Genomic DNA, 59,426 nt, shown 5'->3' with positions numbered 1-59,426 from the left:
CAGAGGAAGGCCCAGAAATTGTCAAAGACTCCAGCCATGCTCGTCATAGACTGTTCTCTCTGCTACCGGATGGCAAGTGATATCGAGGTCTAGGTCCAAGAGGCTTCTAAACAGCTTCTACCCCCAAGCCATAAGACTCCTGAACATCTAATCAAATGGCTATCCAGACGATTTGTATTGCGCCCGCCCCCTTCCCCCCTTTACACCGCTGCTACTCTCTGTTGTTACCATCTATGCAAAGTCACTTTAATAACTCTACCTACATGTACAACTAACCAGTGCCCCCGCACATTGACTCTGTACTGGTACCCCCATGTATATAGACTCATTATTTTACTGTTGCTCTTTAATTACTTGTTACTTTTATTTATTATTAACTGCATTGTTGGTTAGGGGCTCTAAGTAAGCATTTCACTGTAAGTTCTTTTCAGCGCATGTGACTTATACAATTTGATTTGATTTGATCTTCAAATCACTTTCCATCTGTCTTGACTGGAGCTATTCCTAGGGAAGTTCAGCATTATATCAACTAGCTTATTCCGGGCCCTCAGAGTTTCCTACGCCACTGAGCTCGGGACAGACAGGTGTTTTTTATGTTTCCACTGGATATATGGGATCATCAGATCATTCATATTTTAATCTATCACACCGGGGATTGGTGTGCGGGAGTGTTGGAAAAAATGTTAAAATACCGAGGAACTATCATGCACAGTGGATGTTTTAAAAAAACGGACTTGGTTGACTTACTGGTTGAGGTGAAGAAAAAAACGGAGAAACTCAGCTTATTAGTGGTGTGTTAAGACAGTCAGAAATCAGACATTGACAGATGGGCACTTTCCTACATATGCATGCATTCTGGAGAGAGATGCACCATATCTTTGCTACACACCCCTCCCCTTCTTCTTGATGCAACATTTTAAATGAACCTCGAGACACATTATCTTCATAAATATTTTAGACGCTTTTCATTGACAGCCGCAACTCAATCAGACCTATTGCCAGGCGCACTATCCAAATTGCGGTCTTCCCAAATAAGGCATAGGCTACATTACACACTTGTAATTTGAAACAATCAATAGCTATTTAAAAAAAATCCTATCTAATGATGCTCTGTGGCTAAATCGTGCTCCCGGGTGAAGTATTTTTAATGATTTCATTTAAACAGGAGTAATTATATAATTTGGGCGAAACATTAGGGCAAACTTAGCATCATAACAGTGCACTGTGCGCTCGACAACTTTCCTTTCCAATTCACAAGAGGCTCTGAAACCAGAGATCTGAATATAATAACAAGATGTTCATGTCTCCGCCCTAACAATGGGAGTCTTTGTCCCAAAGGTGGGAAGGCAGGCGACAAGTTTAGGTCTGTATATTATTCCAGTTCATTCCAAAAAAGTGTTTATACTGAGTCTTGGTGGCACTATTTTTTTGAATGCTCTAGTATTGCTCAAGCATTAATATGTCAGTTATCGACAGTCTCTAAATGAAAAATATTCTGAATGCTGTTTGGTACTGTACATGGTGTTCTTTCAGTGAGACAGATTCCATCACAGTAATTCTAACCATTCTGATGAAAATACTTTACAAAAAAGGTGGAATTAAGTCTACATAGTTGTGGAATATGAATCAATAGAGGCACAGAGCCTCTTTCTAAAATGTTTTGTGAGATTGGAGAACACATTGGGAGGGATCTTAGACCATTCCTCTATATATAGTATTTCCATAGTCATTTAGACAGATTAACTTGGCATTCTTGGGCACAGGGATTATGGTGGTCTGCTTGAAACATGTAGGTATTTCATACTGGGTCAGGGAGAGCTTGAAAATGTCAGTGAAGATACTTGCCAGCTGGTCAGCGCATGCTTTGAGTACATGTCCGGGTAATCCGTCTGGCCCTGCGGCCTTGTGAATGTTAACCTCTTTAAAGTCGTTACTAACATCGACTACGGAGAACATGATTACAGGGTCGTCCAGAACAGCTGGTGGTCTCATGCATGGTTCAGTGTTGCTAGTCTCGAAGCGTGGATAAAAAGCATTTAGCTCACTGGTAGGCTTACGTCACTGGGCAGTTTACGGCTGGGTTTCCCTTTGTAATCCGTGATCATTTGTAAGCCCTGCCACATCTGACGAGCATCAGAGCCAGTGTAGTAGGATTCAATCTTAGTCCTGTATTAACCATTTGTTTCCTCAGTTCCTTTCAAAACGCATCTGAGTAGAGGTTCCAAGGTCTCCCACTCAGACCTCCTCCTCGAATGGCCTTTGATAGGAAATGAAAAGGGACAACAGGGATGGAGGAAGCAAGGATTTAACAGCTAGTACATTTTCTGGCAGACTAGAGTGAACTGATGTGCAGTGGCTTGCCCTGGTTCTGTCTTCCTCATCCATCCAATCAGTTGGTTCGGGAGGCAATGCACCCACACCGCTCAGTCCTATTCAGATCTCAGACCACGCAGAGCACTGGAGGGGGGTGAGAGAGAGGGGGAGGTCTCTTCTGTAAGGGAAATTAAACAGAGCTGCACATAGCTCATGGCTTCATCTACTCATCTCTGTGGCTAGAAGTGGCTGTTAGGGTTGAGAGAATAGGTCAGGCTATTGTACTAAGGATGTTGTTGTCCTCGTGAAAATAAAAATCACTTGGAAGCACACAACAGTGTTCAGGTTTATTTTGTTACTTTGAACTGTTCTCTCGATCCGGCACATGGCATGTGGATGTGAGCACATGACACCTAAAGAACATATGATTGTTCTGAGCTTTTTTAGTTGACTTGTTTCCAACAGCCTTATCTGATGTGACAATGGTGCAGTGCATGTTGCTTATCATGAGCGCTGGTGCCTGAAGTCTGTTCTGTCTTTTCAAGGAAAATATGCTTTCTGCACGCTGAACACTTGTTGCTCCAGCACAATGTGCACTTGTTTAATTTGTGAAATATAGATGCAATTCTGAAAAGGTTATGCTATTGCACCAAGACTTAGAAATGGTAACGAAGGCATACTGTGGGATACCTGTAGGTTGGTCCTATACATAGGGTTAGGGCTTTTATCTGACCACATGACCTAACCAGGAAAGACTCTGGGCCCTAACTATATAGCCCATAACTAGGACCTAGAGGTTTTAGTATCACTTTCTATGAAGACCATATGCATTATACAGCATTATACTCATAATGCATAATGATAGAGTAATAATGCAATATAAGTATATTTATAGACACGCGTAAAAACTCATATAGACTCTTAATTCCATTTACAAATACTCCTAATGCATTATAAGTATAATCATAATCACGTGTAATATACAGCAACATAGTGCTTCATAATTTCTGGTCACTTGTTGCTCAAGGATCACACAGCATTATAATGACCATCAATGTGATGCATTTCAAACGTTTTTGTCAATGAGCAGCACATCATTGTTACTGCATTTGGGCTCCCGAGTGGCGCAGCGGTCTAAGGCACTGCATCTCAGTGCAAGAGGTGTCACTACAGTCCCTGGTTCAAATCCAGGCTGTATCACATCCAGCCGTAATTGGGAGTCCCATAGGTCTGCGCACAATTGGCCCAGTGTCGTCTGGGTTTGGCCGGGGTAGGCCGTCATTGTAAATATAATAAATAAGAAAAAATGTCATTGTAAATAAGAATTTGTTCTTAACTGACTTACCTAGTTAAATAAAGGTTTAAAAAAATCACAATCTTTGTTATGGTGTTTTATAGCATACTTATAAGTAACTATAAAATTGCTTTAGGGGATACCTGTCAGAAGTTGATTGCTTCAGGTAACTGTCTAAGGCAGACACTTATAATACACCAGAGGTAGGCAACTAGACCATTTTTGTCGGAGTGGATGGGTCGGGGGCCCGGAACAGAATTATAATCATTTGTACACTGCAAATTGACCACAACTCAGCCCAAAAAATTCATTATATTTGAAAAAATAAAAAAGATTCTAATCAAATCAACGTTTATTGGTTGCGTACACAGTTTAGCAGATGTTATAGCAGGTACAGCAAAATGGTTGTATTACTTGCTCCTAACAGTGCAGCAAAATGGTTGTATTACTTGCTCCTAACAGTGCAGCAAAATAGTACACAAGTAATAATCAAAAACTAGAAACAAAAATACACTGTATCAGTAATCCAAGTGTGATCTATGGGTATATACACCAAAGATGTATACAGTACTAAGTATGATATGTACAGCAGCATATACAATGCAGCGAGCTATGCCGAGAATCCAGTGTATAAATAAACAGTGTAACAAAATGCAATGTAGGCTACAGCAGTCGATATATTAGAATGAGCTATGTGAAGAATATAGTATATGAATACACAGTGTGAAAAATGGCATAAAAGAAACGGTTCAGTGTATGATATCTCTATATACATGGGACAGCAGCGTTGGCTGTGTGTGTGTGACAATCATTTAATACCTCGATTACATTGATGCATTATCACGTATGTCTCTTTTTTTTTTTTGTGGGAAAATATTTGCTAAACTAAACGCATTTTTAGCTGAATATCGTTTTTCACTAAAAACTTTGGGGGCAAAAGAAAATCACTCGGCAGACTTTCAAGGTGGATTGTGGCGCCATCGAGGTAATCGTACCACAAAACTCTTAAAAGAACACCTGAGAGTAGTTGAATGGGAATACTGGCTTGCAAGAAATCACAGATACAAAACATATAATGTGCATGAGTGTCAGTGACTTTGCACACATAGTGTAAGCTAAGGCCTTTCCCAATAAAAGTGAGAAAGCTCTGAGGAATTTCATCCTTACATCAAACCAAATCAAGCTTAATTTAAAAAAAATTCAAGCTTAAAGAAAAAAACATTTAAAAAAAAAGACAAATAAATAAAAACAGAAATACACTATCTGTACAATAGTCTTTGGATACCCCATTCAAATGAGTTGATTCGGTTATTTCAGCTACACCCGTTGCTGACAGGTGTATAACATCGAGCATGCAGCCATGCAATCTCCATAGACAAACATTGGCAGTAGAATGGCCTTACTTAAGAGCTTAGTGACTTTCAACGTGGCACCATTTAAGGATGCCACCTTTCCAACAAGTCAGTTTGTCAAATGTCTGCACTGCTAGAGCTGCCCCGGTCAACTGTAAGTGCTGTTATTGTGAAGTGGAAATGTCTAGGAGCAACAATGGCTCAGCCACAAAGTGGTAGGCCACACAAGCTCACAGAATGGGACCGCCAAGTGCTGAGGCGCGTAGAAATCGTCTGTCCTCGATTGCAACACTCACTACCGAGTTCCAAACTGCCTCTGGCAGCAACGTCAGCACAATAACTGTTCATTGGGAGCTTCATGAAATGGATTTCCATGGCCAAGCAGCCGCACATAAGCCTAAGATCACCATGCGCAATGCCAAGCGTCGGCTGGAGTGGTGTAAAGCTCGCTGCCATTGGACTCTGGAGCAGTGGAAACGCGTTCTCTGGACTGATGAATCAATCTTCACCATCTGGCAGTCCGATGGACAAATCTGGGTTTGGTGGATGCCAGGGGAACTCTACCTGCCCGAGTGCATAGTGCCAACTGTAAAGTTTGGTGGAGGAGGAATAATGGTCTGGGGCTGTTTTTCATTGTTCGGGCTAGGCCCCTTACTTCCAGTGAAGGGAAATCTAGACTATTCTGTGCTTCCAACTTTGTGGCAACAGTTTGGGGAAGGCCCTTTCCTGTTTCAGCATGACAATGCCCCCGTGCACAAAGCGAGGTCCATACAGAAATGGTTTGTCGAGATCGATGTGGAAGAACTTGACTGGCCTGCACAGAGCCCTGACCTCAACCCCATTGAACATCTTTAGGATGAATTGGAATGCCGACTGCGAGCTAGGCCTAATCGCCCAACATCCGTGTCCGCCCTCACTAATGCTCTTGTGGCTGAAAGGAAGCAAGTCCCGGTAGCAATGTTCCAACATCTAGTGGAAAGCCTTCCCAGAAGAGTGGAGGCTGTCATCGCAGCAAGGGGGACCAACTCCACATTAATGCCCATGATTTTGGAATGAGATGTTCGACAGGTGTCCACATACTTTGGATCATGCAGGGCATTTACTACATAACAAACATACTGTAAGAGGATAAAAAACAAAAGAATACAAAAAAAACGGGAGTGAAAAAATATCACCCTAAGGAAAAGCAATGCTAAAAAGGTGTGTTTTAAGACATCTTTTAAATATGTCCACAGTTTTGGCCCCCTCAGGTTCTATGGCAGGCTATTCCAGAGGCAGGGGGCAAAGGAATAAAAGGCTGATCTCCATGCCTCTTGGTCCTAGGCTTTGGGATAGCTAAAAGGCCAGTGCCAGAGGACCTGAGCTGGAAGAAGTTGTGAGACATACAGTATTAAAATCACTAATACAGTCTAATAATTTATCTGTGGAGCAAACATTTTCTCCATGACACAGAAAATCAATGCCGTCTGGTTGGTTGGTGGAAATCATAATCAGATAAACAACTTTTTAATCTTACACCCCAATGGCCTTGAGACTTTTTTTTAATATCAAGTTGTTATGGAAACCATATTTGAAAACAGTTGTGGCCAAGTTTCATCCTCCTGGCATGAAAATATAGCTCTATGGCCAAGCACACCAGTGGTCTGAGTCTATTCTCTCTGCTACTGCACGGCAAGCGGTACCAATTTGCAAATAAATTCATAAAACATCCTACAATGTGATTTTCTGGAATTCTTTTTCTAATTTTGTCTGTCATAGTTGAAGTGTACCTATGCTGAAAATTACAGGCCTCTCTCATCTTTTCAAGTGGGAGAACTTGCACAATTTGTGGCTGACTAAATACTTTTTTGCCCCACTGTATGTCCAGTACATAGATACCTCAATTACCTCGTACCCCTGCACATCGACTCAGTACCGGTACTCCCTGTGTATAGCCATGTTATTTTCTACTCCCTATAGATAGCCATTTTATTTTTACTCTTTATTTGTATTTCTTTTTCACTGTTTCACTATATCCATATATATATATTTTTTTATCTTTAATAAATTTTTTAATTTTTAACTCTGCATTGTTGGAAAAGGGCCCCTAAGTAAGCATTTCACTTTTATTCTAAACCTGTTGTCTATGAAGTATGTGACAAATAACATTTGATTGATTGATTGATATGGAAAGGTATTGAAAACAGGGCTGTCAATCATTTTGAACCCTATCTTTTTGTGATTTGTTTTATTACTTGTTAAACAGAATCTCTTTCACCGAGCAATTGTATTAAAATAAAACAATATCATTTCTCCTTTTTTAAGCATACAATACACAGTTGAAGTCGGAAGTTTACATACACTTAGGTTGGAGTTATTAAAACTCATTTTTCAACCACTCCACGCATTTCTTGTTAACAAACTACAGTTTTGACAAGTCGGTTAGGACATCTACTTTGTGCAGGACACAAGTCATTTTTCCAACAATTGTTTATAGACAGATTATTTCACTTTTAATTCACTGTATCACAATTCCAGTGGGTCAGAATTTACATACACTAAGTTGATTGTGCCTTTAACAGCTCAGAAAATTCCAAAAAACTTTGTCATGGCTTTAAAAGCTTCTGATCGGCTTATTGACATCATTTGAGTCAATTGGAGGTGTACCTGTGGATGTATTTCATGTAGTATCTTCAAACTCAGTGCCTCTTTGCTTGAAATCATGGGAAAATCAGCCAAGACCTCAGAAAAATTATTGTAGACCTCCACAAGTCTGGTTCATCATTGGGAGCAATTTTCAAATGCCTGAAGGTATCACGTTCATCTTTACAAACAATAGTACGCATGTGTAAACACCATGGGACCATGCAGCCGTCATACCACTCAGGAAGGTGGTGCGAAAAGTTCAAATCAACACCAGAACAACAGCAAAGGACCTTGTGAAGATGCTGAAGGAAACAGGTACAAAAGTATCTTTATCCAAAGTAAAACGAGTCCTATATCGATATATCACGAAAGGCCGCCCGGCAAGGAAGAAGCCACTGCTCCAAAATCACCGTTAAAAAAGCCAGACTATGGTTTGCAACTGCACATGAGGACAAAGATCGTATTTTGGGGGGAAATGTCCCCTGGTCTGATGAAACAAAAATAGAACTGTTTGGCCATAATGAGCATCATTATGTTTGGAGGAAAAAGGGGGAGGCTTGTAAGCCGAAGAACACCAACCCAACCGTGAATTACACGGGTGGCAGCATCATGTTGTGGGGGTGCTTTGAGATTGGTGCACTTCACAAAATAGATGACATCATGAGGGAGGAAAATTGTAGATATATTGAAGTAACATCTCTAGACATCAGTCAGGAAGTTAAAGCTTGGTCTCAAATGGGTCTTCCAAATGGACAATGACCCCAAGCATACTTCCAAAGTTGTGCCAAAATGGCTTAAGGACAACAAAGTCAAGGTATTGGATTGGCCACCACAAAGCACTGACCTCAATCCTATAGAGAATTTGTGGGCAGAACTGAAAAGGTGTGTGTGAGCAAGGAGGCCTACAATCCTGACTCAGTTACTGTCAGGAGGAATGGGCCAAAATTCTCCCAACTTATTGTGGGAAGCTTGTGGAAGGCTACCTGAAACATTTCACCCAGGTTCAACAATTTAAAGGCAATGCTAATCAAATACTTGTAACGGCTCTCTTCTATCTCCTCCTCTGACGAAGAGGTAGAACAAGGATCGGACCAAAATGCAGCGTGATGATGATTCATGATATATTTTAATGAAGGGAAAACTATACATGCAGAAACTACAAAAATAACTAAATGAAATAACGAAAACTGAAACAGCCCTATCTGGTGCAAACACAAAGACAGGAACAAAGACACTAAGGACAATCACCCACAACAAACTCAAAGAATATGGCTGCCTAAATATGGTTCCCAATCAGAGACAACGATAAACACCTGCCTCTGATTGAGAACCACTCCAGACAGCCATAGACTTTGCTAGATAACCCACTAAGCTACAATCCCAATACCACTACCAAAACCCCAAGACAAACACACCACAATTACAAAAAACCCATGCCACACCCTGGCCTGACCCAATACATGAAGATAAATACAAAATACTTCGACCAGGGCCTGACAATACTAATTAAGTGTATGTAAACTTCTGACCCACTGGGAATGTGATGAAAGAAATAAAGCTGAAATAAATCATTCTCTCTTTTATTATTCTGACATTTCACATTCTTAAAATAAAGTGGTGATCCTAACTGACCTAAGACAGGGAATTTTTACTAGGATTACATGTCAGGAATTGTGAAAAACTGAGTTTAAATGTATTTGCCTAAGGTGTATGTAAACTTCCCGACTTCAACTGTAGCTCAGAATTTGTATTACTTATCTTATACAGTACAACAACACATGCGCCACACTGACCTTCAACATGGGGGCCCCTCAGGGGTGCGTGCTTAGTCTCCTCTTGTACTCCCTGTTCACCCATGACTGCGTGGCCGCAAACAACTCCAACACCATCATTAAGTTTGCCAACGACACAACAGTGGTAGGCCTGATCACAATGACAATGAGACAGCCTATAGAAAATAGGGTCAGAGACCTGCCAGTGTCAGTAAGACAAAGGAGCTGATCGTGGACTACAGAAAATGAGCTGTGGTGGAGTGGGTTGAGAGCTTCAAGTTCCTTTGTGTCCACATCACTAAGGATCTATCATGGTCCAAACACACCAACACAGTCATGAAGAGAGCCCGACAATGCCTCTTCTCCCCTCAGCAGGCTGAAGAAAAAGTTAAACAGCTCCACAAACAGCATCTTGACTGGCTGCATTGCCCCTTGGTATGGCAACTTCTTGGCATCCGACCGCAAGGCGCTACAGAGGGTAGCGAGTATGGCCCAGTACAGCACTGGGGCTGAGCTTCCTGCCATCCAGGATCTCTATACCAGGTGGTGTCAGAGGTAGGCCCAGAAAATTGTCAAAAACTCCAGGCACCCAGGCCACAGACTATTCTCTCTGCTACTGCATGGCAAGTGGTACCAATCCCCCAAGTCTGGAACCAACAAGACCCTGAACGGCTTCTACCCCCAAGCCTTAAGACTTCTAAACAAGATTGCTAAATAGCCAATAAAATGGCTACCTGCATTGAACCTTTTTGCACTAACTCTCTTGCACTGACTCTGTGCACACACTGGACTCTACTCACACACTCACACATACTTACACTGACAACCCAACACACACACACACGCACACGCACACGCACACACACACACACACACACACACACACAAGAAGAGGTATTTGGAGTGGGCCTCTAGTCCGACTCAGGAGGAAGACACGCTATCCACCGCTTCCGAGTATATTACTCACAAATGTTCAGTCTCTAGACAATAAAGGATTTCCTTCCAGAGAGACATCAGGGACTGTAAGATACTCTGTTTCACAGAATTTTGGCTCTCCCTGGATATTCTGTCTCTGTCCATGAAGCCAGCTGGGTTCTCAGTACATGGCAGACAGGAATAAAGAACTCTCCAGGAAGAAGAAAGTCTGTGGTGTAGGTTTCATGATCAACCACTCATGGTGTGATTGTGATAACGTACAGAAACTCAAGTCCTTTTGTTCGCCTGACCTAGAATATCTCACAATCAGATGCCGGCCGTATTACCTCCCCAAATAATTATCTTCGGTTATAGTCACAGCCGTGTATATTCCCCTTCAAGCCAATACCACGACGGCCCTCAAGGAACTACACTGGACTTATGCAAACAGGAAACCACATATCCTGAGGCCACATTTATTGCAGCTGTGGACTTTAACCAAGCAAATTTGAGGAAAACGCTACAGAAGATCTATCAACACATTGACTGTAGTACTCGGCTGGGAAAACACTCGACTACTGCTATTCTCTCTTCCTGGATGCCTACAAGCCCCCCACCCCCACCCTTCAACAAATCAGATCACGACTCCATTTTGCTCCTCCTTTCCTATAGGCAGACCCTCAGACAGTAAGTACCCGTGCTAAGGTCTATTCAACACTTGTCTGACCAATCGGAATCCAGGCTTAAAGATTGTTGTTCAAGTGGACTGGGATATGTTCTGGGTAGCCTTGGATAATAACATTGATGTATACATGGACACGGTGACTTTGTTCATCAGGAAGTGTATAGGGGATGTAGTTCCCACTATGACTATTAAAACCTACTCAAACCAGAAACTGCGGTGGCAGCAGATGGCAGCATTCACATTAAACTGAAAGTGCGGAGAGCCACATTAAACCATGAAAAGGTGACTGGGAATATGGCAGAATACAAACAGTGTAGTTATTCCCTCCGTAAGGCAATCAAACAGGTAAAACATTGGTGCAGAGACAAAGTGCTGTCGCAACTCAATGGTCTCAAGGGTCTACAGACAATCACGGATTACAAAGGGAAAACCAGCCACGTTGCGGACACCGACGTCTTGCTCTCGGACAGGCTAAACACCTTCTTTGCCCGCTTTGAGGATAACACAGTGCCATAGACGCGGCCCGCTCCCAAGGAATGTGGGCACTCGTTCTTCGTGGCCGACGTGAGTAAGATATTTAAGCATGTTAACCCTCGCAAGGCTGACGGCTCAGACGGCATCCCTAGCCGCGTCCTGAGAGCATGCGCAGACCAGCTGGCTGGAGTGTTTATGGAGATACTCAATCTCTCCCTATCCCAGTCTGCTGTCCCCACTTGCTTCAAGATGTCCACCATTATTCCTGTATCCAAGAAAGCAAAGGTAACTGAACTAAATGACTATCTGTCATCATAAAGTGATGACTCACTTCTCACTTCTGTCATCATGAAGTGCAGGGCTCTCCAGAGGGTGGTGCGGTCTGCCCTCCAGGACACCACCAGCACTCGATGTCACAGGAAGGCCAAAAAGATCCTCAAGGACATCAACCACCTGAGCCACAGCCTGTTCACCCCGTTATCATCCAGAAGGCGAGGTCAGTACAGGTGCATCAAAGCTGGGACCGAGAGACTAAAAAACAGCTTCCATCTCAAGGCCAGTTAAATAGCCATCACTAGCCGGCTACCACTTGGTTACTCAACCGTGCACCTTAGAGGCTGCTGCCCTATATAACATAGACTTGGAATTAATGTTCACTTTAATAATGGCACACTAGTCACTTTAATAATGTTTACATACTACTTTACTCATTTAATATGTCAATACTGTATTCTATTCTACTGTATTTTAGTCAATGCCACTCCGACATTGCTCGTCCTAATATTTATATATTTCTTAATTCCATTACTTTACTTTTAGATGAGTGTGTATTGATGTGAATTGTTAGATATTACTGCACTGTTGGAGCTAGGAACACAAGCATTTCGCAAAATCCGCAATAACATCTGCTAAATATGTTAATGTGACCAATAAAATGTTATTTGATTTGACACACACAAACACACATACACACACACACACACACACACACACATACACTTTCACATATACTGTATGCTGCTGCTAGTCACTTTACCCCTACCTATACAGTATGTACAGTACATATCTACCTCAGTTACCGCGTACCCCTGCACATCCACTCGGTACTGGTACTCCCTGTACATAGTCATCTTTATTTTCTCCTCCCTATAAATAGCCAAGTTATTTTGACTCTTTATTTTGTGTTTGTACATTTTGTATTTGATGTTTTATCTTATCTTTAACTCTGCATTGTTGGAAAAGGATCCGTAAGTAAGCATTTCACTATTCGTCTACACCTGTTGTCTACAAAGCAAGCACGTGACGAATACAATTTGATTGATTGATGTTGAAAGGTATTGAAAACAGGGGTGCCAATAATTTTGAGAATAGTTTTATTTAGTTGTTAAACAAGTCGCTTTCACTGAGGAGTTGAAGTAATATATCAAAAAAAATGTATTGTATGAGCTATGTATGTAGCTCAGTATTTGTACTGATTTTATACAGTCTTTTTTGCTCCTCTTTATCAAGGGCGCCAATAATAATGGAACTGACTGTGCATGGTTAGAGTAAATGCTTCCATACAAATGTACGAGTGAATCAACAGATTATAAAATGGAAACCACCACCACACTGCCCTTGACAGTGGTCAAGGAGTAGTAACAAAGGGTACTGTAGAATTAACAAGTTATTCAGTGGCTTCCCATGCTTATTGAAAAGAAGAGGCATGCACGACATTCCAATGAAGCAGGACTCCGGGCAAATTTTTGTAGTCTGTCTGTAGCGAGATAGAGTTATAAAACCCATTTCCTGCTTGGACTTAGATCAAAATTGCTATCTGTCAGGACAGGTACAGGCCTGAAAACCAAACAAAGAAATCAAATCAACACCCATGTTCAGAGTCTGAGCTAGATCACACCAGTGACATGGTTGGATGGATGACATTAATTCAACAGTTTGATGGTGAAAGGATGATCTAGACGTTCTGTCATTTTCTTCATCTGACATGAGGTATGCCTTAACAAGACTCATTCATTTTGAGGCAGACATCTGAATGAATCATTTTAGAAACTGGAAAGTTTCCAAGACATGTCTGTCATTCCACATTCATCATTGCCTCTGTGGCTGGGCAGCACAGTCAGAAAGGATAGAGTGCTCTGTGAAGAACACACACTGGGAATGCACTCACTTAGTCACTCATTCACACCCATCCCTTTAAGTGCTGTGCTGGCCTGAGGGTGGAGCAGAGGGTGCTCTCAGATTCTGCCCTTAAAGGCTGGTTTACCCTTCTCTCTCTCTCTCCCTCTCTCTCTCCCTCTCTCTCTTTCTCTCTCTCTGTCTCATCTGCTGTTGTGGGTACAAGAGAGTCAGGTCATGTCAAAACAACAATGGAGTCTTGCTTTCCACCTTAACCTTAACCTGTACTGTCATCTCCATGTAGACAAGATCTGCTGCGTCACAGCACAGTCTGGTGATAGGTATCCTGTTTATCCTACATCCACCCCCCCCCCACCCCCCCCACCAGATTCTTGATCTGGCCCAGTTATAGAGGCTGTTTTCCTGTCTGAGCTCGTCATCTCCTGTGTGTTTGCTTAATCAGGAAGCTCTTGTTTTGCACACCACTGGTAGATATGTAAACATCACTGTGGATGAGTTATTTTGACTCTCTGTAACATAGTGATGGCTTTGGATGTCCTTCGATACTGTACACCATATGATGTATTTTTCATTTGATAGCTGTTATGGTGTGAAATGTATTTAAGTTATGGGGTAGCTAAGTGTAAAAAAAAAAAAAACTCCTTTCCAAAGACCCCAACTTTCTTTTGATTTTCTTATTGAACCAAGGTCACGCCAATCATTAATATTTTATTAGCCAATAAGCAGCCTATTTTCCCGGCACTTAGCATAGGACTCGACCAGGCAGGGCCTCAGTCAGTCAGTAGTTTCTATTACGATGACCAACCGGTTTATCCTCCTGCTTATTCTACCTCCTTAAGGAAATATTGCTTTTATTTTCTGATGTTTGTTGTGTGTGCAGCTAAATAACCCAAATTAGTATCAGAGTGCTGTTGTGTGTGTGTGTGTGTGTGTGTGTGTGTGTGTGTGTGTGTGTGTGTGTGTGTGTGTGTGTGTGTGTGTGTGTGTGTGTGTGTGTGTGTGTGTGTGTGTGTGTGTGTGTGTGTGTGTGTGTGTGTGGATCTTCATTAAACACTTGAACTGGAACTACTGCTTCCTGGTGTTCTGACACCCTGTGGTGGTTGCTACCGGCCTAAAATCCAGCACCTATGTTTTTATCCCTTTTTATTTGTCCTACGAATTCATAAAAAAAAACACATTTTTCACAAAGTCTATATGCTAGCTTTTACTATGATAAAAACATATATTGCATAATCATGAATCAGGCCTTTATGGTTGAATTGCTACAAAGAAACCACTACTAAAGGACACCAATAATAAGAAGAGACTTGCTTGGGCCAAGAAACACGAGCAATGGATATTATAGACCGGTGGAAATCTGTCTGACAAGTCCAAATTTAAGATTTCTGGTTCCAACCGCCTTGCCTTTGAGACGCAGAGTAGGTGAACGGATGATCTCTGCATGTGTGGTTCCTAACGTGCAGCATGGAGGAGGAGGTGTGGGGGGTGCTTTGTTGGTGACACTGTCAGTGATTTATTTAGAATTCAAGGCACACTTAACCAGCATGGCTACCACAGCATTCTGCAGCGATACGCCATCCCATCTGGTTTGCACTTAGTTGGATTATCATTTGTTTTTCAACAGGACAATGACCCAACACAACACCAGGCTGTGTAAGGGCTATTTGACCAAGAAGGAGAGTGAAGGAGTGCTGCATCAGATGACCTGGCCTCCACAATCACCCAACCTCAACCCAATTGAGATGGTTTGGGATGAGTTGGACCAGGGAGTGAAGGAAAAGCAGCCAACAAGTGCTCAGCATATGTGGGAACTCCAGTCTTGAGACTGTTGGAAAAGCATTCCAGGTGAAGCTGGTTGAGAGAATGCCAAGAGTGTGCAGAGGTATCATTAAGGCAAATTGTATTAATATTTAATTAACTAGGCAGGTCAGTTAAGAACAAATTCTTATTTACAATGACAGCCTACCCGGGCCAAACCCTAACCCCGACGACGCTGGGCCAATTGTGCCCCACCCTATAGAACTCCCAATCACGGCCAGTTGTAATACTGCCTGGGATCAAACCAGGGTCTGTAGTGACACCTCTAGCACTGAGATGCAGTGCTTTAGACCACTGCGCCACTGGGGAGCCCTCAAAGGGTGGCTACTTAGAACAATCTAAAATATAACATACATTTTGATTTGATTAACACTTTTTTGGTTACTACATGATTCCATATTATGTTTTTTTCCCCTTTATTTTTATTAACAATATTTTCTTTTCCACATACAGTGATGACATACAGAACCAGTCAAAAGGTTGGACACCAAGTCATTCAATGTTTTTTCTTTATTTTGACTATTTTCTACATTGTAGAAGACGTCTAAACTATGAAATAACAAATGTCGTTATTTCATCGTTTTCATGTCTTCACTATTATTCTACAATGCAGAAAATAGTTAAAAAAATAAAGGAAAAACAACACTCTTTCCTTACATAACCTTCTCTTCCTACTTGACCTACTTGGGGCTTGGAAGTGCTCTTAAAAACATTGGTGGAATCTAAAAGAACTCCCTCTTTGAATATAAATGAAAGCCACTAAATTTAACAGGCTATGTCTTTGGCTTTTGGTTTGCTATCTATTCAACAAATGGGGACTGTTTGAAACCAGCAATATCTCAATAAAATGTAATAAAAAGGCAATCATTCTTAGTGGCAATCCGTAGTTGCTACATCCATTATAAATGATTGAAATGTACTCATTGATTCTTGAAGAATATAACTTAGAAATGCCCCATGAGTTAGTTCAACTGTCGTACCCCATCAGAACCCAAAACATAAGCTTGTTTTACTCCAATGTTTGTTAACATTGTAAATTGCAGCTTAACAAACACTTCAAATACCTTCAAAAAATGCTTTAAACTCTGATTTGGATATTTGGAATGGTCACTTGCATCAATAGCTATGTCTATGAATTTAAAAGTGGCTACATTTCTTCAGGCCCATCCCTCAGCTTTTTACCAAAATACATAGTGGCCACTTTGTTATTGTTTCAGCTCCGGAATGCCCCTTTAGATAAGGGTGACCGTTGGGACCCACCCTCTCCCTTTGTCTTCATGTTTGACCTATAAGCTGTGACTGGGTAAACTCAGTACACAGTCCAGGATATCATGACATGTTGTATGCCACACATGGTACATAACACCAGTACTTCCCGCATGATGCATTCCATTCTCTGGTCTGTAATCAGACGTCAGATCAGGTTCACAGTTGCATGTTTGGAATCATGCCCAATCAAAGATAAACAGCCTAGCACCATCTAAACTTCTAAAGTGTCAATGCTACTCTTCCGAGAGAGATTTTACCCCCATGATTCAAAATGTTCCAGGGCAGGCAGCTTTATCCAATCCCCTACTACCTTGGGCAAGGACACAGGGGTTTTCTCGTTTGGGCAAAATACTCTCTCCTCCCTCCTCTCTCCTCCGTGACCCGAGAAAACTGATAAATGGTTGAGTGGACGCGGCGTGTCTCAATTCATTAATAGGCAAATGGTAGAGTGTCCTTCCCTCCTCGATAGCCACCTTTCATTGAGGATACTCATGTATTCTACCGCGGAAGAGAGAGAAAATCTGCCACACCCCTTTTGAGTCAGCTTTTGTTTTGGCAGAGGAGAAAAAAATGCACACGTTTAAAAACAATACGCTACTAATTACCTATGAAACATATTGCACCACTAACTTAATTCGTTCTGATCACTTCAAACATTTATTTTCGGATCCACCCCTGTAAACGTCCTATACCTAATGATGCGTGAGTGGAGAACCACCGTCTCATCTCAAGCAAGTGCATTTCCATCCACGTTCACCCTCCTCGCCGACTCTCCTCGATTAACTTTGACCTTTTTCAAAAGGAGCAGAAAGAGGACAAAGGAGGTGAGCAACTCTAATTGAAAAAAAGGCCACATATTACCTCACTGGCCTTTAGGTAACCTAGGGTCAGGAAGACCCTAAGGACAGTTTCCCCCATCGCACATCGGCTCAAGATCAGGAAAGACACACAACAAAGAATACAACAGATTTGGATGATCAATTCTTGTCAAATACGGTATCTTCATCTCTTACAGTAGCTTTCAAACTGACCATCCATCCCTTAGGGTAGATATAAATGTATAAAGTAAAGCATTTTAGAGGATGAAGAATGTTATTTGGTGAACAATAGTGGCTGAGCCCCTGGTCAACCAGATTTAAGGATGGAGGGATGGAGGTATAGATGGACGGGGGATGGGGTGGGATTATTATGCCCTGGTGTTTTCATTAATGGAAAATCCTGGGAGGATTTGGAAAGAATTTAGTGGAGCGTGCCGTTACGCTGAGGCGAAACAAGTGAGGTCTTTGAAAATAAGTTTTCAATTTCCCCTTATTTGATAGGATACCCTGTCATCTCTATGTCAAAGCTCAAGGCTCTGACCAGAGGCTATTCAGACATACCTTGCTATCAATATGGAATTACTGTAGCTCTCTTATGATCGCCTCTGCAATGAAAGTTTGACCTCTTAAACCGGGTCATACTAGAGTGTACTGTATATCAAACAAGACAAATCCACTATACGCTGTTGAGGGTCTTAAGACTTTGTATAATCCCAATTTAAATAGGGTATGAGCAGCATTTTCATGGAAACAGGCTAACATATGTTAGCTTAGTTTCATTTTGTAGATGATCAGCTGAGGAATCCAATCTTTGTTTGAACAGGCTATAGGTTTATAGTAATATTCAGAGCAAATACAGTAGGTCTATGTCACAGGCTGAAATGAAATATAGAAGGCTTTCGTCTAGGGTGACATATTGCTATATACATAGAGACTGATGGCTTTATTTAAACCAAGTTTATGACAGATGGAGCCTTGTGATTTTGGAAAGAGAGTTACATAAGCAAAAGTTTCAAATAATAAGGCCCTTTCAAATATTGCACGCCCTTTCACATTTTGGAGAATATGATCCAGTCAAATTGATACAATTCAGAAGACTGAGCCTTAGCTACTAAACTTCACTTTTCATAATTTAGCCTAGTTATAGTTAGTAGTAACGATGGCTCCGAGTTGTCCCTGTTCACATCAGGTCAGTCATGAGAAATCACAACCCCTGCGCGTGGTCCTGGAGTTTCCCGGTCTGTGCCTGGGCAAGACAACGATGGTCAGTGTGATAAGCACATTTTAAATTGAGGGAAGAATGGTGTCCCTGTTGGACGATGTAATTTCCCTGTTCTCCCGTGCTTTCTCTCTCTCCCGCCGGCCCTCACCGCCCACTCTGATGTGGATTTTGCGGCAAACGACATGCTCTCTGAAGCACGTCACAGCCAAGGGATATTCAACACACACTAATCCCTGTGCCAGTCCATCAGTTCCAAAGCACAAACAACAAAATGTCCATGTGGAAGGGATGATATGGGGCAATGCCATAGCCACAGAAGAGTGTTTAAAAAAAATGTATGATGAAGAGCTCAAGGTGTTACTCAACAATGCTATTTTGGGGGAAGTCATATGCCTACCGTGCTCATCTACAACAGCCCTGAGATTGCAGGCTTAATTCTATTTTCTCAGTATTTCCTTGTTCATTGAACATGTGACATGCCTTTGAGAAAGTGCAGTCATGTCCAACTGAAAGCAACAGGTACGTGCAGTACAGTAGACACCTCAGGCTCACTGTGAGAACGAATTATATCAGAAGTCGCTGTGAACTAAGCAGTTTGACACTCATTCCTTTTCATCTCATTTGTCTGGTCTATTGGGCGGGACAGCCTATTGGGCAGGACAGCCTATTGGGCGTGGGCGGGAGGTTCTACTAAACTAACATATGGAATTGTTTTTATAATAGTCATACCAAGGATCATTTAGCTATTTGATTCGGAATTTTAGGACTTGTTATCACAAAAAAATATATACAAAAATGATTTGCTAAAACATTGAATTTGGCTTTACATCTGTTACCACATAGAAACGCACTGAGTAACAGATCCATACATGGAAGGACAGATAGTCAAAAAATACATTAACAATATGTTTGTTTTGAAGTGTCTGTCTGTCTTATATCCTTTATAAGAAAGATCCGGAAATTATGACTATTATTATCATTTTTGTACCCATATATAGCTCCTTTATATTGCACTAAACTACTTCCATCTATACAGTACTTTCAGAAATTATTCACACCCCTTAACCTTTTCCACATTTTGCTGTGTTTTAAAGTAGGATTAAAATGGATTTAATTGAATTTTTTTTGTGTCAACAATCTATAAAATAAAATAAAGATACAAAAGAAAATGAAACCTAAACTATTATTTCTTGATTTGATAAGTATTCAAACCCCCTAGTCAATACATGTTAGAATCATTTGGCAGCGATTACATTACATTTCTGGGTAAGTCTCTAAGAGCCTCACCTAGATTGCACATCATTTGCCCATTATTATTTTCAAAAATGTTCAAGCTTTGTCAAATTGTTTTTTAATCATTGCTAGACAACCATTTAACTCAATTACCTCAACTAACCTGTACCCCTGCACATTGACTCGGTACCGGCACACCCTGTATATAGCCTTGTTATTGTTATTTTACTGTTGCTCTTTTATTTTTTACTTTAGTTTACGTTGTAAATATTTTTCTTAACTCTTATTTTTTTTTTAACTGCATTGTTGGTCAAGTACTTGTAAGCATTTCACTGTATTCAGCGCATGTGACAAAGAACATTTGATTTGATTTGATTTTCAGGCCTTGCCATAGATTTTAAAGCAGATTGAAGTCAAAACTGTAACTCGGCCACTCAGGAACATTCACTGTCTACTCGGTAATAAACTCCAGTGTAGATTTGGCCTTGTGTATTAGGTTATTGTCCTGCTGAAAGGTGAATTAATCTCCCAGTGTCTGGTGAAAAGCAGACTGAACTAGATTTTCCCCTAGGATTTTGCAGTGCTTAGCACCATGCTGTTTCCTGAAAAACTCCCTAGTCCTTAACGATTACAAGCATACCCATAACATGATGCAGCCACCACTATGCTTGAAAATATGGAGAGTGGTACTCAGTAATGTGTTGTATTGGATTTGCCACAAACATAACACTCTCTATTCAGGACAAAAATGTAATTGCTTTGCCACATTTTTTAAAAGTATTACTTTCGGACTTGTTGCAAACAGGATTCATATTTTGGAATATTTGTAATCTGTACAGGCATCTTTCTTTTCACTCTGTAAATCATGTAAGTATTGTGGAGTAACTACAATGTTGTTGATCCATCCACAGTTTTCTCCTTTCACTCCATAATATTTTTTTCATCACTGGCCTCATGGTGAAATCCCTGAGTGGTTTCCTTCCTCTCTGGTAACTGAGTTAGGAAAGAGGCCCGTGTCTTTGTAGTAACTGGGTGTATTGATACACCATCAAAGTGTAATTAATAACTTCACCATGCTCAAAGGAATATTCAATGTCTGCTTTTTGTATATTTACCCATCTACCAAAAGGTGCCCTTCTTTGCAAGGCATTGGAAAACCTCCCTGGTCTTTGTGCTTGAATCTGTGTTTTAAATTCACTGCTCAACTAAGGGACCTTACAGATAATTGTATGTGTGGGGTACATACAGTAGATGAGGGAGTCATTCAAAAATCACGTTAAACACTATTATTGCACACAGAGTGAGTCCATGCAACTTATTATGTGGCTTGTTAAGCACATTTTTATTCCTGAACTTATTTAGGCTTGCCATAGCAAAGGGGTTGAATACTTGACTCAAGACATTCAGTTTTTCATTTTTATTAATTTGTACCAACAAGAAAACAAAACATAATTCCACTTTGACATTACGGGGGTATTGTGTGTAGGCCAGTGACCAAAAAAAATCAACATTTAATCCATTTCAAATTCAGGCTGCAACACAACAAAATGTGTAAAAAGTCAAGGGGTATGAATACTTTGAAGGCACTGTAGCCCCATTCATTTTTGAAACGGGCTACCTTCAGCAAAACAATGTGTTTGTGGGAGTCTCGTCTTCCCATAGAGGGGGCATATTCGTTTTGCAGGCCAAATCGTTCGGACGCTACAGACGTTTCCGTGAGAAGACCGATATTCAGGATGTCTCCTGGTCGGTCTTACAAACACCGCTGTAGCCCTGTCACCTTCCACCGCCGATGCGGATGGCCGACATCGGCGGATGCGGTTGATTGAGATGCAGCCCATGCCAAAAACACATTTCTCTAGCATAAAAGGGATTTGTGTTTTATGGTAATTAGATTCATGCGGATGAGCGGACATCGACTTTAGAGGGGGTTAATGCTTATGGAATGTCGATTTGAAATCAATGCTCACTCTTATTGACGTTTGGTCATTTAATGCTTAAATACTCCTCTGTCTCCTGTATTCCTTTTAAGCAATAATATAGCATTCTTGCTCAAGAGCTCTACGACTCTTTCTGCATGGTTTACATCATACTGTTAGTTTACATTCTATTTCCTCATGAGATTTCGACATTCCAGGGTCCCACAAGACCAGACAGATGTCATGTAGCCTTTTGAGAGTTGAAGAGGTTTGGTTAGTTCTGTACTTTCAGTATATTAAGTTTTAGTTTATGAACATTGTTATGGGAAATAGGCTACACCTAAAGTTAACACTTTGGAATAAAGAAGATTTCAAAGTACAAGGAAGAGATATTGCCAATTCTTTATATTAATGTGGGACATCTTTCTCTGTCCAATGTGAGCATACAAATGGCGAGCATACATACTATTTAATGGTAAACGGCATAAAATAATATCCAACTCTGCATGTAAAGTGTATCTTCACCCTTTTGCTTTTGTATAACAATGTTTCTCTGTTCAACTATGAGCAGTCACGTACTCTGCAGTCCAGGACCCTGGCTAGTGTGAGTGAAGGTTGACATTTTGATTATTCTTCCACCATACCAGGCAGCTGAGGCATGCGCCAAGAATAGTGTCAGTTTGCAAGGAAGGAATGGAGACTAGGAAGAAAGCGTGGTAAAAAAGCTCACGTTCCTTATTTGTGAGTCACTTTGTGAGTCACTAGTGATGTCAGCTCTTGCCCCCTATGATGTCATTACATTCTATGTGAGGGCTTGACAGGACAACATATAAGAGGAGGACGTTAACATGATCTGGACACAGCATGTGACTTTAGGACAAAGTATGTGTTACATATTCAGTTTCCACCTCTTCCGATGATGTACAGTACAGAGACACCTTTGAGATGTTGGGGCCCACTAACCTGTCCAATGTCACCCACTAGTAACAAAGTTCGTACATTAAGTAATAGACATTACAATCACACACACACACAAACACACACACACACACACACACACACACACACACACACACACACACACACACACACACACACACACACACACACACACACACACACACACACACACACACACACACACACACACACACACTTGAGGATTGTTCAGGAGTTACTAGAATTCACTATAGATGCCATGTTTTGCCTCTATGGGGTAGTGTCTGGTATTTTGGGGTTGCTTGGAGTTTAGCAAGACTTCTTTAGATGTTGTTTCCCCAAGTGAATTCTGTCTGACATATAAAACAGTCAGTCACTCTCATTATTTTTGTGCCCTAAAGGTATATTCAAGCTTTAGATGTACTTCTAAACAAGCCACTCGTGTCCCTAGTTTCTCTAGGTAGAAGAGTAGTCCATCAGGGCTCGGATGTTGTCTGGGTTTAGCATTGACCAACAAACCAAAGACCAAAATGACCGCATCAAGGTATTTTCAACCTATTTTTGTAAATCAGAACTCTGTATCAAATGAAGAGACACGTGTCAACTCTACAAACGTTCTGCAGTAGACAAGTTGATAATGAATGAATAATGGACGTAATTTCAATAATGTCTTTGTCTGCCAATATGCCATGTCTCATTAGAAAATCACAGCTACAATGCTTTCACATCAGAGTAGCATGTATCAAAACAACATGAAGTCATTCCAAAGTAAATCAAAATATTAAGGAGAGAGAGCATGGGAGAGGGCAAGTGTTTTATATGTTTCTTTCCAAGTGAAAGAACAGAGAACCCTATCCTTGTAAAGACATCATCTGTTTACACAAGACTGACATTTGACTAATCACTATAGTTCCATAGACTTGAGATGAAGTTCAAGTTCATAGAGATGGATTATTTCATTTGACCTCTCTGACCTCTACCAGAAATAGTATGCATTAACATCAGTTGACAGAGTCCAGTCATTGGTTTGTCCATTTTTTTTAAAACATGTCCAAAGATTAAGGACATACATACACTGTTAAAAAATCCTGTTGTTTTACAGTAACTTACTGGCAGCCGGTTACTTGTAAGTTACTGTCAAATAAAATACAGTATGTTACCGTAAATACCAAAGAAACTTTGGTTTAACAGTACATTACTGTAAGGTTAATATTAGGATTACTGTTACCTTAAAAACAACTGGATTTTTTAACTGCGTACAGTACATGGAAAGACAAAACCAATGTTTCAAGTCTGAATCCAGTCTTATGTGCTGATCATGTAACAATTAATTGAGACAGGCCATTATATAGTTCCTGCCAAAATAACATCATTTTCACTGTGACCAGCAACATGAAAATAACTCAACTCTGTCAGTAAACAATGATGAAACATCCTGTTTCCCAATAACCTGATTACAAACACTGATCTTTACTTTGGCTTCAATGTTCAAGCGGATACCGTGTCAATACTGAGTTGACCTGTAGTGGATTCTCTATCATTGGTGAACCACTGACAACCCCTTATACTGTATCAGGCTTTAAGGGACTTGTGTCTGGAATTTATTGGAGTTTTAATGGAATGAAAATGTATTTGTCATTATAACCCCACGTTTTTGGAAACATTACGTTCCCTAACTACTCATTCAACTCTATCTGATGAGTAACCAAAGTTAACACACATCAGGCAGGCCATTGGGCTCATTCGCAAGGTGTTAATAGCAAAGGATCCATTTTTGGGAGTGTAAAGGGCAGGTGTGAATGAGTGAGTAATATGACATGTCTAGGTCGTAGAGTGACTGGACAGTTAGTATTTCTTTTATTTTTTTATTTTACCTTTATTTAACCAGGCAAGTCAGTTAAGAACAAATTCTTATTTTCAATGACAGCCTAGGAACAGTGGGTTAACTGCCTGTTCAGGGGCAGAACGACAGATTTGTACCTTGTCAGCTCGGGGATTTGAACTTGCAACCTTTCGGATACTAGTCCAACGCTCTAACCACTAGGCTACCCTGCCGCCCCAAAGTAGTGCCCACAGTTGCTATTCGAGGTACTGTGCTTGACCTTTTTGACTTCGAAAAGGTGGTGAGCTCCTGACCAACGCACAAGGACACATGGCTTGATTGTCGCAAATCTTCACCACTTCTACTTATAGTAGATTTCATTATAAGCAAGTTGTGAGAAAGTTGACGGACTACCTAGAGATGGATCATGTCGGATTAATCACAAAACCTGGCTTCGTCCATCTTACTTGTGATAGCCTTGGTAAGTTTGTGTGTGAAATGCTATGTATCCAAATGATATTATTGAAGTGTCCTGTGTCATTAACAAGGAGATTATATAATTTCAGGGTCCCATTATTTGCAGGGTAGGCTATGCCAATTCCAACAATGTTTTTGTACTCTATTGATACAATTTATTTGAACTAGCTGAAAATAGTATTATTCGGTTTGTGATATTGGTTCAGCTGCTCACGTGCTGATCGATTCATGCATGGGACGAGTGCGTTGACGCTCAATCGCTGACCATCTGCCCCTGTATCAGACAGGCAGTCAGAAGCAGAGCAAGACGAGTCCAAAAACAAGCGATAAGCCTCAGCTAGGGTACAGACTGCTAGGGGACTGAATGCTATCAAGACGATGCTTCTTAGTTACTTAATCGGATCTATCTCCTTATTTTAACCAATCTAAACCTGATAGTCACTGACTCGCTCAATTCAACTCTGACGTTCAAACAGTAAACACAGACGTCTCCCCACTCGACTTGTCCGGGAGAAGTTTTCTTTCCCTTCGTCTCTGTGTCATTCTCTCTCTTCTACACTCTGATTGAATGTCAAACATGCCAAGTTCTTCCGGGTCCTGAAGAACTGCATTTCTAAACAGCTTTTGCAGCAAATTGCTGTACGTGCTGGTAAGCAGGCAGAGCGATCATTATGCTCACACAGTCTGTGTTATCGTCAGCGACCTGTCTGGTCTATGCTCATATATCTGGCAGCTCATCAATCTTGGCCAATGAGACATGCTCTCTGTCTGCCCAGTGCTCTATGTCCATCTGTTAACATTGCCTGTGTGGCTATTTGTCTCTTCAGCATTCTTAAGTGAGGCTCTCTGCTCTTTCTGAGAGACGTGCGTCACATGCGACACTGGAAACATATGGACCAACAATGGACCAGACGCTGACCTACTGTCAATCAATCAATAAATCAATCAAATGTATTTATAAAGGCCTTCTTACATCAGCTGGTGCCACAAAGTGCTGTACAGAAACCCAGCCTAAAACCCCCAATCAGCAAGCAATAAAGGTGTAGAAGCACGGTGGCTAGGAAAAACTCCCTAGAAAGGCTGGAATTTAGGAATAAACCTAGAGTGGAACCAGGCTGTGAGGGGTTGGCCTGGTTCTGGATGTGCCGGGTGGAGATTATAACAGAACATGGCCAAGATGTTCAAATGTTCATAGATGACCAGATGACTGTTTGTGTCTGCTCTCAATTGCTTCATTGTTTGAACGGGTCACCCCTGTATAAATATACTTTTGTAATAAGAGTCACACCACTTTTATAATTTGTGCACCCTATTTAGTCACAAAATGTCATCAAGAATGTTGTACTTGAGCTTAAGACAATGGTATTTTGCACATACAGTGATCCCAGCTGGATAATACTGCTTAGACAACATAATCATCTCATACATAAAATCCAGATTGAAAAGTCAGGAGTCTTTCACCCTATAAACATTAGATTTTTTTTATTTCTAAAAGAAACACAGAAAACAGTAAACCATTTCTCACACACAGAGACCTTTCCTTGCAGTAGAAAAAAACCATGCTGGTGGTTAGACAGCACGGCTTGTGTCATAGCCCTTTACATTTGGCCGTATTTCCATTTCAGAAACAAAGTAGCTAACAGTGTTCACCAATGTCTGGTAAACACTGAAGCCTCAGTCCCAAGCATAGCCCTCGAACACGGACCTATTTTCCATTCATTTCCCTTTTAAGCACTTCCCTTACTTACTCATACATTCCTTAAATAACATCCCCACTGCCCCTCACTCTCTTCCCCCTTTTTTTTACCCATAGGAGACAATTGACATAGCATCGGTTCACGAAACACATTGAAGATAGAACAGCACATTTGTACAGTAGCAGCAAACATTTTGAAGAGCAGGTTAGGAAGAGCACATTGAATGTGTTTGCATGTGAAGGATTTTCACAAATACCATGGAGGTAGGAAAAATGCTAAGTGAAAAAAAGGGAGGTGCTCCATTTTAGGCCTACACCTAAGTGATAATATGCTGGGGTATCGTCATGCATATTTACCTGTATTGCTTTTCATTTTTTTCACCTGAAAGTCTTCAATCAAATGGTACCATGGCATTTTAGACAACTTCAATATGAAGTACTTTATGTTGTACCAAATGATTCCACGTTCAACTTCTTATTCTTTCACATGTTAAAGGCATACCATATTTCGGTCAGTGCAAAGTCGTGTGCTCTGGCAACAATGTCTGGCAACATTCGGGTGACTTACTTACATTGTACTGATATTCTGGTGGCTTGCCGTACATCTAACACCAAGGAATAGTTCCAGCTATTATAGGGCAAGTAAAGCTAATTATGTTGATATACTGTAAACTCACCAAAACAGCACTCCATGTACAAAATGCTAAACCTAAATGCTAAAAATATGAATTAAAGTGCAGGCTCCCAAATTTGGAGTGGTCTTTCTGTTTTTGAAAACAGCTTTACTCACTGTGTATACAGGTGGTGAAGTAACGCCATTGTATTACAAACTGCTTATTGGACAATCAAAGTAACATCACAGAGGAAGGCATCTATGTTACGACAAATCATAATTTAACACATTTCCAAATCTATAAAATGCTTTAGTTCACTGCATAAATTGAGTACACTATTATATCTGAGCCTTTAATGCCCTTTGCAATTTGTCATTAATTCTAGGCAATTTAAGTCATAATATTTGTGTGGCTATGATGGCATATTACCACAATGCTTTATGTTGTGTACAGGTAGACAATGATTAGGGGGTTAACTGGATGACAACAACAGGTGGTTACAGGATCAAATGGTTGTTTATAGATTTCTGTTTCTTCACATATACCCACAAAACATGAAGAGACAGCACATTCTGAACCTTTCCACTGCAGTGACAAAAACAAAGATGTCCATTCTTAGGGCCCCACAATGACCGCAACTGTTGACGCGCGAGTCATCTTAACGGTTCAGATTGTGGTTATATCTTCATTGTTGAGGGGGGGGGGGGTCAGCCGGCACTCTCATATGAACACACAGTTACATGTTCTGCTATCGCTCAAATGGAATTGATGTTATGAGAGCATCTTGTGGATTTCTCATAAAGGCCCTGTTGTTGCTTCACCAGTATGGGGCCGTGGTCTCTATGCGTCCCCGGCTCTGCCATTCAGGGAAGAATCCACTGGACGTTCTCGGGCTCCCGAACTGGTCAAACTCCATCTCCGGCGTCTTGCCGTCTCTCTTGAACTCAACTGGTGCGGTGATCTGGATGATGGGATTGCTGGTCTGGTCAGCGTCTGTGTCGTTGTGGAGCAACTTGTAGTTCTTCTCATCGTTGTTGTCCCAGTACGTCTGATCCTGGGTAGTGAAGCATATGCAGAACTCTACACGCTCCTGTGAGGGCACAGAACTTGGCAGGTCGATGGTGAAAGCGAAGGTGTCCGTGTCCAAACAACCGTACACATTGTTCAGGTACGTACATGCAACATCCGTGTGTGTTTCCCATGAGTCAAACGTTATCCGTATGGAAACCAGTTTCTCAAAGCTTACATTCCTCACTTTCACAGTGCCAGTGAGTGACCGTTCCTGGAGCGTGCAGTTCTCCAGACACACTTGGTTCTTCTTAAGCCGGTTCCTGAAGTCAAGATAATCTGCAGCAGGCTGAGGGAAGTCCAGAGTGAAACTTTTCTCTATGGAGACCTTCAGGCCGGTGGTGGCATTGGCCAGGTCCGACAGGTCAAATTGCAGGTCAGACAGTGGGTCCTCCTCAAACTCCTTGAAGACGTGGATGGCCGTTAGGGACATGCCTTTTGAATCGGCAAAGACCACCCGCTTCTTCCCGCTGGCCTTGGGACTCTTCCATCCCAGGCTGGAGGCCTCTGCCTCCTGCTTGGAGCTGATGCACGGCCTCAGTGGTTTGTAGCAGTTGGCCAGGTTTCGCGATCGGCAGTCCTCGTACGTGCTGAAGAAGCTGCGGAGGGGCGGAGAGCTTGCCAGGCAGATCCTCATGGCTACATCTACTGGCATGATAGGACCTGGCATCGGCCTGGTGTCCAACATGTGTAGGACCCTGTTGAAAAAGAAGACCGCACCAAGAGGACAACAGGGTTCTAGGTGAAACTGTTATATGTTCAGTTGAAACTGAACATAGTCAAGCCCATACAGGATGTGGTCAAAGAAAGTAATAGAACTCATGTCAGAAGTCTGTACACAGGCTATGCTGTGTCAGAGGTAACAGTATTTTAGGCATACTCAAACCACACTTCCGTAGTAAAATTGTATACAGAAATGCTGTCATTATTTTGGGGGGATTGATGTAGTTCATTAATTGAAAGAGACATGTCATCTAAATTAATCCAACACATATGTGTAAAAGTATTCAATATATTTGTTCCTGGAACAGTTTGAAAATCTACACGGATAATAATGCTCAAAATAGTTTATAGCAGGCTATAATAATCGTATGTAGGGAGCTATATTGCATACTTTTACAGTTCAAATAGGCCTAATTATTATCCAGAAAATATTCAGCAATAGCTTACAAAAGTCCAGAAGATAAACAGCTATCCAACTTTCAAATCCTTGCTCACACGATAATAGCTGTGCCACATAGACTATAGGTTGTTCGTTTTCATGTAGATCATGGGGGCAGTAGGCTTGAGTATAAATAGGTGACCTTTTATCTAGCTCTATGCAACAATACTGGCCAGTCAATGAAAATGTAATAAAAAGTATCACAGGCATAAGAAAACTGGTCAGTGATTCAATTTATGATATTTCATCCACAGATGTAATCTCACCTGGGATTGAAAAACTATTATATTTAAGAAACTTTTCGTTTTTATTAATTGCGCAGTTCAAAATTCATGCCCCATCCAATGACAGTAAGTTTCATCGAAGCGCTTCACATTTGACGCACTGTGAGCTTACCTTGTGCAATTCATTGGAAAGCGTTGAAACAGCCAAAAACCTTAAATGTTGCTGATGAATAAACGGACTAACTTCATAAGAACAGAATTGTGTTATTATTTATTTTGCCATTGCAATGAAGGTTGAGGATCCTGAATGCTGCGTGGCACGCCCACTTCACCTCTGCAGTCCAGCTGTACTGACAATGGCTTAGGCGCTCTCCAGTCTCCATCTGTACATCCAGACGATTCGCATACTGCTTCAAATTAACCCCGGATGATAGCCAATGGTAAAGCCAAACGCCGAGCGCTCGAGCAATCAGCGATCAGCTAGGCGTTGCGCGTCTACCGTCCTACCCGAGGTGCTGAAATGTCTAGTCGGTTCGGGTTACGTTGCAGGATGGGGAGTGGAGGAGAAGATTTTGATTTTGAGTCATAATAGACCTCTACTGGTTGTTTTTATGTTTAGCAACTAAATATGTGCATGTCAATAACAATAATAATAGTTTGTAGTCTATAGGTTATATACATCTATAACACCATATCTCATAGTTTGAAGATAGACCCGAGGCATTTTGTACACACCATTAGCCTATTTGTGAAATTCCAGGTCTAACTAACTCTAGTTGGATCGGAAAATTAGGGGATCATAATCTAAAGATAACTATGCAAAGGTGGGAGCCTGGGTTGGGAGACATTTCTTTGAGATCGTTGGTTTTAGCATAACAGGAAGTTAAGTTTAATGACGGTCTGCATATCTGCGGAATGCATGCTCACTGTTATACAGTAACTTCCGGAGCAACTGAAAAACATACTAGTGACACACCGAGATAGTGTAAATGACTCTTTAAATACAGGTTAAATACAAGTAAGATTGAAATTGCAGCAGCAGCCTAAAATAGTCATAATAGTGTACCTGTTGCTTACTTGATATCAGGACCCATTGAGGTGATGATTCAATATCCTTTAAAAGTGCACACATCACCTGCTTTTTCTTCCACCATACATACTGTCGGTGGAATTTCAAATGAGTCAGCATTATTAATAAGTTTCCTGAGGCAAAACGAACAATACTGTGTGGGAATGCCTACAGATCCAAATCTTTGTAGTTCCTTACACTTGAGGCACTGGCCCAAGAAAACACTGCAAACTTCTATTATAGTTATGCTATTAGGCGGTTATTTCTATTTGTAACAAAATCTTTTCTATTCTTGTGTTGGATATTTCCTCTAGCATTTGGATGTGGTTTGAATGATTGAACAAGATACGTAGTTAAAACTTTATTTAGGTCAAAATGCTTTCCTGGCTGATATCCCTGCAAGTAGTAGAGTACCCATGTCACAACAATGAATTGTTATGAATTCTGGATTGGTTAGGTCAGATGGTAGGCCTACCTGAAGGATTCACTCTACAGTGTTTAATCTGGCAGTTTGCCTAACAACCCAACTGAGTAGAAAAATACATTGTTTCAGACTTAGAAACATCCAGTGGAAAATGACCAAAATGATTCTTAGAGAGTAGGGACATATTTTTGAAATGCAGCCAAAATGCATACTCGTCCCTTTAAAAAATATCATGATATAATCCATTCTGTTTAGAGCCAACAAACTAGGTGATTGGTCCTTTGTAGAAATGCACCACAACTTTTGATGAGTATAGTCTACTGAGCTATCTGTGGGTATCTTTTTGAATGTGGATTATTTGGTTCATATACCGTATCAACCAATAAACAGATGATTCACAATGATGACATCATAGAACATGGAGTCTTCCCACATTTAAGTACTCTCCCAACAGCCTATAGGGGGTGCTGATATGAATAGAGGGCTAGAAACAGGGGCCTGGCAGCTACTGAGAAGTATTTTTAGCACACCAAGTTCAGATGCGTTTGCCTTGTCCTCACCAGACTGTAGTTACATAAGTCATTGGCAATAGAAGTAACCTCATATCCTCCAATTTCATTCGTTTTTTTTTGTGTTGAAAATGGAACCCTTCAACCGAAAAACTACAGTACCAGTCAAAAGTTTGGACACACCTACTCATTCTAGGGTTTTACTAGATTTTTTTAAACGATCTTCTACATTGTAATACATATGGAATCATGTAGTAACCAAACAACTGATCAAAAAAATCAAAATAAATGTGAGATTCTTCAAAGTATCCACCCTTTATGCCTCGATGACAGCTTTACACAATCTTGGTATTTTTGTTCACTACATGATTCCATATGACATTTCATAGTTTTGATGTCTTCACTGTTATTCTACAATGTAGAAAATAGTTTTAAAAAACAAAGAAAAACCCTTGAATGAGTAGGTGTGTCCTAACTTTTGACTGGTACTGTATATATTTCCATTTTGGAAAATGTTGGTGATATGGTATATTTCTAGTTGTATAGTCAATATGAACAGTCCAGAGTCTTGATATTATATACAGACTATAAATAGACAACAGTACAATACATTTCTATCTCAGTGAATTTACAACAAGATACAAAATAGTAATCAAAAAATGAAAATAGCACATACAGTATATGGCTCTTTGGTTGAAGGGTTGAATTATCCTTCTTAAATATTTATCATAGAGAACACATGATTCATTTCATGTGCAGGTTTTGGGATGGCACAACTGGCTATCTGATCTGTGATAAATCGGGACACTGCTCAGTTGTCCAGACCACATGAAGTGGAGCCAATACACCAGATTTACACAGAAAATTCAAGGTCAAACTCACTTAAAAAAAAATTGAATTGTGAAAACTGGTGGTAAGCCATTGGACAGATACAAGAGGTGAGATATATGGCAAGAGCAGGCCCAGCATACCATGAAACTAGCATAGACATATATTATATTAATTAGACAGTATGGGATAATAACTTGATAATAATATTGCATCAAATTCTTTCCCATATTATTTTCCTCCTGAAGTATAAACCATTTTTGAGCATTTTCTGTATGGTTGTATAGGTGGTATGAATATAACAGGCCTGCTGCTGTAAAAATGTGACAATAAGCACTATCCAGTGGCAAATTAAGAAGAGAAGACTGCAGTGGAGAGACAATTAGATGATCATATTCTTCCTCATAATAATGAAATTATATATTTTTAAGTAAGTGTGACCTTTATTTCATAGAGAAATCGATTTCCAGTAAGTGCATAATGCTTCAGAAGTGGTTTCATTACAAAAAGGAGTCACAACCAGAGGCGATGCTAGGCACAGCAGCACGACTGGATTTTAAGCATCTCATCACGTGATGGGTGAAAATACCTCGTTTTTTAAAATAACCGTTCTCCTGGCAGCATTATGTTAGCAGCACGATCGCTGATTTATTTTATTCTCCAATTAAGAGTCCCCCTACAAAGACATGATAGAATTTGGAAACACCGATTATTTTTAAACTCTCGTTCTGTACAATTTTTTTTCACAGCATTGCAACTGCCTTAAAAAAAAAGGATGATATGACATACTTTTTAATGTTGTATTATTTATACCAGCTTTTCTTTTGAAAGTTTACACCAATACTGGAATGTTGAAAGCTATTGTGTAGGGTAAAGAAGTTCAGTTCTAATAAAATACAATATGTGTAATTGGAATTACTCAATAAAGTCAAAAAAAATTAATGTCTCTATTGTGCTGGGCAACGGGTGTAATACAGTGTGCTGGTGACTCCTTACTCCGCCCACTCTATGCACTGCAATGCAATACACTGCACATGAATTAAATATTGGTTTATATAAAAAAAAAAACATTTATTTAAAATTTCTATTATTTGTGCAGATGTAAACGTGGGATTGGGATTACTCAGTAGGGTCTGTTGAACCTACAGTGAGGGAAAATAGTATTTGATTCCCTGCTGATTTTGTACGTTTGCCCACTAACAAAGAAATTATCCGTCTATAATTTTAATGTTAGGTTTATTTGAACAGTGAGAGACAGAATAACAACAAAAAAATCCAGAAAAACCATGTAAAAAATGTTATAAATTGAATTGCATTTTAATGAGGGAAATAAGTATTTGACCCCTCTGCAAAACATGACTTAGTACTTGGTGGCAAAACCCTTGTTGGCAATCCCAGAGGTCAGACATTTCTTGTAGTTGGCCACCAGGTTTGCACACATCTCAGGAGGGATTTTGTCCCACTCCTCTTTGCAGATCTTCTCCAAGTCATTAAGGTTTTGAGGCTGACGTTTGGCAACTCGAACCTTCAGCTCCCTCCACAGACTTCCTATGGGATTAAGGTCTGGAGACTGGCTAGGCCACTCCAGGACCTTAATGTGCTTCTTCTTGAGCCACTCCATTGTTGCCTTGGCCATGTGTTTTGGGTCATTGTCATGCTGGAATACCCATCCACGACCCATTTGCAATGCCCTGGCTGAGGGAAGGAGGTTCTCACCCAAGATTTGATGGTACATGGCCCCGTCCATCGTCCCTTTGATGTGGTGAAGTTGTGTATATATGGTGTTATTTCTTGGGGGACTGAGTTCTACATATCCAGCAGCACTTTTTAGTCCACCCATTCCAGTGGTCCCAATACAAAAGACTGTAGACCTATAAATTACATATTGATTTTTATAAAAACAACTCCATGTGCAAAGGTAAAAGTGGCATTGGGAGTACTCAGTAGGGTATCTAGAATCTATATAGGGTGTCATTTCACGGGGCACAGAATAATATATGTTGCTGGCCTTTTACTCCGCCCATTACATTGGCAACAATAGAAAAAACTGTGCCCCATGAAGACCCTATTGAGTACTCCCAACACCACTCTTACATCGGCACAAATAATAATTTTTTTCTTAATCTATAAGCTAATATGTAATGCATATACAGTGCATTCGGAAAGTATTCAGACCCTCTTCACTTTTTCCACATTTTGTTACATTACAGTCTTATTCTAAAATGTTTTTCGCCCCCCTCATCAATCTACACACATTACCTCATAACGACAAAGCAAAAACAAGTTTTTAGACATTTTTGCACATTAATAAAAAAATTACATTTGGCAGCGATTACAGCCTCGAGTCTTCTTGGGTGTGACCCTACAAGCTTGGCAAAACTGTATTTGGGGAGTTGTAGTGGACATTTTTGTGTCCTCTGTGTCTCTGCAAATGCGTTACTACTAGTTACTAGCTGTTGTAACCTGATTATTGTGTTAGGATGTTCTGTGACTTTGCAAGCCACTTTTGCGTAATTACTTTGCAAATTATTAGTTCAGCACAAGACGACCCACCTCTCCCTTCAAAACCAAGGCAGCACTGAAGATGAGAGATTTGTTTTTACATGGCTAGCAGCAGACAAGCCTTCTTTTGTTATTTAAAAAAGTTAAGGACGCAAAATGTAATCAGCAAAGAAAAATAAGGCAGATATTCACTAATTTATTGCCTCTTGGACAAAGGAGTATTGATTCGTTTTACTGAAGGACCAGTCTGCACTCTCTGTTGTAAAACTGTTGTTTGTCGGACATGAAGTGTACGGAATTATTTGGAAAGAAGACATGACAAAAACTTCAAGCATGGGGCGGACAAGGCTGAAGGAATCAAGAGGGCTGCGTCCCGATATCAAAAGCAAATCAGTGTGTTTACAAATCAACATGCAGTCAAAAATCAAGCTACAGAGGGGAGCTACAAAGTCGCACAGTGCATTGCTAAACATGGAAAATATCAAGGTGTCACGACTTCCGCCGAAGTTGGTCCCTCTCCTTGTTCGGGTGGCAGTCGACGTCACTAGTTTTCTAGCCGCCACCGATCCACTTTTCATTCCCATTTGTTTTGTCTTCATTGTACACACCTGAACAAACCACTACTTCAAGGTTTCAGAGCAAGTGACATCACCGGTTGAAACGCTATTAGCGCGCACCACCGCTAACCAGTTCACATCGGTTACACTCACCCCCCTTTTGACCTCCTCCTTTTCCGCAGCAACCAGTGATCCGGGTCAACAGCATCAATGTGGCAGTATAACTTTAGTCCGTCCCCTCGCCGGGCTTGAACCAAGGACTCTCTGCACACATAGACAACTGACACCCACGAAGCATCGTTACCCATCGCTCCACAAAAGCCACGGCCCTTGCAGAGCAAGGGGAACCACTACTTCAAGGTCTCAGAGCAAGTGACGTCACCGAGTGAAACGCTATTAGCGCGCACCACTGCTAACTACCTAGCCATTTCACATCGGGTACACTAAGACAATTATTTCAAAGATAAAAGATATGCCTGTGTCTGCCAGAACTGTTGAAAGGTGCGTTAGGATGATTGACAATGTAAAGGAGCAGCAAACTGTAGTGTTTAACGTGTGGCTCTTGATGAGAGCGTGGATGGGAATGACATTCCATGTCTGGCAGTTGTTGCAAGATACTGTGACTCAGAGCAGGTACGTGAGGAGCTGCTTTGTCTCAAACCCATGCATGGTACTACTAAAGGAGAAGATGTAACAAAAGCCTTCACAGATCATTTTGTAGAGAGAGGTGTTGATTATTGAAAACCTATTACCTATTACAACTGACGGTGCCCCCCCCCCCCCTATGGTGGGGAAACATAAAGGATTCTTTGTATACTTTCAGTAGGAATAGGTTCTTTCTTTGGTATCGTTTGAGTAGTAACCCAGAAAGGGGCACAAAAGGTTGCTGTTGATGAAAACCACTTCCCATCCTCCCAGGCCACCCAGTCAAGACCATGTGTCAAAAGGAGGGATGGTGTATCTTGTAAATACATATTTGAGTACTGTAGGATTTACTGTGTTTGCTGAAATCTTTTGTAGGAAATGTGTGATCTGTATGACTAATAATGTTGGACACTGCATTTCAGTATCCCCCGCGTCCCATCCCAGGCCAGGGGGCCCCTTTGAGCACTTGATGATGGACTTCATTGAGTTGACCCCTTATGAGGGGCACAATCATTGTTTGGTGATTGTTGAAATATTTTCAACATGGACTGAAGCTTTTCCTTGAAGAAGAGCTACAGCAGCAGCTGTGGAAAAGGCTATTCTGACAGAAATCCCACAAAGTGACTGATCTCTCCAATTGAGGTGCTGACAGGGCGACCTAACATGCTGTAATGGTTTTCCTCCTCTTCTGAGGAGGAGTAGGAAGGATCGGACCAATGCGCAGCGTGGTAAGTGTTCATGTTATATTTATTAGAACAGAAACACTAAACAAAATAACAAATAGAGTGAAACGAAAACGAAACAGTCCTGTAAGGTGCAGCAACACAAAACAGAAAACTACCACCCACAACCCATAGTGGGAAAACAGGCTGCCTAAGTATGGTTCTCAATCAGAGACAACGATTGATAGCTGCCTCTGATTGGGAACCATACTAGGCCAAAATCAGAAATACAAAACCTAGAACAAAACATAGAATGCCCACCCCAACTCACACCCTGACCAAACTAAAATAGAGACATAAAAAAGGAACTAAGGTCAGGACGTGACACATGCCATTTCCTCAAAACAGGTTGACGTTGCAGGGAATGGAAGAAGACATGGTAGCATACTGTGTCTCACTTAACAACGTTCTTAAGACTCTCGTCCCACGGGTGAAGGCTTCTCTGCCCAACCTATCAGGAGGAACTGAACATTGTCTGCGCCCTGGAGAGTTTTTGGGGGTAAAAGGCTACAGAAGGAAGAGCTGGAAGGATCCTCATTGGAGAGGACCATATCAGGTTTTGCTGACCACCCCGACTGCGGTAAAGGTAACTGAGAGGGACACCTGGATTCCCGTCTCGCACTGCAGACAAATTCCTGCCCCTGAGGAGGATGGCGGGAGTCCCATCCTTTAGGCTGTGTGGCCTGCCTGTTTGGATCTGCACCAATGTGTTGATTGGAACAGTTAGTTGCCCTCCTGTGGGTGACCGTTCAGGTGAAGATGAAAGTCCTGAGCCAAAGGGACCACCGCAGACCCAGAGTAGTGGTCCAGAAGGAGAAGTCAGCCAACGGAAAAGAGAAGTAAAAGGTCAAGATGAGGGAGAGAGTCTGTTCCTCTCTCCAGCTGGAATGGTGACAAATGGCATCTCATATAAGACATCTTGTTGGGTATGTGGGTTGGGTCCTGTGGGAGTAGGTAATGGTCTCCCATATGTAGGGATTCCGTTGGGGGTGAACTTTACTATTCAACTGTCTTCAATACTGTCATTGGCCAATTTTCCCACCAAAGAATCTTGACCCCATGACTTATTTTGCGATATACAATGTTACTGTCAGCCTTGTAAATCCTAGACAAACTGTCTAGTTGCAGTGACCCACCCATCCCTATAGTAGGGTCCCTGGTAGCCCCCTAGTGTATTAGAGGAAATGGAAGTAACCATTTGGGTGAAAATGTTTGTAACTGTACTATGTTGGTTAATGGTAGCAATAACTGCCCTCTTGTAGTACATGATTCTGTACTACAAGCACCAGTAAATGTGAGTTATACAATTTCTGTCTACAATAAGTATATCGCACTAAAAGGAGTTTACCACCTAATTGGGGATGGATGTGTACTGTTGGGGTTGGTGGTGCCGGCCATGAGAGTACTTGGAAACACTGAAAGAGAATTGAGGGTTCGGTTGAGGGTTCTGAAAAAATGGGAAATGCTACTAGAGAAGCATTGGTTGCTCTGAATGAAGAAGTAAAAGCACTCTGCAAAACAGGGAGGCACTTGACTACTTATTGGCTGGTCAAGGGGGTACTTGTGCAAGGAAGTACTTGTTTAATGTTTTTGATCATTTTGCTTTCTTGTTATAAGGCCATCAAGGTATTCATGTTCAATGCTACTAAAGAAGGTTATACTGATAACTTGCTGTCTCTCCAGGAACTCCCCTTTCCCCCTATAATGGATGATAATATGCAAGAATGACTTAGTATCCATGTTTGACTAAGTACCTGGAGGTTTTAATCAGAAGGAATTCTAATCAAAAGGAAGAGATTCTGCAGATTCTTCAAAACAACAACTTTTTATTGTCCGATTTGCAAATCTGGAGCAGTTAACAATCCACTCCAAAGTGCAGCGTTAAGAGCCCAATGGACAAGAGTTCGGTCTCAGCTTTTATAACCTTTGTCTACTTGGCAGATTAGCAGGTGTGTGAGATCATGGTGGGAAGATAGCACACAAACAAGTGATAACGCCAGAAACAAGTGATAACGCCAGTTTTGTTACTCCTTTCTGCTAATAGAATTGTTGCTGCTGCTCAAGCCAGCCTCTGCTCTCTTCATATCTTTACACAGCTGTGTCCTTGAAAGATAGGAGAAGTACGGTATGGACCAAAAACTGGTCACTCTCAGATGATCCTTTGTCTTTTGGCCGTGTGACTAAGTTACTCAGAAAACAAAAGATGAAAAACACTGTTTTCTCCTTACTTGAGAGAAACAGACAGTGGAAATGTACAGGTTAAGGCTAATACAGCGCATGTGCATAACAAAGTTTGTAATTTATTTGAACCAATTAGCATTCAAGATTAGACCCACCCATTGTACACATTTCTACCGGCAAATGTGTTAAGTTATTGCCATGGTATAAAAGGAATAATCAACTCAGTGTTCTCTGGAAAATAATGCAGCTCCTTGAAAGGTCAGTTACAGTACACTCCACGAGAGTGGGGTCCCCCACCTTCCACTGGTTCATTACTTTCCATAGAACTCATAGCCCCTCGTTGATTATCCCTTATGTAGAAAAGTGTTCAACATCCACTGAAGTAGCTAGCTATAGCAAGTTTACGAGATAGCTACCGTGGTTGCCATGGTAACCAAACAAACAGCTAACAAAACCATCAGCCCTAGCTTGCCATTATGAAAATCGAATTCAACAATGCCAATAATGTTTTCAATTCAACTTTTGCTTTCAAAAGCAACTCAAACATAGAACATGTAAGAATGAACTATATCCATTGAATTGTGCCGTGCAAATACAGTGCATTATAGGGAAGTAATGCACGCTCTAGAATGCCCTTCAAGCCAATCAGAAACAAGTATTTAAAAAATATAATTATGCAATAATGCATGAGGGGGTGCGGTATATGGCCAGAATACCACGGCTAAGTGCTGTTCTTCGCACATCGCAATGCGGAGTGCCTGGATACAGCCTTTAGCCATGGTATATTGGTCATATACCACAAACCCCTGAGGTGCCTTATTACTATTATAAACGGGTTACCAATGTAATTAGAACTGCAACACTCCTTATCATTTAGTGCCCCATAAAAGTACACCAAAAATAGATTCTACAGACCCCACTGAGTACTCCCAACCCCACTTTTACATTGGCACAAATAATACTTTTTTCAATTTAAGCCCACTATTGTCAACATACCACTCTGAACATTATATTTTTCAATATGGTCTTAAAATAATGTTAACAACTTTTGATTTGATTTTTAATTCTCCATAAATTCCTTCTTGCATTTGTTTATAAGCACACACAAAAAAATTGTAATTGATTAAAATGTAATATATTTTGAATTAGTTGTCCACCTTGCAATGTTTTGAAAAGCAGGCTTTCATTTTGAAGGTTTCCTCATTACCATAGGAAAGTGACGTCATCGTTAATGCTGCAAGCAGAATAGCAGTCCTGTTATTTGGGGCGTACAACCACCCTTTGTGAGGCTTTCAATATTACATACTTAATTAATTGCTTTGTGCAATTATAATGGGGTTCGGTATGAATCGATATTTTGGTAGATGACGTATCTGCAACATGATAGAAGCTCCAAGCCGCAGCCAACAGGCTGATTTTAATGTGGACTGGGTATGGGATGCTTATTTGACAGCGCACTGATGTTCTCGTTGCCAGGAAGGATTTGACTCTGACAGTCATATTTATTGTCGATGTCACGGAATTCATCGCGATTTTCATGTTTTGTAACGATATGCGATAAATTCGCAGAAACTCTTCCTTTTTCATGGCCTCGGTGGCAAGGTTTTGGGGGTCTGCAAACACAAATTCCAAGCTCTACATTTACGAAAATACCACACCACTTATGTCCACCCGACAGTGTTCAAGGGTAATGGGCTTGGGTGGTACCTCCCCGGGAGTAGATACACCCGGGTCCGGCGAGCCGAACAGGGAGATCTTCGAGGCCTGCAGAAACGGAGATGTGGAGCGCGTGAGGAGGCTTGTCACACCGGAGAATGTAAACAGTAGAGACACCGCCGGCAGAAAATCCACCCCGCTGCATTTCGCTGCTGGTAAGAACAGTTGATATAATGTTGCTAGGCGCAGGAAACATCTCGCTACAATGTTCCACACTGCAAATGTAACAAATATAGTAACTAATATAGCAGACAATGTAACAAGGCACGCTGTACAGTTAATAGTTTATTGTAACAGAATAATCCACACACAAAGGCTGTACAATGTGCATCCACAATACATTCCCTAATATCAAGTTGATTCATAAAGGACTTATTTCGAGGATTTACTATTTTATTATCTTATGTTATATTACACCTGCTATTGATGTATCAATGCATTTATTAATAAGCAGTAACAGTCATTTTCCAATTAAGAAAATGAAGGAAAAAAAGCATAATAACTAAGTAGGTATGTTTATGCATAGTCATTAAGTAGGTATGTTTATGCCTCTCTGTGGACCAGGTGCATCTTTAAATCCATACTGTCTCTCTTATTCAGGATTTGGCCGCAGGGATGTGGTGGACTACCTACTACAAAACGGAGCCAACGTGCATGCCCGGGATGAGGGAGGCCTCGTATCACTCCACAACGCCTGCTCCTTCGGCCATTCTGAGGTGGTCAACCTGCTCCTGCACCATGGGGCCGATGCCAACTCCAGGGACAACTGGAGTTACACACCCCTCCACGAGGCCGCCATAAAGGGGAAGATCGACGTCTGCATAGGTACAGTTGGATTCTGGCCTCCCTGTGAGGCTGTCCCCTTGTGGGAAAATATGCATTGTTTAAGCACAGTGACTGTTCTCTTATGGCTTCAAGTATCCAGAACAATCCGTCATAGATACGTCTGTAACGTGCTTTCAGGACCACTTTTGTAAAAGCCAAGTATGGCAACTGGTGTGCCCTCTCCATATTGTTGGAGTAGAACATAAGCTATTTGTTGATATATTGTAAATGCTGATATGGGGGAATTTGGTGTTGTAGTGCTCCTGCAACACGGAGCAGAGTCAACGATTCGTAACACAGATGGGAGGACAGCGCTGGACCTGGCTGAGGAGTCCACTAAAGCAGTGCTGACCGGTGAGTGGGAGGAACATGTTCCTCACAAGCACTTTAGAAGCACCGAATTGCATGATTGCATCTATTTTGGGCATGGGAACAGACTGAAACTGTTCCTCTGGGAACCAAGAGTGACAGAACACGCAGTTGAATGAATCAAAACGGTGAAGAACAAGAGTTATCTTGGAATACATGGGCTAATATGTTTCCACACTTTCCTAATCACAGGTGAATATAGAAAAGATGACCTGCTAGAAAGTGCAAGGTGGAGTATATCTCAGATTTTTAAATGGCCACCATTCAGATGCCTTGCAATCAACTGTGACCATTATTGTGCTCTACGTGTTCTAATACATGTGATGCTTTCATAGGAGTGGGAATGAAGACAAGTTGATGGCCCTGCTAACACCATTTAATGTGAACTGTCATGCCAGTGACGGTCGGAAGGTAATTCACGTGCTCTCCTAAACTATTCATGAGCAGATGACATTTTTCATCGCCTCTCTAAAATTCCAAATGCACTAAAATGAGGTAAAAAGACAGATAGTCGTGCCCAAAACATGTTACTAACAAAGAGTGTGTCAGTCTGGACAAACAAACAAATCCATTTCAAATGGTCCTTTGTGGTGTATCTTTCAGTCCTCCCCTCTGCATCTGGCTGCTGGCTACAACCGTGTGAAGACAGTACAGCTGCTGTTAAAGCACGGGGCTGACGTCCATGCTAAAGACAAAGGGTACGACTTGGTCTCTGTCCTTTCGTCACCCTCGTTGAATCAGTATCGTATGCTGCAGGGAAGGCATTGTGTGTCTTTCCAATACTGTGCCAGCAAGTTCTCTGATGGATGACTCTCTCTGACATTTCAGTGATCTGGTGCCCCTTCATAACTCCTGTTCCTATGGACATTACGAAGTCACTGAGATTTTAGTAAAGGTTTGTCTGAAACACATTCTTCCTGTATGTAGCTTATGTTTTTTTGTGTCACTGTATATAAAATGTACATTTCTTAACCCGGAGGCCCATTGAAGATTCAAATGGTCATTGTACAAGTCTTGTTTGACCCCTGTCTCTCCCATCGCTCCTCCCTTGGTAATGCAGCACGGCGCCTGTGTGAATGCCATGGACCTGTGGCAGTTCACCCCCCTGCACGAAGCCGCCTCTAAGAATAGGGTGGACGTGTGCTCCCTGCTCGTCAGCTACGGAGCCGACCCCACTTTCCTAAACTGCCACAACCAGAGCGCCATTGACCTGTCTCCCACTTCGCAGCTCAAAGAACGCCTGGCCTGTAAGCCGTGTATATTGATCCCTCTTTTTCATTGTTCCTATTCTTTATGAACCTTGTTTTGAGGTCGCCTACAATACTCTAATAAAACTGAATGAAACAAATTATTTTAGGCAAGGGGCAACACCTTGATTATGAGTCCTGTTCTCCCTATGCAATAGCTGAACCACTCTGACCTCTTGTGTCTGTGACAGATGAGTTCAGAGGTCATGCCTTGCTCCAGGCAGCACGTGAAGCTGACCTGCCCCGCCTAAAGAAGCACCTGTCACTGGAGACCATGACCTTCAAGCATCCCCTTACGCATGAAACCGCACTGGTAAGACACCTCACTACTGAGTTGCCAACGTACTGCAGATAGTGTTGCTGCAGATTATACAGTCAATGAATTGCAGTGCTAGTATCCCATATATTGTTTTACATTTCTGGGTTACTCTGTGCTTGCCTTTCGTCTAAGCAGTGTTTTAAGATCTAAGATGTGTTTTTAACAGCACTGTGCAGCGACATCTCCCTATCCCAAGAGAAAACAAGTGTGCGAGTTACTGCTGAGGAAAGGGGCCAACGTGAATGAGAAGACTAAAGAGTGAGTAGTGCAAAGTGTGTCAGTCATTGACCCTTATCCCACAAGCAATTACCAGTCACTTTACTCTTACCGTTGTTGATATGACAGATATAAATGAGTCGGAATGCTCTGATAAGAGATTACAACCACTTTAACTTGTTTGTGATGTAATTTGTCCAAGCTTCCTGACCCCCTTGCACCTGGCTTCTGAAAAGTCACACAACGACATAATCGAGGTGTTGGTGAAACATGAGGCAAAGGTAAGTTCAGGTGTTATCATACTGTTATTAATAGTATAAAGGTCAAGCCAACATGTGTATTTGCTTAATGGCCGATGATTCAGCGAGTGTGTGTGTGTGTGTGTATGGTAATGGAGCATCAGGACTCTAAATGCATCCTTAGTGCTCCCAACTTTAGAGTTAGGAACACAAAATAATATCTAGGAATATATTTTGGTATTGATTGAAATTAAGCAAGAGATTAATCATTCATTCAGTCATTCATGCTACGATCATTGATCTTCTAAAGAAGCTATACCTTGTCCTTTCTTTCTGTGCCTCCAAATGTTTAAATATACTTGGCTGTTAGCTAGCTAGCTAATGAGGTAACATGACTGAACAAGGTGTAAACAAATGCCTTTGAGTGGTTTTGGAATGACCCGCGACATGGTTTATGAACAGGCCCTAAAAAGTCACTTTTTGGTCAGGCACTCAGAAACAACTGCACAGCGGAAGCCTATCTTTACAACAGTTTTTATCTGGGCAATTTTTTTTCTTTTCCTGGTCGCACTGGTGCTCCCAAAATAAAATGTCAGGTCGATACAGGAAATATCTAGGAGCATATGCAACCAAAATGGTCACACTTTAGAGCCCTCGGTGCAATGCATGTGATTCTTGATAATACGAAGTGTCAATATTTGATTGTGTCTGTCCCTATAAAATAAATAAATTACTATTATCTCCCTATAGGTCAATGCCCTGGACAACCTGGGCCAGACAGCTCTGCACCGTGCGGCCCACTGTGGCCACCTCCAGACCTGCCGTCTGCTGCTGAAATCAGGCTGCGACCCCCTCGTCATGTCTCTACGGGGTTTCTCTCCATCCCAAATGGGCAATGAGAGGGTGCAGGAGATACTGCATGGTAGGCTGGAAACAGCTAGGAGTATGTTACACGAACAGACAGGAACCTGGTTTGGGATGATCATTCTGGGTGGAAATATTTGCTCCCGTTTCAAGTGTCAATAAATGTCTTATGTATGTCTTTCAGAGGGAACTCTGATTGGAAACTCTGATGTGGACTGGCAGTTGCTAGAAGCCTCCAAGTCTGGAGATTTGGAGATTGTTGAAGTAATTATCTCCACTACATTTTGGCATAATCTGACCAACAAATGCCCTATTGTTATAATACTCATGTTACAAATGATTGATTTCAAATGGTAACAGTAGTCTTCGTGGTAACATGTCTGCTGTATTTATGTTTGCAGAAGCTGTGTACCATGCAGAATGTGAACTGTAGGGATGTAGAGGGCCGTCAATCCACCCCGCTCCACTTTGCGGCGGGGTATAACCGTGTGTCTGTGGTGGAGTACCTTCTACTGCATGGGGCTGACGTCCATGCCAAAGACAAAGGGTGAGCACAGGTCCTGACTTAGGCCAAGAGCTTTTCCCGGTCAGGTCATTTGGTCAGGAAAAACGCAAGGCTCTACCTATTCTCCAATAGGCCTGTGTCAGACTCGTCGCTCAGAAGGGTAATGTGTGTCCGTCTCTCTCTCTCTCGCTCTGTCTCCTGCAGTGGCCTGTTCCCCCTACACAATGCCTGCTCCTACGGTCACTATGAGGTGGCTGAATTGCTGGTCATCCACGGGGCTCTGGTCAACATAGCTGACCTGTGGAAGTTTACCCCTCTGCACGAGGCCGCCGCCAAGGGAAAATACGAGATCTGCAAACTGCTGCTGCAGGTAAAGGAGTTTGTTTCCCTCTTACAGATTAGTGCTAGTTTATTTTCAACTGAGTTGGACCATCTACAGTGCCACTTGGATTTGAATGATTTAGAGTCATCACTTACCCTGAAAACAATTTGCATTTGAATTTCGAGAGACCAGACACATCCTAATCCTGTGCAGTAGAACACATACTATAGAGCCTTCCGGTTCTAGCACAGATGATCTAAACACACACCCCTATCACTCCCCTCCCAGCACGGTGCAGACCCGACCAAGAAGAACCGAGATGGGAGCACTCCACTGGACCTGGTGAAGGATGGGGACACTGACATGCAGGACCTGCTAAGAGGAGACGCTGCCCTGCTGGACGCAGCTAAGAAGGGCTGTCTGGCCCAGGTCGAGAAGCTCTGCAGCCCCGATAGTGTTAACTGTAGAGACGCACATGGACGGCACTCTACACTGCTACACCTGGCAGGTCAGTCAGTGCGCTGGAGCTTTCTGTAAGGACAGTGATCTTGAACCCTAGTCATTGAGAGCTTCAGTGTGTACAAGCCGTTGTTCCAACCCAAGATTCACAAGTTTAAGGGTTTAGAATGTTTATTGAGAAATGTAATGGATGTGAGAATGAGGATTCGGGGGGGGTTTGGGAATGGACCGGGTGAAGCCGAGGGCTGCAGATGAAGGATCCAGGGGGGTAGACTCGGTAGAGTTTGGCTTGGAGTCCCAGGTTGACCTCATCGGGCCGTGGAAGTTGGGCTGTTGTTCTTCCCTCGCCCACTTGCAGGGCAAGGGGCGAGGTAGGAAGGAATGATTTTTAAATGGACCACCCTTGGCAGGAAATTCTACACTCGTTCATCCCGAGATGATTGTGTTTTCAGCCACCGGTAGCTTGTGGGTGCTTTATATGTGCTACAGTCAATTATGAGTGCATGTCTACTTATATTAAATATATACTTTTTAACATACACCTATTGTATGATAGCTAGCAAATTAATTAGCTAACTAACGTTAGCCTGCCTAACTGGAACTTCTGAAGAAGTAAAATGTTTTATTTCTACAATTACCAAAAGATAACCAAACAAAAACAATTTTACGAGACGTGTTTGTGCCGTCATGTGTATTAGTAGCACAATTTCTAACTTATTTGCGTTCATTTTAACTTACTTATATGTTGACTACTCCATTGATGTTGTTTTTAAGTTTTCGCAGACTTTTCTTAGCAGATGTACAATCGCCGCAAATTGAATTATGGGGAGTTTCAGGCCTTGGAGTGAACATAATTGTACACTTGGAAAGCCGACTAAAAACGAGGGAGGTGGGGCTTACGTTGCAAACTTACCTTGCTTGGCTAATCATTTGGACCGCCCTCCAAGATGGCGACGGAGATTCCCCCAAGGGCATAAGGCAAGGACAAGGGTGTGTCTTTTAAGTGTTTGAACCGCAGCCTTAAAAGACACACCCTCGATTTGCGACGATTGTACGCCCGCTAAGAAAAGACGGCGAAAACTTAAAAACAACATCAATGGACAAGTCAACATACAAGCGTAAAATAAAACAAATGCAAATACAGTTGGAGACGGAAGTATACGAACACTTAGGTTGGAATCATTAAAACTCATTTTTCAACCACTCCACACATTTCTTGTTAACAAACTATAGTTTTGGCAAGTCGGTTAGGACATCTACTTTGTGCATGACACAAGTAATTTTTCCAACAATTGTTTACACTGTAATTCCAGTTGCTCAGAAGAGCTTGGAAAATTCCATGGCTTTAGAAGCTTCTGATAGGCTAATTGACATAATTTGAATCAATTGGAGGTGTACCTGTGGATTTATTTCAAGGCCTACCTTCAAACTCGGTGCCTCTTTGCTTGACATCATGGGAAAATCAAAAGAAATCGGCCAAGACCTCAGAAAAGAAATTGTAGACCTCCACACATATGGTTCATCATTGGGATCAATTTCCAAACGCCTGAAGGTACCACGTTCATCTGTACAAACAATAGCACGCAAGTATAAACACCATGGGACCATGCAGCCATCATACCGCTCAGGAAGGAGACGCGTTCTGTCTCCTAGAGATGAACGTACTTTGGTGCGAAAAGTGCAAATCAATCCCAGAACAACAGCAAAGGACCTTGTGAAGATGCTGGAGGAAACAGGTACAAAAGTGTCTATATCCACAGTAAAACGAGTCCTATATCCACATAACCTGAAAGGCCACTCAGCAGGGAAGTAGCCACTGCTCCAAAACTGCCATAAAAAAGCCAGACTACGGTTTGCAACTGCACATGGGGACAAAGATCGTACTTTTTGGAGAAATGTCCTCTGGTTTGGCCATAATGACCATGTTATGTTTGGAGGAAAAAGGGGGAAGCTTGCAAGCCGAAGAACACCATCCCAACTGTGAAGCATAGGGGTGGCAGCATCATGTTGTGGGGGTGCTTTGCTGCAGGAGGGACTGGTGCACTTCACTAAATAGCTGGCATCATGAAGGAGGAAAATGATGTGGATATATTGAAGCAACATCTCAAGACATCAGTCAGGAAGTTAAAGCTTGGTCGCAAATGGGTCTTCCAAATGGACAATGACCCCAAGCATGCTTCCAAAGTTGTGGCAAAATGGCTTAAGGATAACAAATGCAAGGTATTGGAGTGGCCATCACAAAGCCCTGACCTCAATCATATAGAACATTTGTGGGGAGAACTGAAAAAGCGTGTGCAAGCAAGGAAGCCTACAAACCTGACTCAGTTACACCAGCTCTTTCAGGAGGAATAGGCCAAAATTCACCCAAATTATTGTGGGACGCTTGTAGAAGGCCACCCGAAACGTTTGACCCAAGTTAAACAATTTATTTTAATTCTTAAAATAAAGTGGTGATCCTAACTGACCTAAGACAGGGAATTTTTACTAGGATTTCAATGTCAGGAATTGTGAATGTATTTGACGAAGGTGTATGTAAACTTCCAACTTCAACTGTAAGTTACAAATTGTGCTACTCATGCACATGACGGCACAAATACGTCTCATAAAAAGTAAATATGTTTTTGGGAAATTATAGAAAAACCTTTCCTTCTTCAGAAGTTCCAGCTAAGCAGGCTAATGTTAGTTCGCAAATTAATTTGCTAGCTATCATACAGTAGGCGTGTATTAATAATGATATAAGTAGACATGCACTCATAATTGGCTGTAGCACATATAAAGCACCCACAAGCTACTGGTGGCTGGAAACACAATCATTGCGGGACGAACGAGTGACAAATTTCCGGCCAAGGTCCATTTAAAAATCATTCCTTCCTCCCTCGCTCCTTGCCCTGCAAGTGTATACTCGTCAGACATCACGATACGTCATCAGAAGTGTCCACTTAATTTGAGGGCTGAGGGGATAGGGTGTGTCTTTTAAGTGTTTGGACCGTAGCCATAGTGTTGTCAACGGGAATGGAGGCTGTTTGGCAGCTGGTGCTTGTTCCGTTACTAGGGAGCTGTGTTCAAGGCAATTAGTTCAAATGTTGCATTTCAAGTCTGGTCTTCTCTCCTGAGTTTGATTGATTCAACTAACTTATCATTAACGCCTGAAAAGCCGGCAGACCATCAGGACGGGACTACGGATTTAAGGAGAATAGCATTTTCAGATCATTTCCTTTTCTGATTAAACTAATTATGTGTCTATTGTGTCAGCTGGCTACAACAACCTGGAGGTAGCAGAGTACCTGCTTCAGCATGGAGCAGAGGTCAACTCCCAGGACAAGGGAGGGCTCATCCCCCTGCACAACGCTGCCTCCTACGGGGTGAGTCCCAGTTACCCTAATCTACTGTACACACTCACAGCACAATCACACTCTAAAGGTGTCCATTGAGTCTTCCTACAACCTGTACGGTATGATTTTCTCAGAGACACCAAAAGTAAACAGGATGTCTAGAGACTTGATTGATGTGACTAGGTTTTTCTGTGGTTGTTGAAAGAGTCAGTGCCTCGTACTCAGCACACCAAACACTCACCAAGATCCTTGTCAAAGGCTTCTTTAAAAATGTAACCAGGAATTGGTTTCAGAGATTAAGCACACCTTTGAGTAAAAATTGGCATCTTCTGCGGCCTTTACAACAAGCTCCTTTAAAAAATGTTTTAATCCTGAATAGGTTTCAGTGATGAGGGGTGAAGTATGTATGTTGGCCAAATGATTAGCACGCATGTCTCTATGACACAAAACACTGTTGGAAACAAAAGGCCAGTAGATTGCTTTGATCAGACCCTTGAGAAACGAGGAGCTCATCACACCACAGTCCTCCCCGACCTGCCTGGTGCTTGCTCTAACTACACACACAGATTGGATCATCTCAAATAAGCAGTGGTGTAAATGCTTTAAAGTACTACTTAAGTCATTTTTGGGGGTATCTGTACTTTGGTTTACTATTGATATTTTTTGACAAATGCTACTTTTACTTCACTACATTCCTGGAGAAAATAATGTACTTTTAATAGATTTCCCATGACACTCAAAAGTACTCGTTACATTTTGAATGGCTAGCGTGACAGGAAAATGGTCCAATTCACCTACTGCCTCTGATCTGGCGGACTATGCCTGAGTGTTGGAGTGTGCCCCTGGTTTTCCGTAAATAAAAAAACAAGAAAATGGTGTCATCTGGTTTGTTTAATATAGTGTTTTGCGATTTTTCTTTAAACCAATATTCGTAACCCTTTCTCTCCCTATAGATGTTTCTCACCCTTTTGTTTGATTTGTTTCTTAAACCTGTGTTGGTTGGGTTACCACCTCAACCTAGATTTTAGAAGAGAAAGGGTGAATTAACTAGTAGAGGTCTTGCCTAGTAGAAGTCCTATATCTGAGTCTGAGATGCAAGTTGACCAAAAGAACGAGAGAAAGTTACAAGACACGAACCAAGAGCCAAGTGGAGTCCAATGTGTTCTCATTTGCAGCATGTGGATGTGGCTGCTTTGCTCATCAAGTACGACGCATGCGTGAACGCCACAGATAAGTGGGCGTTCACTCCACTACACGAGGCAGCGCAGAAAGGGAGGACCCAGCTGTGTGCCCTGCTATTGGCTCACGGGGCCGACCCCACCCTCCGCAACCAGGAAGGCCAATCACCGCTGGACCTCGTCACGGTATCCGTCCACACACACTTGCTATCCTGTCTCTGAGCTGACAACCTCTCCCCAACACGGGATTGTGTGGGAAGGGGTAGCATAATCTGTCATCCTCACAGCCACCACACTCACCTGTTTGTCATGTCTACTGCTCTTGGATACATGAAATCCCTCAAATCACAACAACACCCTGACATCGTATATTGTGCTTGTGATTCGTGTTAACAGCATGTTAAACATCACCTACATAGTCTTGTTTGGAATTCTTTCCAGAGTTTCGCTGTTGTTGAGGAGATTCAATGTCTCTCAATGCTCGTTTCTACACTCTCACATGGCCTGACCTTCACCAGCAACTACTGGGTGACATGACCTCTTTCTAAATAGAAGAGAGGACCTGTCTCTGTCTCTGGCAATGAAATGCCTGGAAAGTTCTCTCTCTCATCACACATTGCTAAATGACTTGAATGTACTATATGCATGTCAAGGGTTTGCTCACATAGGAGCATGTAGCCTTATTCATACTTTCTATGGGTTATTGATGTGTTGGCAACGGTCGCTAATGCAGTCTAATCGTGTTCCTTTGCATGGTTGTACTGTGATTGAGTCGTCAATATTTTGTGTCATTCTTCATTTCTCCTCCATGACTTGGTAAATTAGGGACAATGCCTCTTTCTCCTTTCTATATTTTCTTTCTACAGGTGGACGATGTTCGTGCCTTGTTGACAGCGGCCATGCCACCCTCAGCCCTGCCCGGTTGCTATAAACCCCAGGTAATCCGTATGTCTGCCCCTGTAGGGGTGGTGGTCCCCCCCAGCCTCTCAGCCAGCTCCATACCCCTGTCCACCTTGGCCTCCAGCAACAGTCTGGACAATCAGGCCACTGCCTCCACCTGCACTGCCTTCCTTGAGCTACCCACTCTCCTGGGGCCCTCTGGGGCTGTGGGCACGGACAAGAAGGAGGGTCCAGGTGTGGATCTGAGTATCGGACAGTTCCTCAACAACTTTGGACTGGAACACCTACTAGAGATCTTTGAAAGAGAGCAGGTAAGCTGAGCCAAAAAAACGCAGCTCGCTTAAGTCTGATAACTTAGATAAACCTATTTTTATATAAAAAGCTTCAAGGATGTCTCCAGCATCGGAAGTTCCACAATAGGCCTATGAAGCATTACTTAAGATGCTGAAGGTGAGATCTGACATTATTTTAAAGTTCACAGTTTTCTCTTTTTGAAGATCACACTGGATGTCCTGGTAGAGATGGGACACAAGGAGCTGAAAGAGATCGGTATCAATGCCTACGGACACAGACACAAGATTATCAAAGGAGTAGAGAGACTCACTAGCGGACCTCAAAGTACGTTTACACACTACAGGACCCATGCTGTTGTCCCATAACACAGGTTCACTTCAAATGTATGTTAATGTGTTTAGCATTTAACGACGTGTTTTCCAAGGGCTGTTAGTGAATGCAACCATCAAAGATTTAGATTTGGACTTGATCTTCGTGTATGAAAGGGCAGTGTGCTTCGATTGAAGTTCACATCCTGAGTGAAGTTTTGAACTACTGTAATAGTAAAAAGAAGTTCACGTTCCTGTGATGCAGGTTTGAACCCGTACCTTGCGTTGAACACGGCGAACAGTGGGACCATCCTGATAGATCTGGCGTCGGACGACAAGGAGTTTCAGTTGGTGGAGGAGGAGGTACAACCAACAAGATGACTTCGCTATCAAACTCTTACATCGTATTGATCATATCTTGTTGTAAATTAGAAAACGTTGACTCGAATTTTGAGTCTTGTTTTTGAACAGTTGCAGAGTACGATCAGAGGGCACAGAGATGGAGGGCTTGCTGGAGGGGTTTTCAACAGATACAACATTGTTAAGGTACAGTTGGCTGGTTTCTATCCACATTAGGAAGGCAAGCTCTGTTCTATTCTGTCAAAACAAATCAAATGTATTTATTTAGCCCTTCTTACATCAGCTGATATCTCAAAGAGGTGTACAGAAACCCAGCCTAAAACCCCAATCAGCAAGCAATGCAGGTGTAGAAACACGGTGGCTAGGAAAAACTCCCTAGAAAGGCCAAAACCTAGGAAGAAACCTAGAGAGGAACCTGGCTATGAGGGGTGGCCAGTCCTCTTCTGGCTGTGCCAGGTGGAGATTGTAACAGAACATGGCCAAGATGTTCAAATGTTCATAGATGACCAGCAGGGTCAAATAATAATAATCACAGTAGTTGTCGAGTGTGCAGCAAGTCAGCACCTCAGGAGTAAATGTCAGTTGGCTTTTCATAGCCGATCATTAGGAGTATCTCTACCGCTCCTGCTGTCTCTCGAGAGTTGAAAACAGCAGGTCTGGGACAGGTAGCACGTCCAGTTTAATCTAGTTAATGGAAGTCTAGTTAATGGAAGTCATTATTCAACTGCACATTCAGATGATGTTATAACAACTTTATTAACCATGATGGGGATGTATTATCTTATCCCTGCTTTGAGAGAAAGGTATTGTTAATTCACTATTTTCCCCTCTTGATCTGCAGATCCAGAAAGTGTGCAACAAGAAGCTTTGGGAGAGGTACACCCATCGAAGGAAGGAGGTCTCCGAGGAGAATCACAATCACTCCAATGAACGGATGTTGTTTCACGGTAAGAGAATAATATACAGAATAGCACCGCCCACATTCCAATGAGAACCCATCACCCGTGACACTCCAGAAACCACTTGGGTCATGTTGTGTTCGTGGTTGATCTTTTTTTGCGTGCTTAAGTGTTTTAGACACTCAGAAATCCTATTTACAAGTGCTCAGTCCAGCATTCATGCCGCTCTTGACCCAACAGGTTCGCCGTTTGTCAACGCCATCCTCCACAAGGGTTTTGATGAGAGGCATGCTTACAAAGGCGGCATGTTCGGCGCAGGCATCTACTTTGCTGAGAACTCGTCTAAGAGTAACCAGTACGTCTACGGGATAGGAGGCGGTACAGGCTGCCCTCTGCACAAAGACCGGTCCTGCTACGTGTGCCAACGGTAAACCAGCCATCCAGTCCTTTGATGTTTCTCTACCACAGTAAACCATATCAAAGCTGAGGTCTTAGTCACCACAGTACAACTGAACCAAGCCATAGCTGGGCGCTAATAACAATCCAATGAGAGTTTCACAACGTTAAGAAAGAATGGCTCAAATGTGTCAAGTGGATTGATTGAATGGAGGTTCCTTCCTGGCATCACATGTGGCGTGATGTCTGATTGTCTGTGATGGGTTCTATGGGTCTTCAGGCACCTGCTGTTCTGCAGGGTGACCCTGGGCAAGTCCTTCCTGCAGTTCAGTGCCATGAAGATGGCCCACTCCCCTCCAGGACACCACTCTGTCACAGGGAGACCCAGTGTCAACGGACTGTCACTGGCAGAGTATGTCATCTACAGAGGAGAGCAGGTACGGTAACTAGTGGCTTTGGCATATTGCATTAGTGTGTGACTTTCATTTTGACACTAACTACTGAAGTCACAGGATTGTCATTCTTTGTTATCAGCCTTACATTACATTTGTAATACTGCTCCTCTTGGATCTAATGTGTTAATTGTATGGTAGCTGTTCAAATTGACTTGATCTGACACCTGTGTCATTTACTCTAGGCCTATCCAGAGTATTTGATCACCTATCAGATATTAAAGCCCGATGCCTCTGTGGATGGATAGAAGTGGAACAGAGGAAGGAAGAGCAACAAGTTAATTGTACAGAAGAACATCTCAGCCTGTTTCTGTTATGTTTCAGGGCAGCAACAGCTTTACTAAATGCATGCACAAACAGATGTATTTATTTTTTCCTCCATTTGAAGCATTTCCATCTGTAGCCATTCTAACAAATGATGTGCAGGAAAACTACAACTGGCTAATGTCTAACTGTAATTCAAAAAAACTTCTGTGTTATAGTAGTTCTTTTCTGGAGACATTGTGTATCTATTTTTTTGTACTAGCATGTTAATTTATTTACATTTTTATGCCCAAGTTATTGTAAATGAATGACCTATAGAGTATGTATTCCATCAACCAGCAGTCAAAATCAGTGTTTTCAAAGTCTGCCTTGTGGGGATGTCTGGGTCATATTTATTAGGGCACATCGTAGCAAAAATGTTTCAAAAGTTGTGGAATGGAAAATGTATGTTTATTGGACAAGCCTAGGTGGTCACTCCCTGTTTCAGTCTGTTTTCTTCCATTGGTGCCTATTGCCTAATGGCTTATTTATCCAGTATTGTAAATCAGGACACAATTTCAGATCATTATCCTGTTAGAAGGTGTATTGTTTGGTCTACAGTGACAGTGTCCTTTCATTCAGTAATGGTGGCCGCAGCAAAGTCTTCAAATTTGAGGACTCCTAAATTGTCCTAAATTGCCCCTCCACGAAGTCTGTTTTGCTTTGAAAGCTGTTTGTTTTACACAACACACAAGGGTGACGAGACTACGCAGAGAAAACAAAACATGTAGTTTGTCAATTTCCCTCGGTCAGTGTTTGGATGCGCTGTGAGAACCGTGTCTGTCATTTGAAATAATGTGAAGTTAATTTACACTAATATGCGGTGGTTGCGTGATGTTCTCGCAGCACTTTGTTCCTTTTGCATGATATTCCTGTCTGATTAACTCTCGTTAGAGTTGTACGTCATGTTTGAACAGTGTTTGCTTAGTGCTAATTGGATGCATCATGGCTGGATCTGGGTGGGAATAATCTCCACACAAAACAGCCACATCAAAATAAATGAGCTATTTGTGAATCCTTGGTTGTAAATTGTTTGTAGTCTACTGTAAAAAAAACTAAAATTGAAGTTGCATGTAATTACTTATGGACCAAATTTTGCGTTGTCGGTTTTTGTAGGTAGTGGAATAACTATCATTGTTAATTACACATTTTTCACTTGTCAGAATGATGTCTCCCAAGATAGTGTACGATTAGCCATATGAGCATACTACATACTTAAACTACTTAATTGCATACTCATTTCGACGTTTGATCTAGTAGAATTCACTGGTCTTTTACGACTCAAGTTTGACAACCGCTGATAATCAGATAAATTGACGCGCTGTACCAAAATGAACGAACGGCAGTCACCGCAATCACGCATTCGAAGTACTATTTTCGAAATGTCACAGCCTACTATCAACTTTTGTTTTTTGCACACTATTTAGTAGGCTAGTATGGACATTATACATACAGTCTTCCTCTCTATCTAGGCTACTGCTTTCCTGCCGTATTGCTTTCATGAGACGTTGAGTGTCCGATAATGGCACTCTTCAGTTCAAGATGTTTTGACGGGCTTGTTACAGTTTAATGTAGTTTAACTTTTTGTCAGACCTGAACTGAGATGTACACTACAAAGCGGAATAGAGGAGTTATTGAGACCACTTTGATCAATTCTGAGTTCAACTTGGGATAACCATTGACAAGAAGGTGGCTCACCTTTTAGCCAGGCAGTGGAGAGCCGGGGCGAAAGTAACACGCCCATCTTCTCATAACACAGCACGTTCCTAATGGAGGTCAACCAGTATATACACTACCGTTCAAAAGTTTGGGGTCACTTAGAAATGTCCTTGTTTTTTAAAGAAAAGTACATTATCCGTCCATTAAAATAACATACAATTGACCAGAAATACAGTGTAGACATTGTTAATGTTGTAAATGACTATTGTAGCTGGTAATGGCAGATTTTTTTATGGAATATCTACATAGGCCTACAGAGGCCCATTATCAGCAACCATCACTCCTGTGTTCCAATGGCACATTGTATTTAGCTAATCCACGTTTATAATTTTAAAAGGCTAATTGATCATTAGAAAAACCTTTTGCAATTATGGTAGCACAGCTGAAAACTGCTGTCCTGATTAAAGAAGCAATAAAATTGTCCTTCTTTAGACTAGTTGAGTATCTGGAGCATCAGCATTTGTGGGTTCGATTACAGGCTCAAATGGCCAGAAACAAAGAACTTTCTTCTGGAACTTGTCAGTCTATTCTTGTTCTGAGAAATGAAGGCTATTCCATGTGAGAAATTGCCAAGAAACTGAAGATCTCATACAACACTGTGTACTACTCTCTTCACAGAACGGCGCAAACTAGTTTGAGAAACAGACGCCTCACAAGTTCTCAACTGGCAGCTTCATTAAATAGTACCCGCAAAACACCAGTCGCGACGTCAACAGTGAAGAGGCGACTCTGGGAAGCTGGCATTCTAGACAGAGTTGCAAAGAAAAAGCCATGTCTCAGATTGGCCAATAAAAAGAAAAGATTAAGTTGGGCAAAAGAACACAGACACTGGACAAAGGAACTTTGCCTTGAAGTCCAGCATCCCGGAGTCGCCTCTTCTCCACTACAGCCCTTTGAGGTTAATGGGGGCCTGTTCGGTCCACCTTTTCCTGTAGTCCACGATCAGCTCCTTTGTCTTGCTCACATTGAGGGAGAGGTTGTTGTTTCCAACCCCAGTGGATACACTACTGGGGTTGAAAACACCGGCACATCATTGGTCAAGGGTGATGCTCCACGCATTTCCTCCTCTATGTTTGATACTCCCCACTACGGCTGTGGAGGTCATGTCAGCTGGTTTTGTCAGCTGGTTATTGTCATACAAAAGACTGCTGTTATCACGGTAATTTACCATTAATTAACAGAAATGAGTTCAGCATCTCCAGGTCTCTGCTTACAAGCCTCTGATGCACGCTTTTAAAACATCTAGATGCACTGCAGTACTTAATGCAGCTGGTGGCCACATTAGATACTGACTGTTACTTTTTTTTGACCCCCCCACATTATTCAATTTCTGTTAGCCACATGTCTGTGGAACTTGTTCAGTTTATGTTTCAGTTGTTGAATCTTATGTTCATGCAAATATTTACTCATGTTAAGTTTGCTGAAAATTAACGCAGTTGACAGTGAGAGGACATTTCATTTTTTGCTGAGTTTACATTATCACAGTGGTGTTGGCAGTCACAATGTAAGTAACCTAATGTATGTCCCTCTAACTCCGCTGAATGCCTCTGTTGATCCTACAGCTATTGTATACAGTAATCATGTGCCTTGTATACAGTAATCATAGCACTGAGGCAGTGTGCCCTAGTAGTAAGTCCACTGTGTTCAGCTCACCCTGCAGTATCAGCTTACGCTCAGCTTATATATAAATAACATTGTCATGTATACTTCTGATAAGCCTCCCAGTAATGCAATAAAAACAATCAAGCATCGCAGAAAAGGGCTAAAAATAGCCCACATTAACATTTGTAGCCGAGGTCCATTAAATCAATAACTTGCTAGTAAGAGATAGCATTCATATTCTCTGAAACGCACTTAGATAATACCTTTGATGACACAGTGGTGGCAATACATGGTTATGACATCTACAGAAAAGACAGAAATGCCAATGGGGGTGATGTTGCGGTGTATATTCAGGGCCACATTCATGTAAAGTTTAGAGAGGATCTCATGTTAAATACTGTTGAAGTAATATGGATACAGGTTCATCTGCCTCACCTAAAGCCCATTCTGGTGGGAAGCTGCTATATACCACCATGTGCTAACAGTCAGTATCTGGATAATATGTGTGAAATGCTTGACAATGTATGTGATATTAACAGAGAGCTATATTTTCTGGGTGAACTAAATATTGACTGTCTTTCATCCTGCTGACCATTCAGCAAAAAGCGTCAAACTGTAACCAGTGCCTACAACCTGGTTCAGTCAACCTACAAGGGTATTTACAAATAGCAAACAGGAATGAAATCATCAACATGCATTAGTAAATCCATCGGATGTAGTGATCACAATATAGTAGCCATATGTAGGAAGGCTGGGCATAATATGGTGTATAAGAGGTCATACAATAGGTTTTGTAGTGATTCCTGTGTTGACGATGTAAAGAATATTTGCTAGCCTGTGGTGTGTAATGAGGAGCAACCAGAAGCTGCACTTGACACTTATGAAATTGTTTATTCCAGTTTCCAATAAGCATGTACCCATTAAGAAAATTACTGTCACGTTCGTCGTATACAGTACATAAGGAGCGGACCAAGGCACAGCGTGAGGAGAGTCAAAGAATAAACAAATGTGCAGTTCGTAGGGCACATAGCACTAAACCAAAATAAAACAATATCCCACAAACGCAGGTGAGAAAAGGACCACACTAAGTATGATTCCCAATTAGAGGCAAGGATCAGCTGCCTCCAATTGGGAACCATACTCACACCAACATAGAAATTCAAGACTAGAACACCCCCTAGTCACGCTCTGACCTATTCAACCCAAGGGCTCTCTATGGTCAGGGAGCGTGACAGAACCCCCCCCCCCCAAAGGTGCGGACTCTGACCGCAAAACCTGAACCTGGTTGGGGAGTGTTAGGGTGGGCAACTAGCGTTGT

At 41.7% G+C, this 59,426-nt stretch overlaps 2 protein-coding genes across 3 annotated transcripts; one reads left to right on the top strand and one right to left on the bottom strand.

The window, feature by feature from the left end:
- Positions 1-26,543: 26,543 nt before the first annotated feature.
- Positions 26,544-30,368, bottom strand: LOC109870319 (protein phosphatase 1 regulatory subunit 3C-B-like). The gene is made up of 2 exons (XM_020460789.2): positions 30,020-30,368; positions 26,544-29,159 (listed from the first exon to the last, which is right to left on the bottom strand). Exons 1-2 carry the CDS (start codon positions 30,031-30,033, stop codon positions 28,211-28,213), a joined length of 963 nt encoding a protein of 320 aa, XP_020316378.1. The 5' UTR covers positions 30,034-30,368; the 3' UTR covers positions 26,544-28,210.
- Positions 30,369-40,502: 10,134 nt separating this feature from the next.
- Positions 40,503-55,802, top strand: LOC109870375 (poly [ADP-ribose] polymerase tankyrase-2). 2 transcript variants are annotated; one of them, XM_020460863.2, is made up of 26 exons: positions 40,503-41,155; positions 41,601-41,825; positions 42,084-42,179; positions 42,387-42,423; positions 42,530-42,605; positions 42,798-42,892; positions 43,023-43,089; positions 43,255-43,441; positions 43,633-43,754; positions 43,927-44,018; positions 44,179-44,257; positions 44,966-45,137; positions 45,264-45,343; positions 45,481-45,626; positions 45,789-45,954; positions 46,195-46,414; positions 49,618-49,727; positions 50,873-51,061; positions 51,742-52,086; positions 52,273-52,393; positions 52,643-52,740; positions 52,849-52,923; positions 53,579-53,684; positions 53,877-54,063; positions 54,313-54,469; positions 54,670-55,802. In XM_020460863.2, exons 1-26 carry the CDS (start codon positions 40,870-40,872, stop codon positions 54,730-54,732), a joined length of 3,597 nt encoding a protein of 1,198 aa, XP_020316452.1. In that variant the 5' UTR covers positions 40,503-40,869; the 3' UTR covers positions 54,733-55,802. The 2 variants fall into 2 exon arrangements, with proteins under 2 accessions (XP_020316452.1, XP_020316453.1); XM_020460864.2 differs by lacking the exon at positions 50,873-51,061 and having other exon boundaries at positions 40,504-41,155.
- The last annotated feature ends 3,624 nt before the right edge of the window (positions 55,803-59,426 follow it).

Source organism: Oncorhynchus kisutch, linkage group LG25 (genome assembly GCF_002021735.2).
Source record: "Oncorhynchus kisutch isolate 150728-3 linkage group LG25, Okis_V2, whole genome shotgun sequence".
NCBI classification, from domain to species: Eukaryota; Metazoa; Chordata; class Actinopteri; order Salmoniformes; family Salmonidae; genus Oncorhynchus; species Oncorhynchus kisutch.
The sequence above is the reverse complement of the archived record's forward strand: the minus strand, read 5'-3'. Positions and strand labels throughout refer to the sequence as shown.

Excerpts from the sequence above, each read along its gene's own strand:
- LOC109870375 (XM_020460863.2), top strand. The coding sequence starts at position 40,870 with ATGGCCTCGGTGGCAAGGTTTTGGGGGTCTGCAAACACAAATTCCAAG. Across the intron at positions 49,728-50,872 it reads ACAACGCTGCCTCCTACGGG|CATGTGGATGTGGCTGCTTT; the intron begins GTGAGTCCCAGT and ends TCTCATTTGCAG. Across the intron at positions 53,685-53,876 it reads TGAACGGATGTTGTTTCACG|GTTCGCCGTTTGTCAACGCC; the intron begins GTAAGAGAATAA and ends TTGACCCAACAG.